The sequence below is a fragment of the Jatropha curcas genome, chromosome 1, assembly GCF_041381405.1.
Source record: "Jatropha curcas cultivar XTBG-Jc1 chromosome 1, XTBG_Jcur_1.0, whole genome shotgun sequence".
Taxonomy (NCBI): Eukaryota; Viridiplantae; Streptophyta; class Magnoliopsida; order Malpighiales; family Euphorbiaceae; genus Jatropha; species Jatropha curcas.
Window position 1 is genome coordinate 14,639,438 of NC_143151.1, and position 72,089 is coordinate 14,711,526.

General features: G+C 36.6%; 2 protein-coding genes and 1 long non-coding RNA gene across 3 annotated transcripts in view; 2 read left to right on the forward strand and 1 right to left on the reverse strand.

Moving 5' to 3' along the window:
- Window positions 1–17,550: 17,550 nt before the first annotated feature.
- Window positions 17,551–20,714, reverse strand: LOC149499042 (uncharacterized). The gene is made up of 2 exons (XR_016322994.1): window positions 20,476–20,714; window positions 17,551–18,158 (listed from the first exon to the last, which is right to left on the reverse strand). It is a non-coding gene; the product is annotated as an uncharacterized LOC149499042 (long non-coding RNA).
- A 4,630-nt stretch (window positions 20,715–25,344) lies between these two features.
- XYL4 (beta-D-xylosidase 4) lies at window positions 25,345–29,382 on the forward strand. Its single transcript, XM_089724731.1, has 7 exons — window positions 25,345–26,083; window positions 26,764–27,051; window positions 27,142–27,311; window positions 27,403–27,500; window positions 27,588–27,938; window positions 28,127–28,537; window positions 28,625–29,382. The coding sequence occupies exons 1-7, from the start codon at window positions 25,661–25,663 to the stop codon at window positions 29,194–29,196; spliced, it is 2,313 nt and encodes a 770-aa protein (XP_089580857.1). The 5' UTR covers window positions 25,345–25,660; the 3' UTR covers window positions 29,197–29,382.
- A 37,679-nt stretch (window positions 29,383–67,061) lies between these two features.
- The window catches only part of LOC149499044 (uncharacterized), a 10,222-nt gene continuing 5,194 nt past the window's right edge, over window positions 67,062–72,089 (forward strand). Inside the window, exons 1-6 of the mRNA XM_089721765.1 lie at window positions 67,062–68,204; window positions 68,346–68,657; window positions 68,692–68,694; window positions 68,739–70,306; window positions 70,667–71,016; window positions 71,080–71,175. Of these exons, the coding sequence (XP_089577891.1) occupies window positions 67,062–68,204; window positions 68,346–68,657; window positions 68,692–68,694; window positions 68,739–70,306; window positions 70,667–71,016; window positions 71,080–71,175 (3,472 nt within the window). The remainder of the gene's footprint in view (window positions 68,205–68,345; window positions 68,658–68,691; window positions 68,695–68,738; window positions 70,307–70,666; window positions 71,017–71,079; window positions 71,176–72,089) is intronic.

Sequence of the window (72,089 nt, forward strand, 5' to 3'; positions counted from 1 at the left end):
AAGCAAACCAAATATGGACCTAATGAATTCTACCCAAAACAAGCAAGCAATCAAAGAAAAATCCACGAATAAAAGATTTTTTTTTTTATATAAGGTCAGAGCCTAGCACGGATGTGCTAATTGTGAAGCACGGGTGTTCTGGCTTGTATCCTCTTTTATCCTATCAATATAACCCAATTTAGTTAGGATTAGATTTTGACAAGGATTATAGTGGATAAGCTTAATCTAAAAAGATATGGATAACTAATTCTTGTTACCTTATCCACAAAGTAGTTAAGATTGGATTTTATCAAAGATTATAGTGGATAAACTTAATCTCCACAAAATAAGGTCAAATCCACATAATAACTCAAGCTTCAATGGTGGACGAATTTGATTGGATTTTATCAAAGATTACAGTGGATAAACTTAATCTCCACAAAATAAGGTCAAATCCCTAAGATTTAGGAACAAAATCCCTACGAATTAGGAACAAAATACACACAATAATTCAAGCTTCAATGGTGGATTAATTTGATTGGATTTTATCAAAGATTATAGTGGATAAACTTAATCCCACAAAATATGGTCAAATCCCTAAGGATTAGGAACAATCCCACAATTTAAGGTAAAATCCCTAAGAATTAGGAACAAATCCCACCAAATATGATCAAATCCCTAAGAATTAGGAATAAAATCCACACAACTCAAGCAATATTAATGGTGGACGAATTTTTACTCTTTTTTTTTTTTTTTTTTTTTGCAAATCTAATCAACAAGATCTAAGATAACAACTTCCCGAATTAAAAACAAGAACGAAATTGATCAATATAATTGAAGCAAAAAAACGAATTGAACTAACCAAACAAGAAAACAAACACAAAAGAAACAAGATGAACAAGAAAACAAACACAAAAACAAGAAGAACAATAAAACAAATAATCACAAACCCTAGAACTAAGATAAATAAGAATTTACCTTAATCTTTGGCTCTGATACCAAACTGACGTGGAACCCAATGGAAATAAATTCCATGAACTCTATGACAAGTTTTGGAAGAGATCCAAGATCTAAATAAACTCCCCCTCTATGGCACCCAAAGCTTAAAGAAGCGAGAACATCAATAATAGAGTAATAGAATAAGATAAACGCACAAAGAATTGATAAGTTTACCTTGATTCTTGATGCAATTAGAAGAATGCAATCTCAGACCCTCTAAAAACATGAACACGCCAAAGCATGAAGAAGAAAATCTCTCTTTTTAATTGATTGAATAATTGTTCAATAGTTACAAAATAACAAGCTATTTATACTAATCTAAGAGGTCTAGATCCTTAAAGGATTTAGAGTTAGCTAAGGAGTAGGATTTAGCAAATCTAAACCATCTAAGGATAAGACTAACAAAATCATAACAACTTAAGGATTTGGATATCTAGTCCAAATCCACTAAAGATTGACTAAATCTAAACAAAATAAGGCTAACTAATCAAGGGTGGCCGAAATATTAGAGGCCCAACCCATTAACAAAGCAAAAACTCAAAATAAGCTAACTAACTTAATGAGAGGCAGAGACAAGCACGGTCTTGGGTGTGCTATTTGGCACTGGCGTGCTTCAATGTAGGAGTTTCCTCGTGAGAGGCAGAGGGAAGCACGGTCTTGGGTGTGCTATTTGGCACGGGCGTGCTTCAAGGTAGTTGTTTTCCTCAGCAAGTCAGACGAGGGCATGGCCTGGGGTGTGCCATCTAGCACGGGTGTGCTACATTAGCATGGTCTAGGCATGCTATATGTTGGAAGTTCAGGTTCCAACTCAACATGTGCTTCCATTAATGTGAGAAACTTAGGTGTTCCTTCAAGTTCTTCATAGCACTTGTTGAAGGCAAGGTCATGGAGCTCTTGTGTGACTTGTTCTTGAATGTATAAGGACATGGTTGCTCCATACTTCTTTGCACGGCTCCTTGTAATTGGTCCACTAGGAAGTGCTAATGGATTGCCATTGTTGTGGTCCTTGTTCCCTTGAGCTCCATAGGTGGTTGGTGGTAGTGGATCCGTATCACATATGCTGGAATTTCAGATTCCATCTCAACATGTGGTTCCATTAATGTGAGAAACTTAGGTGTTCTCCATGCTTCCTTGAGATCTATGGTTGAGTGGTAGCGATTTCGTATCATAAGTCAAATGAATGCAGCATATCATCCTAGTATAGTGCCACGGTATATGTTGATCCATCCCAAACTGTCGGAGGCAACGATCATGTTAATGCCATTCTACAATGTGAAAGCAAATCAATGGTACTAATGAGTTCCAAGTGTGTCTCCTAGATAAACAAAATCGAGGAAGTAGTCCTTCAACCTATTTATATGGTTACCAAGACATTTATAAATAATAAATAACTTTATATTAAATTAGTTAATATAATTTGAGTATTCACCCTCTATTAAATAACATGTAATAGACAAATTACAGTACCTCTTTAAGTTGTTGTTTATCGAATTGGAATCGTAGCCACTTTAGTGTATGCATCATTAAATCGAAGCATTTAATGATGTTTTTCATTGACAAAATTCATTTGACAAAATAATTTAGAATATTAATAAACTCATTTTTTGATGCTATATCAAATTGGCTAAGATGCAAATATTTCTACATAAAGTGTTAGAAAATTACCTAAAACCATAAAGTGTACCAGATTCCTATGGTCTGGGCTGTCGAAATAGCAGTGCAATTGTTGCGAGGTGTTCCCATGCCCAAAGTTGAATGTCATGGCTTGTCCAAATAAAGGAACTGACACCAATATATTGATTAGCAGTGTCAATGCAAATGTATTGCACCAAAACTACTAGATTATATGTGTATTTTGATGAAAAAATATATTGAGTTGTTGACGCGTGTCTTTATGCCCTTGCCTGATCCAATGATGATACGAGGATGTGGAATGAATGGATTAAATTAAACTGATTTTAATCCAAGGATTTAAATTAAACTGATTTTAAGTGTCTGACTGGGTCATAGCTGCGTGACTGCGTCACGCAGTTATGTTAGACTACATGACGTTTTTGTATTAAACGACATGTAGCTCTGATACAGCAAGTAAGCTGTGTCACGCAGCTATGCTCTGTGACCTACTTATATAAATAGATCTTTTTCTCACGTTTGAAAGGAGACTTTTGGAACGATTCTGAAACCCTAAAAAACATGCCCTGTGGCCACATTCTCCTCTAGAAGCTCTTTTGAGTTCGTTTGAAGGAGAATTGCCATTAGATATTAATTCTAGGTGAATCAAACCATAAAAAAGAGAGAAAATTAAGAGAGAAAAGAGTGAACATTTAAATCCTTGGTGACGAAGCTTCTGGATCGCCTTAACCATCGTTCGTTAAGCCGTTTACAATCCTCAATCTGAGGATTAGGTAATTCCTTTACACTTTTTGTGTTTTTATTCATTGATTATTTATTTTATTATTGTTTTAGTAGTTTAATCTTAATTGAATTGTATTCTGTTCGTTTTTGGTCATTCGAAGTTGTCCTAAAATATATTTTTAAAAAAAACGCTTTAAACAAATAATTTAAAATAAAGTTCAAACCAGAGCAGTTGCGTCACGCAGCCAGTGGATCCGTAATAGAGCTGGTAGTTGCGTGATGGAATTGTTCATGTCCAAAATTTCGTTTCTTTACCCAGAACATCTATGTCACGCAGCTGACGAGTCCGTCACGCGACTGTTCTTCTGAAGAACAGCTGCGTGACGCGACTGTTCTAGGGTTCTAGAAACATTTTTTATTCTTTTGAAAAAATAATAATTTTTGTACAAAAATAAAATTTAATTTTACCAATAAATCCGAAGATGACCAACTATGAACAGATTGTAATTTAATTAAGTTTTAGAATATTAAAATGTAATTATGCATGATTCTGGGTTTTTTGGTTTTTGGGTTGAATTTAAATCGGGTAGAATGTATTTTTAGGTTCGGTTTGTGGCCCGCCTTTAACCATAAGGCAAGAGCGGGTCTTTTATTTATTCGATTTAACTGCTTTGATTTGGCTGATTATGGATGCAATGATTCAATTTGATTGGGACGACTAATTAATTTTCCACATAAGAACTCGGTTCGATTCATTCGGGTTGGGTTTAAGTAAATAAATAATTTGGCTTTTCTAACTAAAATAAATTAGAAATCGTAGGTTAAAAGAGGCCGATTTTTCTGGGCGTCGGCTTCCAACGGGCTGACGTACCCAATTCCCTTACCCAGAACCGCAATAGTGTGCCAGACCAGTCTTTTAAATAATTTGGCCTTAAATAGAGTTGGGTTTAAATGGAGTCATCTTTTATAAAATTGGAAACAGTCCCATTGCCGAAATAATGGGTGGCGACTCAAATGTTTTATAAGACCGATTTATCGGCATCGTATCCAATAAAAGGTTTTGTCACCACTGTTCAAAGTAAGATCAATTTCCATCAAAAGTAAAACAGGGAACGTTTTTCGGGTCGCTCAGGGGCGGTACGAAAACAGATTGGCGACTTCACTGGGGAAGCAACCACTAATCCCCTGTTATTTTTAACTAGTCGGTAGCAATTAGGAATTAACTCTAAACCTACGTTTTCTAAAATTGTAAATAAAATTGGTTAGAAAGCCGTTGAAAAATTATTTAATCGTCCTTGTTTGTTTATTTGCTTTCCTTTACTTTTCTAAGTTCTTGCATCCATACTGCATTTCTTTCTTCTCACCACTTTCTACGCAAATTATCCCTCAGTATCATTGTAAACTTCGGAGGGGGATCCAGTCTAAACCTTGCGTTTTAGGCACATCCACCCGAGAATTAGCAATTTTACCAACCGCAAACCTAGTACCTTTAAAGGTGCATCAAAAGGAGTAGGCCCACGTGAAAGCCCGAATCCTGTTTGCGGAACCCGGACTTTGTAAGCCCAATGGACCAATGCCCATGCATGTAGTTGAAAGCCTTAGTCACTTCCCCATAAGGAAAACCTGAATCTGTTTGCTGTTGTTGTGCCGCATTCATTCCGAGAGTTTATTTCGCCAATCTCAAAACCCCCTGCTGGTTGTCGAGATTAGACCAAATCCTAGGAAACAGATGTCGGAATTTCTACCAACAGAACTCGTGTGTGGGAGAGATAAGGTTGGAAGGCATGCATTTCCCAACTCCCGTTCCCCTGCGTGTTATAAACTGTTCATATGTTGTGACATTCATGCATCACGTGATACTTTTCGTTTCAGCCATGCATTAATAAGGGCTAATTTTCGGTATGGACGTTTGATCTTGCTTTTGAGAGTGGACCTCTAATTCGTCTTGAATAACATAATGCAATCGTTTATAGTGAATTAATACCCAAAAGAAAAGGGAGCTATAAGGGGGCTGCGATTCCTTTGTATTTTCACATTTCTCGCATTATCTGAAAATAAGCGTGAGATTGCAAAACAATTGTAATTAATCAAAATAAGATCCTGCTTGGGACCATCTGTTCCAAAGCAAAATGTAAGGACATCAAAAAACAAAAAATAATAAAGAATATCCCGCTTGGAAATTCTTTCATTCCAAGGCAAAGATTAGGGACTCGAGAGAAAATAGCCGACTGTAAAATCCAAAAGAAACAGTCGACGACAGATAATGCCGGAAATGTTTGAATATGAAGTAAACTATTGCTATGTTATTCATGCCGAATTTTAGGTCCACTCGTCGAAAACGAAATCTTATTTCCATACCGGTTATTAGCACATTAGACTTGCATTCCTCATCTTATGTGCTTCTATTCTTCATGCATACATGCAGAGTCTCCTTTAACATAGGTCCTTTTATCTGTCAGCCAAGATTGATCCGTCCCGGGAAATCACTTCGAGAGTTTGGCACTGACAGCCAGGTCAACGCCTGGTCAGAGCATCCCCAATCCCCGAGCGTGCTCCGGTTAGTTATGTGGTCAATCCAAGTTCGTCTGATTCGGTTCCTAATTTAGATCCGGTTATAGTTGAGATGGCTGACAATACCGTGAATGAGACTGGTTTTTCTCCGGCTCAGTTAAGAGCTATAACTGATATAATAGCCGCGGCTTTGGCTCAAGAGAGGGCACAAAATCAGGTTCCTCCTTCTTCAGGTAATCAACTTGTGGTTGAGGAAAGGGAGACTCCAGAACCAACTTCGGGTAACCAAGTATTAGCTGGTAATGTTGCTTCGGTTGAGAACGATCTGATTAAATAGCTAGCAGAATTAAAGGATAAGGCGAAAAAGATGTCTGTCTTGAAAGAAAAAGATCCAGTCACCAATTTTCACGTGACTGAATATGTCCTGAAGCCCACGAATTCCACTTCTTCCAAGACCTTCAAGCATACCTTATTCGAAGGCGATAACGACCCAAAATCTCATTTATCGGAGTTCATTCGAGTTGCTCAAATGAACCGGTATGATGAGGAGGATGTGTTAAGGGCATTTCCTCAGACGCTGCACAAGAGCTATAGGAGATGGTATGACGGTTTGGAGATGGAGATACAGAGAGATTGGGTCAAGCTTCAGACTGCTTTTCTCAAGCACTTCAAGACAGATGAAAGTGATGAGTTTAGTCTTCGTGATTTGGAGAGCTTAAGGCAAGGGAAGGATGAGAGCTTCTCTGATTATTATAAAAGATGGAGGACAAAGCTGTTCATGGTCCAGACAAGGCCAAAGGGTTAAGAGCTGATCAGGATTTTTAGTCGAAGTCTGTTACCTTACTTTAAGGAGAGGATGTTGGCTCAACCTCTCGCCGACTTTTCTCTGGTGTAGAGGGCTAGATTGAACATTGAAGAATTGTACAAAGAAGAGAAAAAGCAAAGTCGGGGGTTTGGTAATTACCGGTCTTCCTACAATGATTAGAATAGAAATGCTGGTAATGCTGCTACGAACCAGTGGGGGAATATCAATACAGTTGGAGCTGTTAATGAGAAGAGGAGAAGGGAATTCACTGATTTGGGTAGACCTTTAAGCACAGTTATGAGATCCTACATCAAGAATAGTGTATTGTCGAAGTTACCAGTTAATCCATTTAGACCTATCCAGGGTGGGTTTGTTGATCAAAACTGTGAATGTCATCAGTGTAAAAGTCATTCTACTGATAATTGTTTCAGACTCAAACATGATATCCAAGATTTGATAGACAATGGGAAGAAGATCACCAAGCCTCCTGAGCATAGTGAGCCGACGGCCGAAAATCATTAAAGTTAGTTGTGATAAGTGTATTGAACAATCTCTTAATTCTGCTTTTTGTTTTTCTGAATGTTATTTTGAGAACAATATAGATGGATTTCCTTTACTATTTCAATCAATGGAAGTGAATTTTGATTACTTGTTTTCTTGTTTTCCTGATTGTTATGTTCATGGCATTGATTATTGATAAGGATCTGGACCCCTAACTTCGCCCCAAAAGCTAGCTCGTAGGGAAAGGACTGAACCCAGCCTTATACACTAGCTCAGGATGTACTCCACGGGCGATGTGGGACGCATCATCCCCACCCTCATAAGACCCGACTGCCTCAGTCGGCGTTCTGACAAACCCCATGAGACACCGACCCTACGAAGCCAGAGCTCTGATACCAAATGATAAGGATCTGGACCCCTAATTTCTCCCCAAAAGCTAGCTCGTAGGGGAAGGACTGAACCCAGCCTTATACACTAGCCCAAGATGTACTCCACGGGCGATGTGGGACGCATCATCCCCACCCCCATAAGACCCGACTGCCTCAGTCGGCGTTCTGACAAACCCCATGAGACACCGACCCTACGAAGCCAAAGCTCTAATACCAAATGATAAGGATCTAGACCCCTAACTTCGCCCCAAAAGCTAGCTCGTAGAGGAAGGACTGAACCCAGCCTTATACACTAGCCCAGGATGTACTCCGCGGGCGATGTGGGACGCATTAGAAGCAATCCAATGGAGACAAAGGAGTTGCAAAGGCAAGTTGATGAGCTTATGGAGAAAGGATTGGTGCGAGAGAGCATGAGCCCCTGTGCCGTTCCAGTACTTTTAGTACCCAAAAAGGATGATACATGGCGGATGTGCGTTGACTGCAGGGCGGTCAACAAAATCACTGTAAAGTATAGACACCCTATCCCTAGAGTTGATGACATGTTAGATGAGTTGTGTGGGGCGACTTACTTTACTAAAATTGACTTAATGCGTGGTTATCATCAGATTAGAATGCAACCAGGTGATGAATGGAAAACTGCTTTTAAAACTAAGTATGGTTTGTATGAGTGGTTAGTAATGCCTTTTGGATTATCTAATGCTCCTAGTACATTTATGAGGCTTATGAACCATGTTTTGCGAGCTTTCTTAGGAAAATTTGTGGTTGTGTACTTTGATGATATACTTATTTATAGCAAGTCTCTTAATGATCATGTTGAGCATGTTAGGCTAGTATTACAAACTTTAAGGTCTGAACAGTTGTATGCTAAGCTTAAAAAGTGCACATTTTGTATAGATAGACTTGTGTTTCTTGGATTTGTTGTGAGTGCGCAAGGTATTAAGGTAGATGAGGAGAAAGTGAAAGCTATCAAAGAATGGCCAACTCCCAAATCAGTTTCAGAAGTTAGGAGTTTTCATAGGTTGGCAAGCTTTTATAGAAGATTTGTACAAGATTTCTCTTCAATTGCAGCACCACTCATAGGGATAATCAAAAAGGAAGTTGGGTTCAAGTGGGGAGAGGAACAGCAACAAGCGTTTGACACGCTGAAAGGGAAGTTGACATCTGCTGATGCGTCCCATATCGCCTGCTGAGTACATCCTGGGCTAGTGTATAAGGCTGGGTTCAGTCCTTACCTTACAAGCTAGCTTTGGGGCGAAGTTAGGGGTCCAGATCCTTATCATTTGGTATCAGAGCTTTGGCTTCGTAGGGTCGGTGTCTCATGGGGTTTGTCAGAACGCCGACTGAGGCAGTCGGGTCTTATGGGGGTGGGGATGATGCGTCCCACATCGCCCGCGGAGTACATCCTGGGCTAGTGTATAAGGCTGGGTTCAGCCCTTCCCCTACGAGCTAGCTTTTGGGGTGAAGTTAGGGGTCCAGATTGACGTGGAACCCAATGGAAATTTATTCCATGAACTCTATGGGAAGTTTTGGAAGAGATCCAAGATCAAACTAAACCCTCCCCTATGGCACCCCTCGTTTATAAAGAAACAGAAACACCAATAATAGAGTAGAAGAATAAGATAAACGCCACAAAGAATTGATAAGTTTACCTTGATTCTTGATGCAATTAGAAGAATGCAATCTCACACCCTCTAAAAGCAAGAACACGCCTACGCATGGAAGAAGAAGTCTCTCTTTGTTAATTGAATAATTGATGTCAAAAATTACAAAATAATAAGCTATTTATACTAATCTAAGAGGTCCAGATCCTTAGAGGATTTAGAGTTAGCTAAGGAGTAGGATTTAGCAAATCTAAACCAACTAAGGATATGACTAACAAATCATAACAACTTAAGGATTTGGATATCTAGTCCAAATCCACTAAAGATTGACTAAATCTAAACAAAATAAGGCTAACTAATCAAGGGTGGCCGAAATATTGGAGGCCCAACCCATTAACAAAGCAAAAACTCAAAATAAGCTAACTAACTTAATGAGAGGCAAAGACAAGCACGGTCTTGGGTGTGCTATTTGGCACGGGCGTGCTTCAATGTAGGAGTTCCCTCGTGAGAGGCAGAGGGAAGCACGGTCTTGGGTGTGCTATTTGGCAAGGGCGTGCTTCAAGGTAGTTGTTTTCCTCAGCAAGTCAGACGAGGGCACGGCCTGGTGTGTGCCACCTTGCACGGGCGTGGTAACATAGCATGGTTTAGGCATGCTATATGTTGGAAGTTCAAGTTCCAACTCAACATGTGCTTTCATTAATGTGAGAAACTTAGGTGTTCCTTCAAGTTCTTCATAGCACTTGTTGAAAGCAAGGTCATGGAGCTCTTGTGTGACTTGTTCTTGAATGTATAAGGACATGGTTGCTCCATATTTCTTTGCACGGCTCCTTGTAATTGGTCCACTAGGAAGTGCAAATGGTTTGCCATTGTTGTGGCCCTTGTTCCCTTGAGCTCCATAGGTGGTTGGTGGTAGTGGATCCGTATCATCCCCCCCTTCTTTAAAAAGATTTGTCCTCAAATCTGCATCCATGTCAAAGGGAGACAAATCACTAATATTAAAAGTTGCAGACACACCATACTCACCTGACAAGTCTATTTTGTAGGCATTGTCATTGATGCGCTCTAAGACTTGGAATGGACCATCTCCACGTGTATCTAGCTTACTCTTCCTTTGGTTGGGAAACCTTTCCTTGAGAAAGTGTACCCAAAGCCAATCACCTGGCATAAACACCAACTTCTTCCTGCCCTTGTTTGCTCTTTCAGCATATTGCTTGTTCCTCTTTTCTATGTTGGCTCTAGCCTTCTCATGTAAAGGCTTCACCAATTCTGCCTTTTTAGCACCATCTAAATTAGAAAGTTCATTCAAAGGTAAAGGAACAAGATCTAATACAGTTAGAGGGTTAAAGCCATAAACAAGTTCAAATGGACTAAAACCTGAAGTAGAATGTATGCTACGATTATATGCAAACTCTATGAATGGCAAACAATCTTCCCAAGTTTTCAAGTTCTTACCCACAATGGCACGAAACAATGTTCCTAAAGTTCTATTCACAACTTCAGTTTGTCCATCTGTTTGTGGATGACAAGTTGTAGAATAAAGCAATTTAGTTCCAAGCTTACCTGACGCGGAACCCAATGAAAATAAATTTCATGAACTCAATGACAAGTTTTGGAATAGATCAAAGATCTAGAATAAATTCCCCTCTATGGCACCCAAAGCTTAAAGAAGCAAGAACACCAATAATAGAGTAAAAGAATAAGATAAACGCCACAAAGAATTGATAAGTTTACCTTGATTCTTGATGCAATTAGAAGAATGCAATCTCACACTCTCTAAAAACATGAACACGCCTAAGCATGAAGAAGTAGTCTTTAATTCATTGAATAATTACAAAATAACAAGCTATTTATACTAATCTAAGAGGTCCAGATCCTTAGAGGATTTAGAGTTAGCTAAGGAGTAGGATTAGCAAATCTAAACCAACTAAGGAGTTGACTAACAAAATCATAACAACTTAAGGATTTGGAGATCTAATCCAAATCCACTAAAGATTGACTAAATCTAATCAAAATAAGGCTAATTATTCAAGGGTGGCCGAAATATTGGAGGCCCAACCCATTAGCAAAGTAAAAACTCAAAAAATAACTAACTAATATTTGAGAGGCAGGGACAAGCACGGCCTGGGTGTGCTATTTGGCACGGGCGTGCTTCAATGTAGGAGTTCCCTCGTGAGAGTCAGAGGGAAGCACTGCCTGGATGTGCTATTTGGCACGGGGGTGCTTCAAAGTCAGAGGGAAGCATGGGGAACACCTAAGTTTCTCACATTATTGAAAGCACATGTTGAGTTGGACACGTCTGCTACAGTAAATTTGACTTTGTCTACAGTAACTTTGACTTGGTTGAGGGAAGCACGGCCTGTTTTCTACAGTAACTTTGACTTGGTTGAGGGAAGCACGGCCTGGGTGTGCTATTTGGCACGGGGTGTGCTTCAAGGTAGTTGTTTTCCTCAGCAAGTCAGACGAGGGCACGGCCTGGGGTGTGCCATCTAGCACGGGCGTGCTAACCAATTCATGTTCCCATTCAACATGTGCTTCTATTAATGTGAGAAACTTAGATGTTCTCCATGCTTCCTTGAGCTTTATGTTTGAGTGGTAGCCATTTCGTATCATTCCCCCTTTCCTCAAAAAGATTCGTCCTCGAATCTTAGTTAGAAGTTGAGGTATCCATGCTCCCTTGTTCTCCATGGTTACTCCATATTTCTTTGCATGACTTCTTGTAGTTGATCCACTAGGAAGCATTAATGGATTTTTCATGTTGTTCTCCTTGCCCCCTTGAGTTCCACGGATGAGTGATGGCGGATTCGTATCATTCCCCTTTTCCTCGAAAAGGTTCATCCTTGAATCTGCATTAATGTCAAAAGGAGACAAATTACTAACATTGAAAGCGATGGAAACATCATACTCACCTGATAAGTCTATCTTGTAGGTGTTGTCATCAATGTGCTCCAAGACTTGTAATGCTCTATCTACATGTTTATCAAACTTAATCTTCCTTTGGTTGGGAAACTTTTCCTTGCGAAAATGTACCCAAACCCAATCTCCAGGTTTAAACACATCATGCCTTTTTCTCTTGTTGGCACGATTGGCATAGCTTTTGTTCTTCATGTTCATATGAATCCTAGCCTTAGCGTGCATCTCCTTCACCAATGTAGGCTTTTCTTCACTTTGAGGAAATCTCTGCAACAAAGAAACAGAACTAGAAGGTAGAGAAAAAGTGTTGATGTTAGTCAAACTATGCAAAAACTCCTTAAACCGAATCATCAAGACTGGTCTACCCTCTCTCACACTGTTTTGGATCTCTTTCTTTTTCACATACACAATTGGGCCATTAATTTGTTTTGTATCTTTTATGGCCTCTTTCTCTTCCTCCTTACTTTTTTTACTCTTTTGTTCTGTGGCCTCTTCCTCCTCTTTTTCTTCACTCTTTTCACACTCTGGTTCTTTTGAACTCAAAGCCTCATTCTTATTTTCTTTCAAGGTCGAAACCTCTCTTTCTCTCTCAATTATCTTCCTTTGATCTTCATATACTTCTTGAGGTGATAATGGATCAAGAACCATCTGTTTATCCTCAAATGAAGATTGGCAATCTTCTTCTGGAAATACATCTTCAATTTCTTGCAAAGGATCAACAAACATACTTGGCAAAGATGGGTTAAGATCATTGATGGTTACACAAACTTCTTTGCACAAAGATACAATTATAGGTTGAATTTGTTTTTCCTTTCCTTTCCCCTCTTTCTTTTTATGTTCACTTATCATGTTTTCACTCATTTTACTTTTACTTTCTTTTTCTTTATTGACAGTCTCAAAACTCATCTTTTTCTTTTCACATTGGTCTTCATACACTTCTTTTGAGAAAGATGAATTTGAACCAGTCATCCACCCATCCTTTGTGAATGGATACCTATTGAGGTAATCCACACTTTTCCTTTCTTGCATCCTTCCTGAATTATTGTTCAAATTCCTAAAGTAACAATTAGGATTATCGACCTCCTCATCTTTAGGTATTTGAAATCTGGTTAGTGTAGTACTAGGACGAGCTCTTGTTGTATTAGAGCGTTGGGCAGCTTTGATCTCCTTCAAACCCTTTCTCATATCTTGGAAGAAACTGTTGAAGCTTTCAAACTGTTCTTGGATTGATTCCATTACAAGTTTTAATTGGGAATCATCTATTTGACTTTCATCCTCACTATTATCTGTACTCATGGTTAGTATTCAAAGAGGAAAAACACAAAAAGATTTGAGTTATTGGTAAATCACTCCCTCACGTGTTTACACTCTTTAATCACTCCTTGCAATTCTTCCAATTGAACTTCAGAATCTTAGTTCAACCAACCAACTCAAAAGCACGTTTAGAATCAAGGAATAAAACTTAACAATGAAAAGCAAGCACAAATTCTAGAAAGAAGACTCAAAACGATATGGACAGTAGCACAAGAACATAAACAATGCACTACTTTAATGATCAATTAGAGTGTAGTGAACACCAAACACACCCTAACAATGTAATAGAAGCAATAGAAAGTTCACACAAAAACAAGAAACTAGAATTTAAAAGACAATTTTAGGATATAATGTATGAATTTAGCTTACTACAAAGCAAACCAAATATGGACCTAATTAATTCTACCCAAAACAAAGCAAGCAAACAAAGAAAAAATCAAAAGAACACAATTTTAAGATAGGGCTAGAACAGAGCACGGGCGTGTGTAATTAGGCCTAGTCCAACAAGTGGTAGGCAAGATCTAGCACGGGTGTGCTTGAGGTGTAGCACGGGCGTGCTGCCTTGTTCCCTTTTTAATGCAACCCAATTTAAGTAGGATTCTTAGATTTGACAAGGATTGTAGTAGATTTTCTCAATCTCAAAGATATGGTCAACTAATCTTTGTTATCTTATCCACAAGTAGTTAAGATTGGATTTTTATCACAAGATTATAGTGGATAAACTAAATCCCACAAAATATGGTCAAATCCCTTAGGATTAGGCACAATCCCACTAGATATAGTCAAATCTCTTAAGGATTAGGAATAATCCCACAAATTATGGCAAAATCCCACAAAATAAGGTAAAATCCCTTTGAATTAGGATCAAATCTCTTGGTTGCAGGAACAAAATCAAGATCCACACAAGCAATTTCAATGGTGGACGAAATTTTCTTTCTATACTCTTTTTTTTTTTTTTTTAGCAACAAGATCTAAGATCTAAACTTCCAGAATTGAAACAAGCACGAAATTACTAAATTAAATTGAAGCAAAAACGAATTGAAACAATCAAACAAGAAAACAAACACAAAAGAAATAAGATGAAGAAGAAAACAAACACAAGAACAATAAGAATAAGAAAAACAAATAAACACAGATCCTAGAGCTAAGATAAATAAGAATTTACCTTAATCTTTGGCTCTGATACCAAACTGACGCGGAACCCAATGAAAATAAATTTCATGAACTCAATGACAAGTTTTGGAATAGATCAAAGATCTAGAATAAATTCCCCTCTATGGCACCCAAAGCTTAAAGAAGCAAGAACACCAATAATAGAGTAAAAGAATAAGATAAACGCCACAAAGAATTGATAAGTTTACCTTGATTCTTGATGCAATTAGAAGAATGCAATCTCACACTCTCTAAAAACATGAACACGCCTAAGCATGAAGAAGTAGTCTTTAATTCATTGAATAATTACAAAATAACAAGCTATTTATACTAATCTAAGAGGTCCAGATCCTTAGAGGATTTAGAGTTAGCTAAGGAGTAGGATTAGCAAATCTAAACCAACTAAGGAGTTGACTAACAAAATCATAACAACTTAAGGATTTGGAGATCTAATCCAAATCCACTAAAGATTGACTAAATCTAATCAAAATAAGGCTAATTATTCAAGGGTGGCCGAAATATTGGAGGCCCAACCCATTAGCAAAGTAAAAACTCAAAAAATAACTAACTAATATTTGAGAGGCAGGGACAAGCACGGCCTGGGTGTGCTATTTGGCACGGGCGTGCTTCAATGTAGGAGTTCCCTCGTGAGAGTCAGAGGGAAGCACTGCCTGGATGTGCTATTTGGCACGGGGGTGCTTCAAAGTCAGAGGGAAGCACGGCCTGGGTGTGCTATTTGGCACGGGGTGTGCTTCAAGGTAGTTGTTTTCCTCAGCAAGTCAGACGAGGGCACGGCCTGGGGTGTGCCATCTAGCACGGGCGTGCTAACCAATTCATGTTCCCATTCAACATGTGCTTCTATTAATGTGAGAAACTTAGATGTTCTCCATGCTTCCTTGAGCTTTATGTTTGAGTGGTAGCCATTTCGTATCATTACCCCACAAAACTCTCCAAAAGTGTGAAAGGAACTTTGCATCCCTATCAGAAACTATAGTTCTTGGTACCCCATGCAATCTTACCACTTCTTTGAAGAATAATTCAGCAATATTATTGGCATCATCAGTTTTATGACAAGGAATGAAATGAGCCATCTTGCTAAATCTATCAACAACAACAAATATGCTATCCTTACCATGCCTAGTCCTAGGTAACCCAAGTACAAAGTCCATAGATATATCAATCCAAGGAGAACTAGGAACAGGTAAAGGCATGTATAATCCATGAGGCATAGACTTAGATTTGGCCTGTTTGCAAGCAATACAAGAATTACAAACTCTTTTCACATCTTTATGCATATGAGGCCAATAAAAGTGTTCATTCAACATATCATAAGTCTTATGTACCCCAAAGTGTCCCATCAATCCCCCACTATGAGAGTCAAGCACAAGCAATTCACGCATAGAACATTTAGGCACACAAAGTTTGCTGCCCTTAAACAAATATCCATCATGTCTATAGAACTTATCAAATGCTCCATGTTCACATGCTACATATATGTTGCCAAAGTCAGAATCATTCACATATAAGTCTTTAACATACTCAAATCCAAGCAATTTAGAACTAAGAGCAGTAATTAGAGTATATCTTCTTGACAATGCATCAGCAACAATATTATCTTTTCCATGCTTGTATTTAATCACATATGAAAATTGTTCAATAAATTCAACCCACTTACCATGCCTTTTATTAAGCTTACCTTGACCCTTCAAGTGTTTTAGGGCCTCATGGTCTGTGTGATCTTCAACCTTGAGAGGGCTGTCATTCTTACCCCTAGATGAATCAGACATCCTGAAATAAAATAGCAAACACAAAACTAAAGGAAATAGTTAGTTTATCACTCCCTCACGTGTTTCTCTCTTTATTTGGCTTTTCTATATATATGGGTTTCACTCTAGCCTTTTACCACTCTTTCCACTTGAATAATTGCACTTCAAAATCCCAAAGTTGCTACAAAAGTCAAGAGAAAGTTAGAAAAGCAAAGAATATAACTAAATAATGCACAAGCTTTATCAAGACATCACAACATTTCGAATTGCAATAAAAGAACAAGAAGGCGTATTGCTTGAAGCTAATAAACTAAAGTGAAGGAACAAGCAAATAACACTTTAGCAATGACAAGAGGCAAAGCACGGGTGTGCTGGAACGGCACGGGCAAGTTTTGGACTTCCAGAGGCTAGCACGGGCGTGCTATGTTTGGCACGGGTGTGCTTAGACTTCCAGAGGCTAGCACGGGTGGACTATGGAGGTAGCACGGGCGTGCTTCTCCCAGCCTGCAGAATCACCTAGACTTCCAGAGGCGAGCACGGGCGTGCTAGAATATGGCACGGGCGTGCTTCTCCCTGAGTGTGCGAAATCCAAAATTTCCTAACTACTACAGCTCTAATTGTTCCAAACAAACAAATAGCAGAATACAATAATCAACAAATAGACAATTCTGGACAAGATGAATGAAGTTAATTCACTACAAAGCAAAATTAACTATGGACCTAATTAATCTAATTATCAAAGCTAGTACTCAAGAAAATTTCCCAAGAACAATATGTAACTACAGCAATGCTAGAATGTGAAAGCACTTCAGTGCGCAATTTTGGGTTGTCACAAATCAATTCTCAAGTAAGAAACGAATGATAATTTTTTTTTTCAATGCGAATTTGCAACTAAATTCTCACAATTTTTTTTTCTTTTTCGTCTTTTTTTTTTTAAGTCCCTAACCCTAGGATAGATTGAAATCCACAACCACGGTGCTTTGATACCAAATAATACGATCCTAGGTAATTAACAAGTACTCTTGCAAATCAACAAGGAAAATCTAGCGGAAAGCATGCAATCACGGAAGTACCCTGTCAATCCCTTAAACCCCCAAGTACTCTTGAAGAGAGAAAGCAAGGAATTTAAAACAAGAATCAGAAACTTACCTTCATGTACTCTTGAAAACAACTCTGAAATTCTTGGCGCAATTAATCTTGTAGAACTCACAATCTTAATTACTAAGGATATTTGGTTCTGTTCATACAATGATGAAGAACACGGCCTATTCTTGAAAGAACAAAGAAAAACGTTTGTTTTGGATTAATTCAATGTTGGCTGCCATGTAGCTCTTACAACATAATATAAATAACCTAAGCTAAACCTAATTTAGCTATTAACTTAAGCTAGTCTAGGCCTAAACCTAATGTGGCCCAAATGGGCTTAATTAAATACAAGCCCAAGCTAACTAACTAAAACAAGCCTGACTTTAAAAATTAACTAATCTGGGGCTGGCCCAACTCTGGAAAATAAGCCCAACCAGCCTTAGACTAATTAATTAAGTCCACTAAAAGAATTTAAACAAAACAGGACAAATGAGCCAGAGGCCCTACACAGCCCATACTTAAAGCTCATAATGAAATAACATCCTCCTAAATTTGCCTAAGTATAGAACATGTAAAATGCATCAATGGGCAGCCTCTTTGAATGCCTCAAGCACCATAACAAACTTTGGTGCTTCTTCAAGTTCAATCTCACATCTTGAATAACTATGATCTTGAAGCTCCAATGTGATTTTTTCTTGAGCAAATGCATTCAAGGTTGCTCGTAGCTTGGTTGCACGAGCTCTTTTGATTGGCCCCGCAGGTAGAGTTAGAGGATCCTTCATCTTGCTCCCTTGATCCGTATCACTTGGTTTAGAATTCAAATATAAACCATGAAATTCATACTTCAACATAGTAACCTTAATATAGGAAATTTTTGTCATTAAAGTCATTTTTTTCATCAATCCTATAATCACCAACTAATTCAATTTAAGCAATTCTCAAACATATATGAGCACATTCATGTAACAAAACATGTAATACCCATGGTATAAATCCAAGTTTCCTGTCATTTTCAATCATATGCACATTTAAGTCATAGAAACTATTCTTAGGATCATACCTTTTCTTTAATTTCATAAATTCTTTTGAAACACATAATTTATCATAATAAACTTAAACACACTCAAAACATGCATTTACTTAGCATTTTTCCAAAATTACGTATGACTTAAGTCATAGGGGTTTTACAAGTTCTCATGATATAATAAGGATATTCATACCACATTCATACTACGTATTGAGCATCACAAAAAAAAAAAATCAAGATTTCTTATTCATTAATAGCATAAAGACAATTAGGGTACATAACATTCCTTCACATTGTCATACGTAGGAAAATTTCTCATAAGAGATTTCCATCATGCAATTTAAAACTCAATTAATCTTAGCATCACAAGTCCCAATATCACTTAATTATCATAAATTCTTAATTTAGAATTCAAATAAATCATGAAACTCATGCCTTTTGCATAATGACCTAACATAGGAAATTCTTATCATAAAATTCATTTTTTCATATTTGATACATATATTTATAAAAGAATTTCATCATAACATTTCTTAAATATAAATAATCATACTATTATGCTAAACAAGTAAGTTCCATGGCCTATGTGATAAGGACAAAAATATATATAGTTACTTTCATTATATTCAGTATTTCTTGAGTAATTTTATGTGTAATTTATTTCATTAAGGTGTGTTTATAAATCAGACAAGATTTTGAGAGTTTTGTGAACAAATGTTCTAAAATAAGAAATTTCCAACATTTTCGTAACATTGACCTTTGTTGTGTTTTTAGGGCATAACTTGAGTTGTAGGTCTCCAAATTAAGTACAACTTAATTCATTAGAAAGATAAGAAAAAATACTTCAAATGGTATCAAGGAACTACAATCTAGATCAATCTCTAAGATGGTAAGAAAAAAAGCCAAGAACATAGACCAACAGCTCAGACCTAATTTAACGCTTCCAAATTTCATGTTTATTTTATTTCTACTAATCCAAGCATTCAAATTAAACAAATCCTTCCAAATCCAATGAAGTCTTAATATATCTGTCAACAACTTTCATGAATGACACAAGATATAATCTTGCCATTTTAGTGTCCAAAATGGGTAATCAATTCGGATATACAAAAATGGGCTGGCATAACAGAACCAATTTGGTATTTTAATCATAAAAATTGAGCTATAAGCATCTAAATTGGACATAAGAGAATGAGTTAGGAAGCTAAGAAGTAGACCTACAACTTTTATGAAGAAGTCAGATACAAATGAAAAATGCAAAAGATCAAATTAAACAATTATAAGCCTTAGTAACAAAAATCCCAATTTTTTCATACTTAAAGAAATAGAAAAAGTAGGTAAAATTTCAAGATAATCTCTCATCATTTAAATTACTTTACTAGCATAAATTTCAGGAGTATTTCCACCATTTAAATGAAAGAAAAATAACACTTCCCCACCTAGAGGTGGTTCGGCCAAAGTAAGGGAGAGGGAGAAAATCTTTTCTCATGTAATTGATCATATACCAAGCTTTAAAAAACCACCCAAGAATACAATTAAAACAATAGCATACATTACTCAAGCCAAAAATCACATAATTCCCAAATTTCTAACATAGAACCTTAGAATTCAAAATTCAAGAAAATAGATAAAGAGATGGAATTTATGAGAACTACCTCAAATCGAGCTTTAAAAATCTTCAATAAAAATCCCTACACCTTTTTTCCCCTTATCAATTTGAAATGGCTCACATTTCTTTGTTATATCTTAAATCTCCAAGTTCTTGAATACTCTTAAGACAAAATCATCAAAACTAGCCCCAAACTTCCATATAGCTTATTGGCTTTGGGTTTAATTAGGATGATTTAGGGTAATTGGTGTGTTAAAAACAAAAGAAAATGAAAAGGGAGGGAGAGGGGACAATCGGCTAAAAGAGGAAGAAAAAGGAAAGAAAATGATAGCAAAGAAATGAAGAAAATGTGTTTACGCTGTAATACCCCCAATTGAAACCTATGTTTAAATCCTTTTAAAATCTCCAATTAACAGACAACTATGCAACAAAATCATTGATAGAAATATTAGAGAGCAGTGATCAGCCTACCTACTCGAAAGAAGTCGGCAAAAAGTCAAAGAAGAGGGAGCTGTTGAAGGAGGCAGCTTCAATACACACCACTGCAGGTCCGTTTTGCACGAAGGAAGGCAAGAAACTCGACCGGTGGCGTGAAGGGAGCTGAACTCCACCTTGCTCTTGTCGAGCAGTGGTTGGAATATGATCGAGGAAGGAGGAGAGGTATCGCACGATAATGAATTAGGGGGTAAGGATTTTTCTTTTTGTTAAAAGTTCTCCTCTTTATCTTTTTTTTTTGGCACTTTCTCTCTCCTTTATCATTAGCTAGAAACTTCTTGGTCTGATTTGGGTTTGACCCGGTTCAACCTCTGGTTTCTCTGATTTTCTCTCTAGTTCTCATAATAAACCTTCGGTTTGGTAAAAGACTCTAGATTTTAATTGGTTGGATTTGATTCCAGAGTCTTCCTTCATATAATTTAAAGCTTCACTAATTAATTTTATTACTTAACAATAATAATAATAATAATAATAATAATATTTGAGTGTACGACAATTAATAATAATAATTAACTTAATATTTAATTTTTAGTATTTAATTTATTTATTTTGAAACATTCAGAAGGTTCTCGACTAAAAATTTTGATAATAAGTCTTTGGGCTTGGGTCCAACTTTGCAAATTTGGGCTTGGAATCAAATTATTCGACACTCGTAGCCAATGAGATTGAAATTCAGATTTTTGACTTAACTAAATTTCAAAATTTTTTTTAAAAAAATAAATAACATGATATTTCAATTAAAGTTGATTGAGTATTGATGACAATTGAGCATATTGGAGTTTGGATAAGTTGTATGCATTATTGGAAGTGTTTTTAGCATGTTTTGTAATTTGAGAATATTGAATATATAGGGAAAACTCTTGCAGTTTTTTTACAAGATTTATCGAAAAATTATTTCCGCCATTTTGGAGTTAAGTCATGTAATATGTAATATTATGGTTTAAAGCTTGTATGACTAGGTTTAGTTAAGTTATTAGTATGATTAGTTTTGTGCCTCATATTATCTAGTTATAAGGGACCAAACAATGGGTGTTACAATCTTTTGTTTTTTTTTTTTTTTTTTTTTTTGCCTGGGCTATTAAATAAATTTTATTTTCTTTGCTCATGAAGGGTTTATTGATTTCGCTATTAGCAATTTTTTGTTTCGTTATCAAAAATAAATTACAAGCTCCTCCACTTATCATTGTTAATTAATTTTTTTATTCTTGAATTATTAATTTTAATTCAAACTAATTCATAGCTTTCAAAAAGTTGGGTTTTGAAGATGAAATAAGGAGATTTTGGTAAATGGTTACCGTGGATTTGAATTCTTGTAAGTAGTTTATTTGTTTTTCTCTTTTTTCCCAAAAGGTTGAAGGTTTGACATTTTTATCTAATCTCTCTCCCTCTGCCTATTTGTTTTCAATAACATTATTACTATAATTAAATAAAAGTTTTTAATTTATGGGTATTGATTGAATATTTTTATTTTTATTTCAAACCATTTAATTGTTTATATTAACTTTTTGATTTTTGTTATTCTTTTAATATTTTCAATATAATTCAATAATTTATGTGAGAATCTTATGACCATGGTGTTTAATATACATATTTTGTAGAAGTTAAACAAAATTTAGAGCTAAAATAATTCCATACAAATTTGTTTTCCCTCATACACTTTAACAAAAACTTAAATATAAGATTTGAATGAAGAGAATGGTTGCTTTTTAAAATGGTAAAGCAACAAGTAATAAAATGAGTATGAGAAAATATTAGTTTACCAAAATAGAAGAATAGTAATTTATTCAGGTTGTTAATTTCGTGGATTTTACATTGACATGGACAGAGTAGATGTTGACAAAGAAAAAATTGGTATTGACATTGATATTCATATGGTATTGATGTTGACTAAAAAATCCACAGAGCTTCTCTAACTATTAAACTAAATAAAAAATAATTAAATTAAATAACCGATGGATAAATAAAAAGTGATCTCATTTAGCCAATCAAGAGGTGGTCCAGTTAGTCTTTTTATTTATGTGAGGAGCGGGAGGTCTTGAGTTTGAATTTTCTCAATCACAGTTGTTATCACCAACTTAATAAGTTAAGTGGAGGGCTAACCATATTATATAGTACACGGTATCATTTTGATCTGTAAAAACCTCTAATGAATTTAAAAAAAATTAAAAAAAAAAAAAAAAAGGTGATCTTATTTTAGACGGGCAGCTGTTAAAGCAGTAGATAGGGTAAATGTTAAAGCAGCAGTAGTGGATCCTAGCTGGACCAGTTATGGCTGGCACAGGCATATGATATTTGAGATGGGTCCCACGTCAAAGTAGGCATTTGTTATTGGAAGGCGCTGGGGCCATCCTTTTTTGATCGTATGCGATGAAGTGTTTTGGAAGCTGAAATGAATCACCACCGACCAATCACGGGCAGATATATGTGTTACACTGAATCTCAAGTTATTATGAAACAACCACAGCAACTGGACTTTGCACTTTCTCGTGCGTTTTATCGGCTCCTCTCGCCCTTGTTTTTCGCTCGGCTCGGCTCGGCTCGGCTCGGCTTATCCTCTGCATTAAACTACTTCTAGAAATCCTATAAGAAATATGAGATTTTATCAAATCCCACGACAGATTTAACTTTTTTCATTTATAAATATTACGTTTATATATTTATGAATTATAATCTCTACAACAAACATGAGAAATTGTGAAAAATTTATTATTGAAAGTATGAATTCAATTTTTTTTATTTTTATATAATATATACTACTTTCATTTAGATATATAATATAATGTTTTACATTATTGAATTTTTTACATTATTTTTCATTTTTAATTATATTACATGTGCATGCTTAATTACAATATTAATTAGTAAAATAAATATACTCTCAACAATCATATTTATGTTTCAATTGCAATTTCAAACCAATGATATTTTTTGTACAATTATTTAAAATCTCAAAGTTGTTATTAAAAAAGTATTCTTTAAATGGAGAGGAAATCCCGCTTTATGTTTTTTTCAAATCTCAGATTTTCAGTAATATAATTAATTAATAATATTTTTTAAAAATATATATTCAATCAAATTATACAGATATAAAGAAAAAAGAATATACAATTTTTTTTTATCTCTCTCCTAAATAAAATATTTTAAATTATAATAAAATAAAATTAAAATATAAAAATTTTCAAATGTCTCATTATAAAAATTTTATTTTAAATTATAATAAAATTAAATTAAAATATAAAAATTTTCAAATGTCTCATTATCATATATATTTATTAAAAAATAAATTGGAAAAAGATAAAACTTAATTATCTATATGTGTTTATTTAAAGAATAATTCTTATAAATTATACTCAATCAACTAATAAAATATAATTTTTTAATTGGCTATTACTAAAGCTATTTTAGATATTTCAAATTTCATTAAGAGTAATATCGAAACTTTCATTATTTTTTCTATTTTCACGTTTATATGTAATATCGATATTTATTTATTTATTGGTATTGATTATTAAGTTGAATTGTTAGTTTTCAATAAGAAAAAGATTTTCATTCTTTTCGGCTTATAGATAATTTTTGTTTTGAATATAATTCTATAGAAGTCACAGTAATCCCTTTGATTGTCATGAAGTTACTTGCACGGAAATTCTAATATTTAAAACTTATTTAACATCTAATAAGTAAATTTTTTTCATATACTCTTCCTTTGTCTACGGGAAGAAAAATTAGAAGAAGGTTTTGAAGTTTTTTTTATTTTATTTGAAGTTTTATTCAAGGGGTTGGACTTAATATGAATTATTTTTAAAGTAATCCGTAGCAAATAACTGCATTATATATAATTTTTCAAGCAACTGCCGCAATAATTTTCCCCATATTATAGAATAAAAATAATTATTTTCTATTATTAATTTGACTTATTTAATTTGAGAATTTAAGTATTTAAAGTTTCAAGTTTAATTTAGTTTTTAAATTTGCTACTATCTTTCTATTAAAGATTCATCGATTAAAATGCAAGTCATTGACATATATGTTGTGGTTCAACTTTTATCCGTTTGATTTTAGTTTAGATATAACCTTAAGTTAATTTTGAAACTTCTTTTAATTCTGGTTGAATTTAATTATCTAATTAATCAAATGGATGAAAGGTTAATTTTATACTTAATCAATTTATTTTGGGTTTTAATTTGGTTGCATTTAATTTACTTATTAACTGTAAGAATTTTAAGCCAATTAAAAGTTGAATTAATTATATATTTTGAAGTTTAGTTTATTTTTAATTCACTAAGTCAAAATATTTTGAACATTTTTACTACAATAACCTAGATTTTAATTTTGATTATTAAATTGAAATATATAGGTGCTTTAATATATCTATAAAAATCACAATATTTATTTTAATAAGTGATATTTATTTTTTTTATTTTTATGCTTAATTATCTGTATATTTTTTATTTAATAAATAATATTTATAAATTATATCCAATCAATTAATAAACTATAATTTTTTAATTGATCATTACTAAAGATATTTAAAGATATTTTAAATTTTATTAACAGCGATACCAAAAATTTTATTATCCCTTTTATGTTTCCATTTATATATAGTATAGATAGATATATGTATAGATATATTTATAATGTAGCTTTTTATTACAGTATATCCAAGCGACGGCTACATGAGCTTGTACGTATGATAAAAGCCGATGGATATCGGTACTCATGCGAGAAACCTGCAATTTATCGAGATAAAAAGAAACTATCTCCACTTGCTCACTGATGACGATTATTATAGTACAGTGCATTATATGCTAGTCTGTCTCTTATATATACTCAAAAATTCCAGCATTCTCACACGCAAAAAGTGCAGAACTAGAAAACAAAAGCCGCCCTCTCATAGAAGACGAGAAACCCATCACGGACTCGTTTACAAGCTTGCATAACTTCTTGAAATAATAGATTCCCCTCTAATTGGCCTCTGCACAAACAAACTTTGCAGAAAAATTTATATTGTCTTTATCCAATTGCCTCCCTTCCTTACAATCATCCCTCACGGGCTACAACAAAACAACTTGCTCCTTTGAAATATATTGTAAGACTTATACGCTCAAGAAAGATACCCGATTCTTTTGACATTTTCATTTTTTTCTACCTTGCACATTCCTTAATGGCCTCTGGAAACAGAGAACCGAAGGTCTTTGTTTTCCTCTGCTTATTTGTCTTCTTTTCGAGTTCAAGAAACCAAGTTGTAGCACAACCATCGCCTGTTTTCGCCTGTGATGTTTCGAAGAATCCATCGGTGGCGAGTTTTGGTTTTTGCAATGTGTCGTTGGGAATAAATGAGAGAGTGGTAGACTTGGTGGAGAGACTGACATTGCAAGAGAAAATTAGCTTCTTGGTTAACAGTGCTGGGAGTGTGAGTAGACTCGGCATACCAAAGTACGAGTGGTGGTCTGAGGCTTTACATGGAGTCTCTTATGTGGGTCCAGGTACCCATTTCTCCAGTTTGGTACCTGGAGCTACAAGCTTTCCTCAGGTCATCTTAACTGCTGCTTCCTTTAACACTTCCCTTTTTGAAGCCATTGGAAAGGTAAATTTTACTTCACCATTTTACTTGTTCTTGATTGTTTACATTCTTGGATAAATTAGTAACTTGAGAATTCGTCGACATTGTTCTTTTCCCAACTGAATAAATAGAGCTGCAAAAAATTGTGAGGATTAGTTTTGAACCGGATTTTACTCACACTGAAAATTAGTAATTTGAGGATTCCTCATGGGCAAAAGAAAATTATTTAATTGAAATTCATAAATTAATTCTAAAATACTGTGAAATAATCTTCCAGATTTGGCGTAAGTTGTACACTTAAATTATTTATGGTCAAAACATCTAGCTGTACAGGAGGCCCAAAATCTTTGGATACAGGAGGTGGATGGAGACATATAGTTAGTCTTTCAACTCAATTAGGTATAAAATAAAGTCTTATGGTTGTTACATTGGATGCTGATATTTATGGTGAGGATACAATTGAATTATATATATATATATATATATATATATATATATATATATAAGGTGGGTGCATTTATAATTGCGATTCTACAGCAGTGATGCTTCTTGTATAATGAACGAGTGTAATTGACGTTATCAGAAATGATGATCTGACCAATAATAATTACAATAATATTAAATTTATAAAATGATTGCAGTTTTTTCAGTGTCTTGTGATCATAGCAGCATAACAAAAACGATGATGGTTTTGTTTTTGCTAGGTGGTTTCCACTGAAGCTAGGGCCATGTATAATGTGGGATTGGCAGGTTTGACATTTTGGTCACCAAATGTTAACATATTCCGGGATCCCAGATGGGGAAGAGGCCAAGAAACTCCAGGGGAAGACCCATTGCTTTCGAGTAAATATGGATCAGGTTATGTTAGAGGTCTACAACAAAGGGATGACGGTGATTCAGATAAGCTTAAGGTTGCAGCGTGTTGTAAACATTACACAGCCTATGATTTAGACAATTGGAAAGGGACAGATCGTTACCATTTTAACGCCGTGGTAATTAGCCTTCATTAGACAATTAATTAATATTATTATTCTTGAGGGATAGGAGTGTCATTCTTTTATCATTTTTTGCATGCGAATTAGGTAACAAAACAAGATTTAGATGATACATTCCAACCACCATTCAAGAGTTGTGTCATTGATGGAAACGTTGCAAGTGTCATGTGCTCCTACAATAAGGTCAATGGTAAGCCTACCTGTGCTGACCCAGACCTTCTTTCTGGGGTCATACGAGGCCAATGGAAACTAAATGGGTAATAATTATTTCTCTCCAAGAATAGTTACTGCTATTCAGGTTTATAATTGATGATTAAGTTTAAATGGATGGGTATTTGGTTTCTGCAGGTACATAGTTTCGGACTGTGATTCAGTAGATGTGCTTTACAATTCCCAACATTATACCAAAACACCAGAAGAAGCTGCAGCTGTATCTATCTTAGCAGGTAGCTAGCTCCTGACTTCACTTAAATAATTTTCAATCCTCCAACTTCTTATTTTGACATAAAATGTTTAATTATTAAATTTTGCAGGGTTAGATCTCAATTGTGGATCTTTCCTAGGCCAACATACAGAAGCAGCAGTAAAAGGTGGATTAGTGAATGAGACTGCGATTGATAAGGCAGTCTCAAATAACTTTGCCACTTTGATGAGACTCGGTTTCTTTGATGGTGACCCTAGCAAGCAACTCTACGGAAAGCTTGGTCCAAAAGATGTTTGCACGCCAGAGCACCAAGAGCTTGCACGTGAAGCTGCTAGGCAAGGAATAGTGTTGCTAAAGAATACTCCAGGATCATTGCCTCTATCTCCTACTGCCATAAAAAATTTGGCAGTAATTGGACCAAATGCAAATGTCACAAAAACAATGATCGGAAACTACGAGGGTATGAATTCAGAATTTTACTCTAAATCCAAAACAAAGCATTTTTTTTCTGTTAATTTGGCACCAATGAATTCGAACTTGCAATCTCATGGCACTGGAGATGATACGAATGCCACTGAGTCAAACCTTTTTGTTAACAATTTCTTCTTCCTATCCTGTTCGTTTCCTGCTGACTGGTACCTTTGGCAGGTACCCCATGCAAATATACAACCCCTTTGCAAGGTCTAACAGCATCAGTTGCAACCACATATCAGCCAGGCTGCAATAATGTTGCTTGCGGCACAGCTCAAGTGGAGGATGCCAAGAAAATAGCAGCCTCAGCAGATGCTACTGTACTTGTAATGGGTGCTGATCAATCTATCGAGGCAGAGAGCCGCGACAGAGTTGACATTCTTCTACCTGGACAGCAGCAACTTTTAATAACACAAGTTGCAAATGCATCCAAAGGACCTGTAATTCTTGTTATAATGTCTGGAGGTGGTATGGATGTATCTTTTGCCAAATCTAATGACAAGATCACAAGCATCCTATGGGTTGGTTACCCCGGTGAAGCTGGTGGAGCTGCCATTGCTGATATTATTTTTGGATATTATAATCCAAGTAAGTTGCTATAGTTTCTTCATTATTCAATTCTATGAATATGCAGAGCAGAGAGGCAAAAACTGAAGCAAATAACATATTTCTCAGGTGGAAGACTGCCAATGACATGGTATCCGCAATCATATGTGGACAAAGTGCCAATGACGAATATGAATATGAGACCAGACCCTTCCAGTGGTTATCCCGGTCGATCCTATAGGTTCTACACTGGAGAAACTGTTTATTCATTTGGAGATGGGCTGAGCTATTCAAAATTCGAGCAACAACTAGTTCAAGCCCCTAAATTAGTAACTGTTCCCTTAGAGGAAGGACATGCTTGTCAATCTACAAAATGCATATCAGTTGATGCTGTAGACCGTACTTGTCAAAATTTAGCTTTTGATATACATCTGAAAGTTAAAAACATGGGAAGAATTAGAGGAAGCCATACAGTGTTCTTGTTCTCTACACCTCCATCAGTGCACAACTCGCCACAGAAGCACTTGGTGGATTTTGAGAAGGTTTCTTTGGATGCACAAACACATTCAACTGTCCAATTTAAGGTAGATATTTGCAAGCATTTGAGCGTGGTAGATGAATTTGGAAACCGGAAAATTGCCTTGGGAGAACATATTCTTCATGTTGGAAACCTCAAACACTCCATGACTCTGAGGATCTGAATCCATTCTTCAGCTCCTTTGCAGTGATTTAATTTTTCTTTATTCTTAAGAAAAGGAATTTCAAAATGGAAATATGTTATTTGAATAGATTGAGAGGGTCGTAACAATTTCCTCAATTGATTCATTTAGCCAAAATGTTCGAAAATTGAATTTTGAGATCCAAATTGATGAAGTTTATGATTTAAATGCTCTTTCATGTTCCATTTTTTTATTTTATTTTATGCATTTCACGCATATTGGTTCATCTTAGTTTGGCTCAATTTTTATTTTATTTTATTTTATTTTGATTAATTTGTTGGATTAGGTCAATTTAATTTTTTAAGGTACACAAACAATGATTTGAACTGAAGAAAAAGAAAAATTAGTTTTTTTTTTTTAAATCGAAATCCAACCTAATCAAACAGTAGATTTAGTTTGATTTGATTGGTTTTACCGTTTAATGCATAAATATCTCTATTTTTCTTTTTGTTAAAAAAAATGGAATAATTTGTTTAAAAACATAGGAGTACATACATTCCTAGATAAAGGCACAACTTAGATTGGGGCGTTCGTCAGTGCAGCCCGAACTCAGATTGGGCAACAAATACAGCATTAAATTCAACCAACAAAAAAAAAAAATGGAATAAGTTGTTATATATCACGTGCATATCCGCTGGAAGCTTTTTCCAAGTTTGGTGATGAACTTTATTATTATTATTATTATTATTATTATTATTATTAATACTAAATTTGCTCCTGAATGAGGGCATAATATGCAATTTGTTCAAAAATTTACTTTTTATATAATTTTTCCCTTGAACTTGCATCAAATGACAAAATGTCCAGTTTTTTAAGAATTTTTTTTTATAATTTTAACTAAAAAGAAATTACTTCAAATTTAAAATTTGAAAATAAAAATTATTTTAAAATATATAATAATAATTATAAAAATTTACGGTATTTGATTTCAAAATAATTTAAAAATATTTAATTTAAAAAAATTATAGAATTAGACAAAATTGTAGATACCCTAAATACCTAGGGTATTTTAGGGTTTTTCTTATAGTTTGACATAATAAAGTAAATATCTTGAAGTCAACTCCAACGGTTCCTATAAATAGGAGTGTTACTATTGTAACAACTACGTGTATCCACATTTTCTTAACATATAATTAACATTCATTTCAACATTCACGTGTATCCTCATTTTCTTAACATATAATTAACATTCATTTCAACATTCTTAGAGTCTAATTATGCTTAATTAGGATTTTGATAATTTATTGTGATTCTGGTAATTTACAGTGTCATAGGGGCATTTTGATAAATTACAGCATCATGAGATTGTGTTTTGGTACATTTTGTTTAAATATATGTCATGCATGTTTGTAGGGTATATTCTAGCCTCTAAATTAAAAAAAAATAAAATTTACAATCATTTTATAATAAAGACAAAATAAGAATAAGACAAACAATTTTACTACCTAATAAATGACAAAGCTACGTCACGATCTTATCTAAAAACTCCATATTATCACATTATTATCTTATTTACATGCAATCTTACCACATTACTTTCTTATCTAAATGCAATCCTATCAACCAATAGAATGAAAGTGTTATTGTGCACTACAAAGCATGAGATTGTACCATATGTTCACATGTTCTAAGCATGTGAAAATTAAATGGTCACATGTGCAATCACACAAATATTTTCGTTGAACACTTCTGTTGACACTGATTTCAGCACCGAGGCATAGGAAAATGCCTGATTTTGGATTCCAAGGCATAACATGCTGGACCTAAGGCACTATGGGCCCCATCCATGGTACCAAGATGTAGGAAATCTGATCACCGTTTCGACGCATCAAGAATCAACTCAATCAGACATCGTTCAAACCTTAAACCAGCTTCTAGAATCTAAAGGTTCAGAAATCAAAGACAGCTTGATCTTAGGTTCCAAGGCATAATAGGCTTGATCCAAGGCACCATCAGCCCACCCATTGACACAGAACCCAATGGAAATAAATTCCATGAACTCTATGACAAGTTTTGGAAGAGATCCAAGATCAAACTAAACTCCCCCTCTATGGCACCCAAAGCTTAAAGAAGCAAGAACACCAATAATAGAGTAAAAGAATAAGATAAACGCCACAAATAATTGATAAGTTTACCTTGATTCTTGATGCAATTAGAAAATGCAATCTCACACCCTCTAAAAACATGAACACGCCAAAGGCATGAAAGAAGAAGATCTCTCTTTGATTAATTGATTCATAATGTGTCTTTAATTACAAAATAACAAGCTATTTATACTAATCTAAGAGGTCCAGATCCTTAAAGGATTTAGAGTTAGCTAAGGATTAGGATTTAGCAAATCTAAACCAACTAAGGTGACTAACAAAAATCATAACAACTTAAGGATTTGGATATCTAATCCAAATCTACTAAAGATTGACCAAATCTAAACAAATCTAGGATAAGGAATAATTAATCCAAACCAACTAAGGATAAGGAATAATTAATCCAAACCAACTAAGGATAAGGACTAACTAATCCAAACCAACTAAGGATAAAAATAAAAGGGTGGCCCAATTTATTGTGGCCCAACCCATTAACAACATTACAACTCAAAACTAACAAAAATGGGCTAACTTATTACGCCAAAGTTAGGCTCTAGTATGGCCAGGGCATGCCATATACTGGAATTTCAGATTCCATCTTAACATGTGGTTCCATTAATGTGAGAAACTTAGGTGTTCTCCATGCTTCCTTGAGATCTATGGTTGAGTGGTAGCGATTCCGTATCATTCCCCCTTTCCTCGAAAAGATTCTTCCTCGAATCTTAATTAGAAGTTGAGCTATCCATGCTCTCTTGATCTCCATGGTTGCTCCATATTTCTTTGCATGACTTCTTGTAATTGATTCACTTGGTAGCACTAATGGATTTTTCATGTTGTTCTCCTTGCTCCCTTGAATTCCATGGATGAGTGATGGCGGATTCGTATCACCCATGGTATTGAGATGTCAGAAATTCTTTCATAATTCCAATGCATCAAGAATCAGCTCAATCGAACATCGTTTGAGCCTCGAATTTGCATTCGAAAGTGAAACAGGCATACTAGACGGCCTAGGTACCAAGGACCCCCTAAAACGGTACTAGGGACCCTAAAACGGTACCGGCGACCCCTAAAACGGTACCGGCTAGCTCCATATAGTACCGTTACTGACATCCCTGGTACCGTTTTGGACCCCAACAGCCTATAAAAAGGCATTTTCCCCTTCATTTTCACCACCTCTTGTTGCTTGATTGAATGGTTCTCAAGCATCGATGACTTTATCTCTCCCTCAAACACGATTTTAAGGTAACATAATCCGACTTTGCTCTTTTTTCTTAATTGAGCTAAAGCCCGATTTGGTTCTCAAAAGTTGATCCTTTCGATTTTATTCACAATTTGGTCTTCTTTAGACCAAAGCTGTCACACTTTACCTTACTATAAGACGTGAGATGTTGCCCATAATATGCTTATTAAGCACTTATTTTGCATAAGAACTCAATAAACATATGACAAGGTACTTAAATAAAATAATTTCAAACACATCTTTATTAGCTAAATTATTTTCAACAAAATTACTTAAAAGAAAGATAAAAAACTCTTTCCATTTTTAAAATACACACACACACACACACACACATATATATAAAGAGAGAGAGAGAGAGAGAGAAGTACTCATAGTATTATTAAATTTTTATTTTACAATTATGGAAGTTCATTCATCGCAAATGGTTCCATAATCCATAAGCCCAATTGAAATGTAATCACATACTAGATCGATCTCACTTTCATATATAAATAATAAGAGTAAGTTATTTTAAGTAATAATAAAATTGTGCGCTCACACACACACACATAAATATAACTTGTACTATATACTAGCATTGAGAGTTTACATAAACTTTAATTACATATGTTTGCTCATACACATATGAATGTTTTTTTTTCTATACATCATACAAGATCCTAAAAAGAAACTATATATAATAGTTACAGTAGTAGCTCTTATATTTGCAATGATAAAAAAAGGAATCCTGTAACTAGCAGGACTCACTCTCTTGCTTTCTCATTTCCTTTCCCTGCTATAGTATAGAAAACACTATCACTAAGCAAACTGCTTCGCAGTTGTTGATCATGATTTTAGCACCAAATCCTGGAAAATTCTGTTACGATTCCAATGGTGCAAGAATCAGCTCAATCGGACGTCGTTTAGACTATGAATGGATTCCCGGAAGCCCGAAAGCCCTAAAATCAAGGCGTATGGGCATGGCAGTAATTTCCCTTAATCGACACCGACCTACTCGACACCGACCTACCTCTAGTCGGTGCTGACCATCTTCCAATCGGTACCAATTGGACCCTACTGAGTACCCTCTATCGGTACCATTTTCGACATGGTTGGTACCGACGCTGAGGAGGTCAGCACCGACTGTGGTGCGCCGGGCAATCCCTTGGCCTATAAAAAGCACTCTCCCCCTCAGTTGCAATCACCTCTTGTTGCTTGATAGAGCACTTCTCTCTTGTGAACAATTCTAAGGCCATATAGTTCGGCTTTGCTCCTCTTCATTAGTTGAGCTAAAGCCCGACTTAGATCTCAAAAGTTGATCATTTCGAATTTCACTCATACTTTGTTCTTCCTTAGACCAAAGCTACTAGTTAATTAATTTATTAATAATTAATTTAAGAATTAATTAATAATTCATTAATTAGCGATATTATAAAGATTATAATAGGGTTCTCGTGACCATCCTTTGCGTTATTAGAGAAAGACTCGACCTCTTTGATCGTTTATAATCGTGGAGCTAGGCAATCGCACGCTTGCACCCCCTAACCTTCTAACCCCTCAACCTAGGTTATAAACACTAAACTCGATCTTTGTCAATTAAGCTCAGTCCATCCAGCACCTTATAAAATTATCAAGCTTGGTCCATCCGGGGTATAGCATGCTTTAAACCCGATATGCCCGGCACACAAAGCTCGGTCCGCCCGACACACAAAGTCTAGTCCGTCTGGCAAAATCATAAAACTAGTTTTCAAAGCAAACCCTAGTCTGTTCGGCACCTTGTAAGCCCACTTCATGAGTGGCACCCTCAAAACCCTACCATCCTATCTGATGGTAAACCTTTGTGCGCCCTGATCCTCATACAAATGAGGTACGAAGGCATACCTATGGAATTCAGCCTAGGTAGCAGGCCCCCGACCAAACTCATCGGTTGAGATTTAGGAGAATGTGTCGCACGACTTAGAATCCTTGACAAACGAGACTAAAGTCAGGCTCCCCTTTGAATTGCATTATCTTATTGATTCATTACTTTTAATGCACCATATTTCTGATATTGCCATGCATTATTAGTATGCTCATGCATCTTATAAATTGTCATCCACACAAACAAGTATTTTGATTTCTTTATTAAACCCGAACTGTTGATTCATACGAAAAGAAGTTGAAAACCTAGTTGTTGAACCTAATGATTCGAGGCTAGTGCTTTTATCCTAAAAAGCAAATAAAAATGGAGTCAAACAAGGGGTCTTTACCTTATATTTTCTCCGAAAATAAAAGCAAATTAAGGTGGTGAATCTAAAACATACCACATATAGTCAAAGAGCTCCAAAGAGTCAACTCGACACACGTAAGCACAAAATCGAGCCATAACAAACAAAAAGGAACCATAAGGAGTTCCTACTAATTCCGTGACGAACCGACCAATGGGCCCATCTAGATTGACTATGTCCTTTGATCTTTCCATGGCGCTCGGGAGGGGCTCACAACTGGTGACTTAGCTTGGGACTTAACATTTTTTTCAAATTAAAAAAATATAGTAACAGGACTACCGAGTAGGCTTCGAATCTCCAGCTTTGGTTTCATTAAGAAATGGCCTTTTGCATACATTCAGATGCATCATTTGGGATATTTTCCCATCATTAGAACTAAGCAAACCGAGTTGCTATTATCACCTAAGGGCAATCTTCCTTAAAGCTGCCTCGGGTCAAGAAAGCTGCTCACCTAATCCTACGTACCTCTGATCCTTTCTGATATGGATCCACTATCACCAACCACCTATAGAGCTCAAGGGAACAAGGACCACAACAATAGCAATCCATTAGTACTTCCTAGTGGACCAATTACAAAGAGCCATGCAAAGAAGTATGGAGCAACCATGTCCTTGTACATTCAAGAACAAATCACACAAGAGCTCAATGACCTTGCTTTCAACAAGTGCTATGAAGAACTTGAAGGGACCCCTAAGTTTATCACATTAATGGAAGCACATGTTGAGATGGAATCTGAAATTCTAGCCATGGCACGCCCCAGACCATGCTATGATAGCACGCCCGCTCAAGGTGGCACGCCCCAGGCCGTGCAAGCTTCTGCCTCTCAAGGAACAACACTTAATTCGATGCACTCCCGTGCCAACTAGCACGCCCCAGACCGTGCACTCTTCTGCCTCTCGCGAGGAAAGCTCATACGTATGTGCACGCTCGTGTCAACTAGCACGCCCCAGACCGTGCACTCTTCTGCCTCTCGTGAAGGAAGATTTACATTGAAGCACGCCCATGCGCATTGGCATGCCCTAGACCGTGCAACTCTCTGCCTCTTGAAAATTTAGTTAGATTATTTTGAGTTTTTGCTTTGTTAATGGGTTGGGCCTCCTATATTTCGGCCACCCTTGATTATTTAGCCTTATTTTGTTTAGATTTAGTCAATCTTTAGTAGATTTGGATTAGATATCCAAATCCTTAAGTTGTTATGATTTTGTTAGTCATATCCTTAGTTGTTTAGATTTGCTAAATCCTAATCCTTAGCTAACTCTAAATCCTTTAAGTTTCTGGACCCCTTAGATTAGTATAAATAGCCTGTTGTTTTGTAATTATTAATACACAATTCAATCAATTAATCAAAGAGAATTTCTTCTTCATGCTTAGGCGTGTTTTGCTTTAGAGAGAGTGTGAGATTGCATTCTTCTAATTGCATCAAAAATCAAGGTAAACTTATCAATTCATTGTGGCGTTTATCTTATTCTTTTACTGTATTATTGGTGTTCTTTTTTCTTTAAGCTTTGGGTGCCATAGAGGAGAGTTTAGTTTGATCTTGGATCTCTTCCAAAACTTGTCATAAGTTCATGGAATTTATTTCCATAGGGTTCTGCGTCAGTTTGGTATCAGAGCCAAAGATTAAAGTAAATTCTTATTTATCTTAGTTCTAGGGTTTGTGATTATATGTTTTCTTGTTTCTTCTTCTTTCTTTTGTGTTTGTTTTCTTGTTTGTTAATTTCAATTCGTTTTTGCTTCATATAAATTTATTAATTTCGTTTTTGTTCAAGTCTGGAAGTTTTGATCTTAGGTCTTGTTGATTAAAAAAAAAAAGAGTAAAAAAAAAAAATTTTGTCCACCATTAAAGAAGCTTGATTGTGGTGTGGATTTTGTTCCTAATTCAAAGGGATTTGACCATATTTTGTGGGATTTGTTCCTAATTATTAGGGATTTGGCCTTATTTTGTGGGATTTGTTCCTAATTCTTGGGGATTTGACCTTATTTTGTGGGATTGAGTTTATCTACTATAATCTTATGATAAAATCCAATTTTAACTACTTTGTAACAAGAATTAGTTGTCCATATCTTTTGAGATTTAGTTTATCCACTATAATCCTTATCAAAATCTAAATCCTACCTAAATTGGGTTACATTGAAAAGGGATTTAATTCAGCACGCCCGTGCTTCACCTCAAGCACACCCGTGCTAGGGCCTGACTTTCACTTGTTGGACTAGGCAATATACGCATGCTCGTGCTCCATCTAGCACGCCCGTGCTCGGTTCTGACCATATAAAAAAAATTTTTATTTTCTTTTGGAATTTCTGATACGGATCCACTATCACCAACCACCTATGGAGCTCAAGGAAACAAGGACCACAACAATGGCAATCCATTAGCACTTCCTAGTGGACCAATTACAAGGAGCCATGCAAAGAAGTATGGAGCAACCATGTCCTTATACATTCAAGGGCAAATCACACAAGAGCTCCATGACCTTGCTTTCAACAAGTGCTATGAAGAACTTGAAGAAACACCTAATGATACGGATCGAATCAAAGGATGAGATGTAAGTTCGCCTCTATGGCACCCCTCGTTTATAATGAAACGGAAACACCAATAATCGAGATTAAATGCTCTATGGCACCCCACGTTTATAAGGAAACGGTAACACCAATAATCAAGCAAAGAACAAGATAAACGCCACAAACGAATTGATAAGTTTACCTTAAATTCTTGATGCAATTAGAGGAAGCAATCTCTCACTATCACTCTAAGCAAATGGAACAAGCAAAGCTTGAACAAATGAAGTTTTTTTCAATTTATCAAAATTCTGTCCTTACATGGAAGACAAGTTATTTATACTAAATAAGGAATCTAGGTTTAACAAAGCATAAAACACACAAAACACGCCTAAGTCACTCCAAGCCTTCAAGTCGATGTCACTGTAGCGAGTCAAAGTTACTGTAGAAAAGTCAAATTTCTAGTGCATCAAGCTAATTGGTGCGGGCACTGTAGCAGGCGTGCTTCCCTCCACTGTAGCAGTCAAGCTAATTTATTGGAGTGCTTCAACTTCACAGGCCACCAACAACATTAGAAGCCTATGAATGCCTTCAAGTTCCTCACAACACTTGTTGAATGCGACATCATGAAGTTCTTGTGTTATTTGGGCTTGAACAAATAATGATATGGCTGCCCCATATCGCTTGGCACGGCTCCTTGTAATCGGTCCAATAGGAAGCACCAATGGATCTCCTTCGTCGTTCACCATGCCTCCTTGCGATCCAGTGACGAGTGATGATGGATCCGTATCATCCCCCCTTTCCTCAAAAAGATTTGTCCTCAAATCTGCACCCATGTCAAAAGGAGACAAATCACTAACGTTAAAGGTAGCGGAAACACCATACTCACCTGGTAAGTCTATCTTGTAGGCGTTGTCATTGACGCGTTCCAAGACTTGGAATGGACCATCTCCACGTGCATCTAGCTTAGACTTTCGTTGGTTGGGAAACCTTTCCTTCCGAAGGTGCACCCAAACCCAATCTCCAGGCGCAAACACTAGCTTCTTCCTTCCTTTATTAGCCTTGTCAGCATACTGTTTGTTCCTCTTTTCAATATTTGCTCGAGCCTTCTCATGTAAAGACTTCACCAGTTTAGCTTTCTTTTCACCATCTAAACTAGAGAGCTCATGTAAAGGTAAAGGAATAAGATCCAAAACAGTTAGTGGGTTAAATCCATAAACAAGTTCAAATGGAGTAAAACCTGAAGTAGAATGTATGCTTCGATTATATGCAAATTCAATAAATGGCAAACAATCCTCCCAAGTTTTCAAATTTTTACCCACTATAGTACGAAGTAAAGTTCCCAAAGTCCTATTCACAACTTCAGTTTGTCCATCAGTTTGTGGATGACAAGTAGTCGAATAAAGTAATTTTGTACCCAGTTTACCCCACAAAACCCGCCAAAAATGTGAAAGGAACTTAGCATCCCTATCAGAAACGATAGTCCGTGGAACTCCATGTAATCGTACCACCTCTCTAAAGAATAATTTAGCAACATGAATAGCATCATCAGTTTTGTGACAAGGAATGAAATGAGCCATTTTGCTGAACCTATCAACTACTACAAATATACTGTCTCTACCATGCCTAGTCTTAGGTAATCCAAGTACAAAATCCATAGATATATCAACCCAAGGTGAGCTAGGAACTGGTAAAGGCATATACAACCCATGAGGCATAGACTTAGATTTGGCCTGTTTACAAGTAAGACAAGAATCACAAACTTTCTCGACATCTTTACGCATATGAGGCCAATAAAAATGTTCATTCAATATGTCATAAGTCTTATGTACCCCAAAATGTCCCATCAATCCCCCACAATGAGACTCAAGTACAAGCAAATCACGCATAGAGCATTTAGGCATGCAAAGTTTACTGCCCCTAAACAAATATCCTTCGTGTCGATAAAATTTATCAAATGCCCCATGTTCACATGCCAAATATACATTGCCAAAATCAGAGTCAGATGCATACAAATCCTTAACATACTCAAATCCTATCAATTTAGAGCTAAGAGTAGTAAGTAAGGTATATCTCCGTGACAATGCATCAGCAACAACGTTATCCTTTCCATGCTTGTATTTAATAACGTAAGGGAATTGTTCAATGAACTCAACCCACTTACCATGTCGCTTGTTGAGCTTACCTTGACCCTTCAAATGTTTTAGGGCCTCGTGATCAGTATGAATGACAAACTCCTTAGGTAGTAAGTAGTGTTGCCATACGCTCAAAGTCCTCACCAAGGCATATAGCTCCTTATCATAGGTTGAGTAATTGAGTTGTGCTCCGTTCAACTTCTCACTGAAATAGGCAATTGGTTTCTTCTCTTGCATTAGTACTCCTCCAATTCCTACACCAGAAGCATCACACTCAATTTCAAAGGTGCTCTCAAAATTAGGTAAAGAAAGTATAGGAGTGGATGTCAACTTCCCTTTAAGCATGTCAAACGCTTTCTGCTGTTCCTCGCCCCACTTGAACCCAACTTCCTTTTTAATTACCTCCGTGAGTGGTACGGCAATCGAAGAGAAATCTTGTACGAACCGTCAGTAGAAACTTGCCAACCCATGGAAACTTCACACATCCGAAGCTGATTTCGGTGTCGGCCATTCCTTGATAGCTTTCACTTTCTCTTCATCTACCTCGATACCCTGCGCACTCACAACAAAACCAAGGAACACAAGTCTATCTATACAGAATGTGCATTTCTTAAGCTTAGCATACAATTGTTCATTTCTCAAAGCTTGTAATACTAGCCTAACATGCCCAACATGATCATTAAGAGACTTGCTATAAACAAGTATATCATCAAAGTACACAACTACAAATTTTCCTAAGAAAGCTCGTAAAACATGGTTCATAAGCCTCATAAATGTGCTAGGTGCGTTAGATAATCCAAAAGGCATTACTAACCATTAATACAAACCATACTTAGTTTTGAAAGCAGTTTTCCATTCATCACCTGGTTGCATCCGAATTTGATGATAACCGCTCATTAAATCGATCTTTGTAAAGTAAGTAGCCCCACACAACTCATCTAACATGTCATCAAGTCTAGGGATAGGGTGTCTGTACTTTACAATGATCTTGTTGACCGCCTTACAATCAACGCACATACGCCATGTACCATCCTTTTTTGGTACTAAAAGTACTGGAACGGCACAAGGACTCATGCTTTCTCGCACCAATCCTTTCTCCATAAGCTCATCAACTTGCCTTTGCAACTCCTTTGTATCCGTCGGATTGCTTCTATAGGCTGGTCGATTTGGAATGGTGGAGCCGGGAATGAAATCAATCTGATGTTCTATCCCTCTCAAAGGTGGTAATCCACTAGGTAGCTCCTCTGGAAAAACATCAGTGAATTCCTGTAACATAGAAACAAACACAGAAGGTAAACCATCAAGGTTAGTGTCAGTGTTAGAAAATAAAATTTCCTTGAACCTAAGAAGCAATACGGGCTGCCTCAAGGCTATAGCACACTTAACCTCTCTAGCTCTCGCATAAAAAGTGTGTTTCTTTCTCTCTCCTCTCGGTGTTTCACTCACCGTTGGGCCAATAATCTGTTTGGTATCTTTTGTGGCCTCTTTCTTTTCAACCTCTCTCTTAACACTCTTTTGTTCTCTCGAACTGGAACCCTCACTCTCATTTTCCCTCAAAGCTGAAGTCTCTCTTTCTCTCTCAAGTATTTTCTTCTGATCGGTGTATACTTCTTGAGGTGATAATGGAACAAGAGTCACCTTCTTCCCCTTATGAACCAAAGAGTATCGGTTAAAGAACCCATCATGTAGTGCCTTTCGATCATATTGCCATGGCCTTCCCAACAATAGATGGCCTGCCTGCATCGGTACTACATCACACAAAATTTCATCCTTGTACCATCCAATAGAAAACGGCACAAGTACCTGGCGTGTCACCTTCACCTCTCCACCATCATTTAACCATTGCAATCTATAAGGTTTAGGATGTTTAAGACATGCCAAATTCAACTTATTCACCATACTCACACTAGCAACATTAGTGCAACTACCCCCACCAATAATAAGCAAGCACACTTTTCCATGTATCAAGCATCTAGTGTGAAATATGTTCTCACGTTGTTCAAGGCTCTCCTCCTTAACATGCATATTCAAAACTCGCCTAACAACTAGAGATTCTCCACGTTCAGCAAACAACAAGTTATGCTCATCCTCATCTGAATTATCATTATCAACATCATGCGAATGAGGCAAATCATCACAATCACTACATTCAGATTCAGAACTAACATTACCATCTTCCCTAACAATCATAACCCTTTTATTAGGACATTGAGATGCAATATGCCCTTTTCCTAAACACTTAAAGCATTTAATCTCTCTAGAAGGGGTTATAGAGTTAGAAGTACCTTTGTTTCCCTTGAATGTAGTTTGGGCAACCTCTTTACCTTTTGAAACTGATTCCGTTCTTTGGAAACTAGGACCTCTGAAGTCTTTCTTCTCACCTCCCTTGGACCATTTGGTCCCCAAAGTATTGTTGGAATACTTGTTGGTGAACTTTCCCTTTTTCTGCCTTTCTAACTTCATGGCCATATCTACCATCTCTTCTAGTGTATCATAGTGATACATCTCCAAAGCATCGGCAATCTCATCATTCAAACCTCCAGGGAATCTAGACATAGTAATTTCTTCAGCCTCCTCAATCTTGGCTCTAGCTATGTACATCTCCATCTCCTTGTAGTAGACCTCTACACTTCTTCCCCCTTGCAGCAATCTAGCTAACTTGTTGTGTAAGTCCCTGAAGTAATGGGTTGGGACAAATTTCTGGTGCATAAACTCCTTCATGGTCTCCCATTGTGGTACGAGTCGCATTCCCTTCTTCCTTCTCTTTAACAACAACTGTTCCCACCAGAACATAGCATATCCCTTGAACTCAACGGCTGTAAGGTGAGACTTCTTCGTTTCAGAATAATTATGACATTCAAAAATTTGCTCAACCTTTCTTTCCCATTCAAGGTACTCTTCTGCGTTGTTGTTTCCATGGAACTCCGGAACCTTCATTTTAATGGAACCCAAGTCACCATCAACTGTACTAACTCCGGGATTATCGACTTCATCATCTTCAGGAATTTGAAATCTCATCGGTGGAGTATTACTTGGACGAGCTCTTGTAGTATTGGAGCTTTGGGCAGCTTTAATTTCCTGCAATTCCTCTCTCATATCTTGGAGGAAGTTGTTATAGGATCGAAATTGCCCTTGAATCGACTCCATAAAGAGCTTCAATTGGGGGTCTTGAATTTGTCCTCCATCTTTACTAATATCTCCTGACTTTCCTGTACTCATGATTAGTACTCAAAGAAATCACAAAGGAAATTGGTTAAAGTGAAGAAAACACTACCTCACGTGTTTACACTCCTTACCACTCTTTGCAAATCCTCCAATTGTACTTCAGAATTTTAAGCCAACCAATCAATCTCAAAGCACGTTTAGAACACAAGGAAAACAAACCTTAACAACAAGTAAGCACAAACTCTAGAAAGAAGACTCAAAATGATAATGGATGGTAGTACAAGGACAAGATGATGTACTACTTGATTATATTAATTTAGAGTGTAGTGAACAAACAAATACACCCTAATAATGTAATAGAGGCAAAAGAAAGCTCAAAACAAGAATAAACAAACTAGAATTTAAAAGACGAATTCTGGATATAATGTATGAATTTTTAGTTCACTACAAGCAAACCAAATATGGACCTAATTTACTTCTACCCAAACAATGCAAGCAAACAAAGAAAAACCCAAAAAAAATAAAATTTTTTTAAGGTACTGTAGCACGGATGCTACTGAGTACCTGTAGCACTTTACTGTAGCAAGTTCCTGTAGCAAGTTCCTGTAGCAAGTGACCCAATTTGTGTCTTCGAATTCAATTTAGGTAGGTAATAATTATGTTGTCCAACAATGTTTTTGTGCCCCCCAATTCAAATTTGGTAGGTAATAATTAGTTGTCCAACAATGACTTTTTTTTTTTTTTTTTTTATATCAACAAGATTCAAGAAGACAAACAAATCTCCAGATTTGGTATTTAATAACTTATAAATTCTTAATAACGTAATCAATTGATTTGTTCTCTTTTTTTTTTTTTTTTTTTTTGAATGAAGAACAAGCAACAACAAGAAGATTCAGAAGAAGGTAATTCTAGATCTAAGTAGATCCAACGAGAAAAATATCTAGATGCAACAAGATCCAAAGAGAAAATTCCAGATCTAAGAAGATCTAACGAGAAACACCTAGATCCAGCAAGATCTAAAGAGAAAATTCCAGATCTACAATGAAAACAAGAAATAAGACAAACAACAATGGAATCCAGCAACAAGAAAACTTAAATTCCTAACTAAGATAACAGAACTTACCCTAAAACTTTGATTTGGCTCTGATACCAAATGATACGGATCGAATCAAAGGATGAGATGTAAGTTCGCCTCTATGGCACCCCTCGTTTATAATGAAACGGAAACACCAATAATCGAGATTAAATGCTCTATGGCACCCCACGTTTATAAGGAAACGGTAACACCAATAATCAAGCAAAGAACAAGATAAACACCACAAACGAATTGATAAGTTTACCTTAAATTCTTGATGCAATTAGAGGAAGCAATCTCTCACTGTCACTCTAAGCAAATGGAACAAGCAAATCTTGAACAAATGAAGTTTTTTTCAATTTATCAAAATTCTGTCCTTACATGGAAGACAAGTTATTTATACTAAATAAGGAATCTAGGTTTAACAAAGCATAAAACACACAAAACACGCCTAAGTCACTCCAAGCCTTCAAGTCGATGTCACTGTAGCGAGTCAAAGTTACTGTAGAAAAGTCAAATTTCTGGTGCATCAAGCTAATTGGCGCGGGCACTGTAGCAGGCGTGCTTCCCTCCACTGTAGCAGTCAAGCTAATTTATTGGAGTGCTTCAACTTCACGGGCCACCAACAACATTAGAAGCCTAGGAATGCCTTCAAGTTCCTCACAACACTTGTTGAATGCGACATCATGAAGTTCTTGTGTTATTTGGGCTTGAACAAATAATGATATGGCCGCCCCATATCGCTTGGCACGGCTCCTTGTAATCGGTCCAATAGGAAGCACCAATGGATCTCCTTCGTCGTTCACCATGCCTCCTTGCGATCCAGTGACGAGTGATGATGGATCCGTATCACCTAAGTTTCTCACATTAATAGAAGCACATGTTGAGTTGGTAAGCACGCCCGTGCCAATTAGCACGCCCCAAACCGTGCACTTCTCTGCCTCTTGCGAGGAATGCACATACATGCGCGCACGCCTGTGCCAATCAGCACGCCCCAGGCCGTGCACTTCCCTGCCTCTCAAATATTAGTTAGCTTATTTTGTGTTTTTTGCAATGCTAATGGGTTGGGCCTCCAATATTTCGGCCACCCTTGAATAATTAGCCTTATTTTGATTAGATTTAGTCAATCTTTAGTGGATTTGGATTAGATCTCCAAATCCTTAAGTAGTTATGATTTTGTTAGTCAACTCCTTAGTTGGTTTAGATTTGCTAAATCCTACTCCTTAGCTAACTCTAAATCCTCTAAGCATCTGGACCTCTTAGATTAGTATAAATAGCTTGTTATTTTGTAAATTTTAACAGACAATTAATGAATTAAAGAGAGTTTCTTCTTCAACTTCTTGCTTAGGCGTGTTCATGTTTTTAGAGAGTGTGAGATTGCATTCTTCTAATTGCATCAAGAATCAAGGTAAACTTATCAATCTAATTGTGGCGTTTATCTTATTCTTTTCTCTATTATTGATGTTCTTGCTTCTTTAAGTTTTGGGTGCCATAGAGAGGGGTTTAGTTTGATCTTGGATCTCTTCCAAAACTTGTCATTGAGTTCATGAAATTTATTTTCATTGGGTTCCGCGTCAGTTTGGTATCAGAGCCAAAGATTAAGGTAAATTCTTATTTATCTTAGCTCTAGGGTTTGTGTTTAGTTGTTTTCTTATTCTTATTGTTCTTGTGTTTGTTTTCTTCTTCATCTTGTTTCTTTTGTGTTTGTTTTCTTGTTTGATTAGTTCAATTCATTTTTGCTTCAATTAAATTTAGTAATTTCATGCTTGTTTCAATTCTGGAAGTTTAGATCTTAGATCTTGTTGACCAAAAAAAAAAAAAAAAAAAGAGTATAGAAAGAAAATTTCGTCCACCATTGAAATTGCTTGTGTGGATCTTGATTTTGTTCCTGAATCCAAGGGATTTGATCCTAATTCAAAGGGATTCTACCTTATTTTGTGGGGTTTTGCCATATTTTGTGGGATTATTCCTAATCCTTAGGAGATTTGACCATATTTAGTGGGATTGTTCCTAATCCTAAAGGGATTTGACCATGTTTTATGGGATTTAGTTATCCACTATAATCTTGTGATAAAATCCAATCTTAACTACTTGTGGATAAGATAACAAAAAAATTAGTTGACCATATCTTTTGAGATTGAGCAAAATCTACTACAATCCTTGTCAAATCTAAGAATCCTACTTAAATTGGGTTGCATTAAAAGGGACACAAGGCAGCATGCTCGTGCTTCACCTCAAGCACAACCGTGCACTTTTCTGAGTTCCACTTGTTGGACTAGGACTTATACGCACGCCCGTGCTCCATCCAGCACGCCCGTGCACGGTTCTGACCTTAATTAAAATATTGTTTTCTTTTGTTATTCTTTGATTGCTTGCCTTGTTTTTGGGTAGAATTAATTAGGTCCATATTTGGTTTGCTTTGTAGTAAGCTAAATTCATACATCATATCCTAATATTGTCTTTTAAATTCTAGTCTCTTTGTTTTTGTGTGAGCTTTCTATTGCTTCTATTACATTGTTAGGGTGTGTTTGCTTGTTCACTACACTCTAATTGATCATTAAAGTAGTGCATTGTTTATGTTCTTGTGCTACCGTCCATATCGTTTTGAGTCTTCTTTCTAGAATTTGTGCTTGCTTTTTCATTGTTAAGTTTTATTCCTTGATTCTAAACGTGCTTTTGAGTTGATTGGTTGAACTAAGATTCTGAAGTTCAATTGGAAGAATTGCAAGGAGTGATTAAAGAGTGTAAACACGTGAGGGAGTGACTCACCATTAATTCAAATCTTCTTGTGTTTTCTTTTGAAAAACTGACCATGAGTACAGGCAAATCTGGTGATGGTAATGATGGAATTCCAATTAAAGATCCTCAATTAAAACTCTTCATGGAAGCAATTTAAGGACAGTTTAGAACCTTCAATAATCTTGTCCAAGACATGAGGGAGGAGTTGCAAGAGATAAAAGCTTCACAAAGCTCTAATACAACTAGAACTCGTCCACAAACCAGATTTCAAGACCATGATGTTGAAGAGAGTGAAGAAACCAATCCTAATAAACTTAATGGGGACTTGGGATCAATTAAAATGAGGATTCCAGAATTCAAAGGCAATAACAATGCTGAAGAATATCTTGAATGGGAGAGAAAAGTAGAACAAATTTTTGAATGCCATAACTATTCTCAAGAAAAGAAATCCCATCTTGCTGCTGTTGAATTCAAAGGTTATGCTATGTTTTGGTGGGAACAATTGATATTGAAAAGAAGAAGGAAGGGATTACGACTCGTACCACCATGGGAGATCATGAAAGAGCTAATGCACTAAAAATTTGTCCCTACTCATTACTTTAGGGATTTACACAATAAATTAGCTAGGATGGTGCAAGGAGGAAGGAGTGTGGAAGAGTACTACAAGGAGATGGAGATTTGCATGGCTAGAGCCAAGATTGAGGAAGAAGAGCAAATCACCATGTCACGATTCCTTGGGGGTCTCAATAAAGACATTGCTGATGCTTTAGTGATGTATAGGTATGAAAGCTTAGAGGAGATGGTATGATAAGGGTCCATCATCACTCGTCGCTGGATCGCAAGGAGGCATGGTGAACGACGAAGGAGATCCATTGGTGCTTCCTATTGGACCGATTACAAGGAGCCGTGCCAAGCGATATGGGGCAGCCATATCATTATTTGTTCAAGCCCAAATAACACAAGAACTTCATGATATCGCATTCAACAAGTGTTGTGAGGAACTTGAAGGCATTCCTAGGCTTCTAATGTTGTTGGTGGCTCTTTAAGTGGAGGAAAGCACGCTGCTACAGTAAACTGCTATAGGTACTCAGACGCGCTACAGTGCCCGCGCCAATTAGCTTGACTTGCTACAGTAAATTTGACTTTTCTACAGTAACTTTGACTCGCTACAGTGGCATCGACTTGAAGGCTTGGAGTGACTTAGGCGTGTTTTGTGTGTTTTATGCTTTGTTAAACCTAGATTCCTTATTTAGTATAAATAACTTGCCTTCCATGTAAGGACACAACTTTGATAAATTGAAAAACTTCATTTGTTCAAGCTTTGCTTGTTCCATTTGCTTAGAGTGACAGTGAGAGATTGCTTCCTCTAATTGCATCAAGAATTTTAGGTAAACTTATCAATTCGTTTGTGGCGTTTATCTTGTTCTTTGCTTGATTATTGGTGTTATCGTTTCCTTATAAACGTGGGGTGCCATAGAGCGTTTAATCTCGATTATTGGTGTTTCCGTTTCATTATAAACGAGGGGTGCCATAGAGGCGAACTTACACCTCATCCTTTGATTCGATCCGTATCATTTGGTATCAGAGCCAAATCAAAGTTTTGGGGTAAGTTCTGTTATCTTAGTTAGGGATTTGAGTTTTCTTGTTGCTGGATTCCTTTGTTGTTTGTCTTATTTCTTGTTTTCATTGTAGATCTGGAATTTTCTCTTTAGATCTTGCTGGATCTAGGTGTTTCTCATTAGATCTTCTTAGATCTGGAATTTTCTCTTTGGATCTTGTTGCATCTAGATATTTTTCTCGTTGGATCTACTTAGATCTAGAATTACCTTCTTCTGAATCTTCTTGTTGTTGCTTGTTCTTCATTCAAAAAAAAAAAAAAAAAAAAAAAAAGAAAAAAAAAGAACAAATCAATTGATTACGTTATTAAGAATTTATAAGTTATTAAGTACCAAATCTGGAGATTTGTTTGTCTTCTTGAATCTTGTTGATAAAAAAAAAAAAAAAAAAAAAATCATTGTTGGACAACTAATTATTACCTACCAAATTTGAATTGGGGGACACAAAAACATTATTGGACAATTAATTATTACCTACCAAATTAGAAGTGGGAGACACAAAAGCATTGTTGGACAACATAATCATTACCTACCTAAATTGAATTCGGAGACACAAATTGGGTCACTTGCTACAGGAACTCCCCTACCTAAATTGGGTCACTTGCTACACAAACTAGAATTTAGTTTTATTTGCTGAAACTAATGCTAACCTTGATAGTTTGCCTTCTATGTTTGTTTCTATGTTGCAGGAATTTGATGATGTCTTTCCTAGTGAATTACCAAGTGGTTTACCACCTTTATGAGGAATAGAACATCAAATTGACTTCCTTCCTGGATCCACCATTCCTAATAGGCCTGCCTATAGAAGCAATCCAATGGAGACAAAGGAGTTGCAAAGGCAAGTTGATGAACTTATGGAAAAAGGTTTGGTGAGAGAAAGCATGAGCCTGTGTGCCGTTCCCGTGCTTCTAGTACCTAAAAAGGATGGAACATGGCGCATGTGTGTTGATTGTAGAGCGGTCAACAAAATCACTGTAAAGTATAGACACCCTATTCCTAGACTTGATGATATGTTAGATGAATTGCATGGGGAAACTTACTTTACTAAAATTGATTTAATGAGTGGTTACCATCAAATTAGAATGCAACCAGGTGATGAATGGAAAACTGCTTTTAAAACTAAGTATGGTTTGTATGAATGGTTAGTTATGCCTTTTGGACTATCTAATGCACCTAGCACATTTATGAGGCTTATGAACCATGTATTGCGTGCCTTCTTAGGAAAGTTTGTAGTTGTATACTTTGATGATATACTCATCTATAGCAAGTCTCTTAATGATCATATTGAGCATGTTAGGATGGTGTTACAAACTTTGAGGACAGAAAAGTTGTATGCTAAACTTAACAAATGCACATTTTGTATAGATAGACTTGTATTTCTTGGTTTTATTGTGAGTGCACAGGGTATTGAAGTAGATGAGGAGAAAGTTAAAGCTATCAAAGAATGGCCAACTCCCAAATCAGTTTCTGAAGTTAGGAGTTTTCATGGATTAGCAAGTTTTTATAGAAGGTTTGTAAAAGACTTCTCTTCAATTGCAGCACCACTAACAGAAATAATTAAAAAGGAAGTTGGGTTCAAGTGGGAAGAAGAGCAACAAAAGGCGTTTGACACGCTTAAAGGGAAGTTAACTTCTACACCTATACTTTCTTTACCTAATTTTGAAGGTACTTTTGAGATTGAGTGTGATGCTTCTGGAGTGGGAATTGGGGCTGTCCTAGTGCAAGAAAAGAAGCCAATTGCCTACTTTAGTGAGAAGTTGAATGGAGCACAACTTAACTATTCAACCTATGACAAAGAGCTTTATGCCTTGGTAAGAACTTTACATGTTTGGCAACACTACTTATTACCTAAAGAGTTTGTCATCCATACTGACCATGAGGCCCTAAAACACTTGAAGGGTCAAGGTAAGCTCAATAAAAGACATGGTAAGTGGGTTGAATTTATTGAACAATTTCCATATGTGATTAAATACAAGCATGGAAAAGACAATGTTGTTGCTGATGCATTATCAAGAAGATATACTCTAATTACTGCTCTTAGTTCTAAATTGCTTGGATTTGAGTATGTTAAAGAATTGTATGTGAATGATTCTGATTTTGGCAACATATATGTAGCATGTGAGCATGGAGCATTTGATAAGTTCTATAGACATGATGGGTATTTGTTTAAGAACAACAAACTTTGTGTGCCTAAATGTTCTATGCGTGAATTGCTTGTGCTTGAATCTCATAGTGGGGGATTGATGGGACACTTTGGGGTACATAACACTTATGATATGTTAAATGAACACTTTTATTGGCCTCACATGATTAAAGATGTAGAGAGGGTTTGTAACTCTTGTATTACTTGTAAACAGGCCAAATCTAAGTCTATGCCTCATGGATTATACATGCCTTTACCTGTTCCTAGTTCTCCTTGGGTTGATATATATGGACTTTGTACTTGGATTACCTAGGACTAAACGTGGTAAAGATAGCATATTTGTTGTTGTTGATAGATTTAGCAAGATGGCTCATTTCATTCCTTGTCATAAAACTGATGATGCCAACAATATTGCTAAATTATTCTTTAAAGAAGTGGTAAGATTGCATGGGGTACCAAGAACTATAGTTTCTGATAGGGATGCAAAGTTCCTTTCACACTTTTGGAGAGTTTTATGGGGTAAGCTTGGAACTAAATTGCTTTATTCTACAACTTGTCATCCACAAACAGATGGACAAACTGAAGTTGTAAATATAACTTTAGGAACATTGCTTCGTACCATTGTGGGTAAGAACTTGAAAACTTGGGAAGATTGTTTGTCATTTATTGAATTTGCATATAATCGTAGCATACATTCTACCTCAGGTTTTAGTCCATTTGAACTTGTTTATGGCTTTAATCCACTAACTGTATTAGATCTTGTTCCTTTACCTTTGAATGAACTTTCTAATCTAGATGGTGAGAAAAAGGCAGAATTGGTAAAGTCTTTACATGAGAAGGCTAGAGCCAACATAGAAAAGAGGAACAAGCAATATGCTAATAAAGCCAACAAGGGTAGGAAGAAATTAGTGCTTATGCCAGGTGATTGGGTTTGGGTATACTTTCGCAAGGAAAGATTTCCCAACCAAAGGAAGAGTAAGCTAGATGCACGTGGAGATGGTCCATTCCAAGTCTTAAAGCGCATCAATGACAATGCCTACAAAATAGACTTGCCAGGTGAGTATGGTGTTTCTGCAACTTTCAATATTAGTGATTTGTCTCCCTTTGACATGGATGCAGATTTGAGGACAAATCTTTTTAAAGAAGGGGGGGATGATACGGATCCACTATCACCAACCATCTATGGAGCTCAAGGAAACAAGGACCACAACAATGGCAATCCATTAGCACTTCCAAGTGGACCAATTACAAGGAGCCGTGCAAAGAAGTATGGAGCAACCATGTCCTTATACATTCAAGGGCAAATCACACAAGAGCTCCATGACCTTGCTTTCAACAAGTGCTATGAAGAACTTGAAGAAACACCTAAGTTTCTCACATTAATAGAAGCACATGTTGAGTTGGTAAGCACGCCCGTGCAAGGTGGTGACGCGGAACCCAATGAAAAATAAATTTCATGAACTCAATGACAAGTTTTGGAATAGATCAAAGATCTAGAATAAATTCCCCTCTATGGCACCCAAAGCTTAAAGAAGCGAGAACACCAATAATAGAGTAAAAGAATAAGATAAACGCCACAAAGAATTGATAAGTTTACCTTGATTCTTGATGCAATTAGAAGAATGCAATCTCACACTCTCTAAAAACATGAACACGCCTAAGCATGAAGAAATAGTCTTTAATTCATTAGTTGTTGATTCTTGAAAATTACAAAATAACAAGCTATTTATACTAATCTAAGAGGTCCAGATCCTTAGAGGATTTAGAGTTAGCTAAGGAGTAGGATTTAGCAAATCTAAACCAACTAAGGAGTTGACTAACAAAATCATAACAACTTAAGGATTTGGATATCTATTCCAAATCTACTAAAGATTGACTAAATCTAAACAAAATAAGGCTAATTAATCAAGGGTGGCCGAAATATTGGAGGCCCAACCCATTAACAAAGCAAAAAAAACACAAAATAAGCTAACTAGCTTCCTTCGCGAGCGCGAGCTTCACATACGCGAGCGCGACCACACCTCGCGAGCGCGATTCTACCGTGCGCGAGCGCGAGAAGCGCAAAGGAGAGGCAGAGAGTTAGGCAGCGCAAGTCGCGAGCGCGATTCCAACATGCGCGAGCGCGAGCGACACTTCGCGAGCGCGAACCTTCACTGCGCGAGCGCGAGAAGCGCAAAGGAGAGGCAGTGAGTTAGGCAGCGCAAATCGCGAGCGCGATTCCAACATGCGCGAGCGCGAACCTTCACTGCGCGAGCGCGAGAAGCGCAAAGGAGAGGCAGTGAGTGTCTAGGCATGCCATAGGCTGGAAATTCAGGTTCCAACTCCACATGTGCTTCCATCAATGTGAGAAACTTAGGTGTTCCCCATGCTTCCTCGAGCTCTATGTTTGAGTGGTAGCCATTCCGTATCATACCCCTTTTCCTCGAAAAGATTCGTCCTCGAATCTTAGTTAGAAGTTGAGGTATCCATGCTCCTTTGTTCCTTTGATCTCCATGGATGAGTGTTGGCGGATTCATATCATTCCCCTTTTCCTCAAAAGTGTTCGTCCTCGAATCTGCAGCCATGTTAAAAGGAAACAAATTACTAATATTGAAAGTAATGGTAACACCATACTCACCTGGTAAGCCTGTCTTGTAGGTGTTGTCATCAATGTGCTCCACAACTTGGAATGGTTCACCTCCACGTTCATCAAACTTAATCTTTCTTTGGTTGGGAAACTTTTCCTTGTGAAAATGTACCCAAACCCAATCACCTGGTTTAAACACAACATGTCTTCTTCTCTTGTTGGCATGGTTGGTATAGCCTTTGTTCTTTATGTTCATATGAACCCTAGCCTTAGCATGCATCTCCTTCACCAATGTAGGCTTTTCTTCACTTTTAGGAAATCCCTGCAACAAAGAAACAGAACTAAAAGGTAGAGGAGAAGTGTTAATGTTGGTCAAACTATGCAAAAACTCCTTAAACCGAATCATCAAGACTGGTCTACCCTCTCTCACACTGTTTTGGATCTCTCTCTTTTTCACATACACAATTTGTTTCTTTTTTTCACTCACAATTGGGCCATTTATTTGTTTTGTATCTTTTGTGGCCTCTTTCCCTTCCTCCTTACTCTTTTCACTCTTTTGTTCTTTCAATCTTGAAGTTTCACTCTCTAATGGGCTATTAATTTGTTTTGTTTGCCCTGTGGCTTCTTCCTCCTTCTTTTCTTCATTCTTTTCTGGTTCTTTTGAACTTGAAGCCTCACTCTCATCTTCTCTCAAAGTTGAGGTCACTATCTCAGGTAGCTTCTCTTGGTCATCACATACTTCGAATTCTTGCAAAGGATCAACAAACACATTTGGCAAAGATGGATTAGGATCATCGATGGTCAAACAAACTTCTTTGCACAAAGGTACAATTAGAGGTTGAATTTGTTTTTCCTTTCCTTTTCCCTCTTTCTTTTTATTTTTACTTATCATGTTTTCACTCATTTTACTTTTACACTCCTTTTCTTTATTGACAGCTACAAAACTCATCTTTTTCTTTTCACATTGGTCTTCATACACTTCCTTTGAGGAACATGATCTTGGACTGGTCATCCATTCATCCTTTGTGAATGAATATCTATCTATGTTCTTCCTTCCTTGCTCCCTTTCTAATTCATTGTTCAAATTCCTAAAGTAATGATTAGGATTATCGACCTCTTCATCTTTAGTTGTTTGAAATCTGGTTAGTGTAGTACTAGGACGAGCTCTTGTTGTATTAGAGCGTTGGGCAGCTTTAATCTCCTTCAAACCCTTTCTCATATCTTGGAAGAAACTGTTGAAGCTTTTAAACTGTTCTTGGATTGATTCCATTACAAGTTTTAATTGGGAATCATCTATTTGACTTTCATCCTCTCTATTATCTGTACTCATGGTTAGTATTCAAAGAGAAAACACAAAAGAATTTGGTAAATCACTCCCTCACGTGTTTACACTCTTGAATCACTCCTTGCAATTCTTCCAATTGAACTTCAGAATCTTAGTTCAACCAACCAACTCAAAGATCACGTTTAGAATCAAGGAATAAAACTTAACAATGAAAAGCAAGCACAAAATCTAGAAAGAAGACTCAAAACGATATGGACAGTAGCACAAGAACATAAACAATGCACTACTTTTAATGATCAACTAGAGTGTAGTAAACAAGCAAACACACCCTAACAATGTAATGGAAGCAATAGAAAGTTCACACAAAAACAAGAAACTAGAATTTAAAAGACAATTTTAGGATATAATGTATGAATTTAGCTTACTACAAAGCAAACCAAATATGGACCTAATTAATTCTACCCAAAACAAAGCAAGCAAACAAAGAAAAACAAAAGAAAACAATGGACAGAATTGAGCACGGGCGTGCTAGATGGAGCACGGGCGTGTGTAATTAGGCCTAGTCCAACAAGTGGTAGGCAAGATCTAGCACGGGTGTGCTTGAGGTGTAGCACGGGCGTGCTGCCTTGTTCCCTTTTTAATGCAACCCAATTTAAGTAGGATTCTTAGATTTGACAAGGATTGTAGTAGATTTTTCTCAATCTCAAAGATATGGTCAACTAATTCTTTGTTATCTTATCCACAAGTAGTTAAGATTGGATTTTATCACAAGATTATGGTGGATAAACTAAATCCCACATAATATGGTCAAATCCCTTAGGATTAGGCACAATCCCACTAGATATGGTCAAATCTCTTAAGGATTAGGAATAATCCCACAAATTATGGCAAAATCCCACAAAATAAGGTAAAATCCCTTTGAATTAGGATCAAATCTCTTGGTTGCAGGAACAAAATCAAGATCCACACAAGCAATTTCAATGGTGGACGAAATTTTCTTTCTATACTCTTTTTTTTTTTTTTTTTTTTAGCAACAAGATCTAAGATCTAAACTTCCAGAATTGAAACAAGCACAAAATTACTAAATTTAATTGAAACAAAAACGAATTGAAACAATCAAACAAGAAAACAAACATAAAAGAATAAGATGAAGAAGAAAACAAACACAAGAACAATAAGAATAAGAAAAACAAATAAACACAGATCCTAGAGCTAAGATAAATAAGAATTTACCTTAATCTTTGGCTCTGATACCAAACTGACGCGGAACCCAATGAAAAATAAATTTCATGAACTCAATGACAAGTTTTGGAATAGATCAAAGATCTAGAATAAATTCCCCTCTATGGCACCCAAAGCTTAAAGAAGCGAGAACACCAATAATAGAGTAAAAGAATAAGATAAACGCCACAAAGAATTGATAAGTTTACCTTGATTCTTGATGCAATTAGAAGAATGCAATCTCACACTCTCTAAAAACATGAACACGCCTAAGCATGAAGAAATAGTCTTTAATTCATTAGTTGTTGATTCTTGAAAATTACAAAATAACAAGCTATTTATACTAATCTAAGAGGTCCAGATCCTTAGAGGATTTAGAGTTAGCTAAGGAGTAGGATTTAGCAAATCTAAACCAACTAAGGAGTTGACTAACAAAATCATAACAACTTAAGGATTTGGATATCTATTCCAAATCTACTAAAGATTGACTAAATCTAAACAAAATAAGGCTAATTAATCAAGGGTGGCCGAAATATTGGAGGCCCAACCCATTAACAAAGCAAAAAAACACAAAATAAGCTAACTAGCTTCCTTCGCGAGCGCGAGCTTCACATACGCGAGCGCGACCACACCTCGCGAGCGCGATTCTACCGTGCGCGAGCGCGAGAAGCGTAAAGGAGAGGCAGAGAGTTAGGCAGCGCAAGTCGCGAGCGCGATTCCAACATGCGCGAGCGCGAGCGACACTTCGCGAGCGCGAACCTTCACTGCGCGAGCGTGAGAAGCGCAAAGGAGAGCCAGTGAGTTAGGCAGCGCAAATCGCGAGCGCGATTCCAACATGCGCGAGCGCGAGCGACACTCGCGAGCGCGAACCTTCACTGCGCGAGCGCGAGAAGCGCAAAGGAGAGGCAGTGAGTGTCTAGGCATGCCATAGGCTGGAAATTCAGGTTCCAACTCCACATGTGCTTCCATCAATGTGAGAAACTTAGGTGTTCCCCATGCTTCCTCGAGCTCTATGTTTGAGTGGTAGCCATTCCGTATCAGGTGGCACGCCCCAGACCGTGCAAGCTACTGCCTCTCAAGGAACAACATATGAATTGGAGCACGCCCGTGCCAATTAGCACGCCCCAAACCGTGCACTTCTCTGCCTCTCGCGAGGAACACACATACATGCGCGCACGCCCGTGCCAATCAGCACGCCCCAGGTCGTGCACTTCCCTGCCTCTCAAATATTAGTTAGCTTATTTTGTGTTTTTTGCAATGCTAATGGGTTGGGCCTCCAATATTTCGGCCACCCTTGAATAATTAGCCTTATTTTGATTAGATTTAGTCAATCTTTAGTGGATTTGGATTAGATCTCCAAATCCTTAAGTAGTTATGATTTTGTTAGTCAACTCCTTAGTTGGTTTAGATTTGCTAAATCCTACTCTTTAGCTAACTCTAAATCCTCTAAGGATCTGGACCTCTTAGATTAGTATAAATAGCTTGTTATTTTGTAAATTCTAACAGACAATTAATGAATTAAAGAGAGTTTCTTCTTCAACTTCATGCTTAGGCGTGTTCATGTTTTTAGAGAGTGTGAGATTGCATTCTTCTAATTGCATCAAGAATCAAGGTAAACTTATCAATCTAATTGTGGCGTTTATCTTATTCTTTTCTCTATTATTGGTGTTCTTGCTTCTTTAAGTTTTGGGTGCCATAGAGAGGGGTTTAGTTTGATCTTGGATCTCTTACAAAACTTGTCATTGAGTTCATGAAATTTATTTTCATTGGGTTCCGCGTCAATTTCTTTGATTGCTTGCTTTGTTTTTGGGTAGAATTGATTAGGTCTATATTTGGTTTGCTTTGTAGTAAGCTAAATTCTTACTGATACGGATCCAGTATCACCAACCACCTATGGAGGTCAAGGGAACAAGGACCACAACAATGGCAATCCATTAGTACTTCCTAGTGGACCAATCACAAGGAGCCGTGCAAAGAAGTATGGGTATTTGTTTCTATTACATTGTTAGGGTGTGTTTGCTTGTTTACTACACTCTAATTGATAATTAAAGTAGTGCATTGTTTATATTCTTGTGCTACTATCCATCTCGTTTTTGTGTCTTCTTTCTAGAATTGTGCTTGCTTTTCATTGTTAGGGTTTTATTTCTTGTTTCTAAACGTGCTTTTGAGTTGGTTGGTTGACTTAAGATTCTGAAGTTCAATAGGAAGAATTGCAAGGAGTGATTAAAGAGTGTAAACACGTGAGGGAGTGACTTATCAATAACTCAAAATCTTTTGTGTTTTTCTCTTTTATACTAACCATGAGTTCAGGCAAATCTGGAGATGATAATGAAGGAGGACAAATATGGAGAATCTCTTTTATACTAACCATATTTTGTGGGATTTGTTACTAATTCTTAGGGATTTGACCTTAAATTGTGGGATTATTCCTAATCCTTAGGGATTTGACCATATTTTGTGGGATTGTTCCTAATTCTAGGGAATTTGACCTTATTTTGTGGGATTGTTCCTAATTCTTGGGGATTTGACCTTATTTTGTGGGATTTGACCATATTTTGTGGGGTTGTTCCTAATTCTTGGGGATTTGACCTTATTTTGTGGGATTGAGTTTATCTACTATAATCTTGTGATCAAATCCAATCTTAACTACTTTGTAACAAGAATTAGTTGTCCATATCTTTTGAGATTAAGCAAATCTAATACAATCCTTGTCAAATCTAAAATCCTACCTAAATTGGGATACATTGAAAAGGGATTAACTCAGCACGCCCGTGCTTTACCTCAAGCACAACCGTGCTAGGCCCTGACCTTCACTTATTGGACTAAGCATTACACGCACGCCCGTGCTTCTTTCTAGCACGCCCGTGCCCGATTCTGACCATTGTTTTCTTTTGGTTTTCTTTGATTACTTGCTTTGTTTTGGTTAGAATTAACTAGGTCCATATTTGGTTTGCTTTGTAGTAAGCTAAATTCATACATTATATCCTAAAATTGTCTTTTAAATTCTAGTTTCTTATTTTTTTTTTGAGCTTTCTATTGTTTCTATTACGTTGTTAGGGTGTGTTTGCTTGTTTACTACACTCTAATTGATAATTAAAGTAGTGCATTGTTTATATTCTTGTGCTACTATCCATCTCGTTTTTGTGTCTTCTTTCTAGAATTGTGCTTGCTTTTCATTGTTAGGGTTTTATTCCTTGTTTCTAAACGTGCTTTTGAGTTGGTTGGTTGACTTAAGATTCTAAAGTTCAATTGGAAGAATTGCAAGGAGTGATTAAAGAGTGTAAACACGTGAGGGAGTGACTTATCAATAACTCAAAATCTTTTGTGTTTTTCTCTTTTATACTAACCATGAGTTCAGGCAAATCTGGAGATGATAATGAAGGAGGACAAATTAAAGATCCTCAATTAAAACTTTTCATGGAAGCAATTCACGGACAGTTAGAGTTTTCAATAATCTTGTCCAAGACATGAAGGAAGAGATGCAAGATTATAGCTTCACAAAGCTCTAATGCAACAAGAGCTCGTCCACAAACTAGATTTCAAGTCCATGATGATGAAGATATTGCAGAGCCCAATTTCAATAAAATTGATGGAGACTTGGGATCAATTAAGATGAAGATTCCATGGAATTTATTTCCATTGGGTTCCGCGTCAGTTTGGTATCAGAGCCAAAGATTAAGGTAAATTCTTATTTATCTTAGTTCTAGGGTTTGTGATTATTTGTTTTTCTTGTTTTTCTTGTTTTCGTGTTTGTCTTGTTTATTAATTTTGAATTTGCATCAATTGTGTTTGCTAATTTCGTTCTTATTCAAAAAAAAAAATAAATCTGGAAGTTGTGAATCTGGAAGTTGTGATCTTGCTAATTAGATTTTTTTTTCAAAAAGAAAAAAAAACAAAAAAAAAGGAAGAAAATTCGTCCACCATTGAAGCTTGAGTTATTGTGTGGATTTTGTTCCTAATTCTTAGGGATTTGACCTTATTTTGTGGGATTTTGTTCGTAATTCTTAGGGATTTGACCTTATTTTGCGGGATTTGTTCCTAATTCTTAGGGATTTGACCTTATTTTGTGGAATTTTGTTCCTAATTCTTAGGGATTTATTCCTAATTCTTAGGGATTTGACCTTATTTTGTGGGATTTAGTTTATCCACTATAATCTTGTGATAAAATCTAAATCTTAACTACTTTGTGGATAAGATAACAAGAATTAGCTATCCATATCTTTTTGAGATTTAGTTTATCCATCATAATCCTTGACAAAATCTAAATCCTACCTAAATTGGGTTACATTGAAAGGATACAGGGCAGCATCCCCGTGCTTCACTGCTAGCACGCCCGTGCTCGGTTCTGACCATATAAAATAAAAAAAAAAATCTTTTGGATTCTTCTTTGATTGCTTGCTTTGTTTTGGGTAGAATTAATTAGGTTCATATTTGGTTTGCTTTGTAGTAAGCTAAATTCATACATTATATCCAGAAATGTTTTTTTAAATTCTAGTTTCTTTATTCTTGTTTGAGCTTTCTTTTGCTTCTAATTACATTATTAGGGTGTGTTTGCTTGTTTACTATACTCTAATTGATAATTAAGTAGTGCATTGTTTTTTTGTTCTTGTACTGCTATCCATCTCGTTTTGATACGGATCAAGGAAGCAAGGTGAAGGATCCTCTAGCTCTACCCGTGGGGCCAATCACAAGAGCTCGTGCAACCAAGCTACGAACAGCCTTGAATGCATTTGCTCAAGAACAAATCACATTGGAGCTTCAAGATCATAATTATGCAAGATGTGAGATTGAACTTGAAGAAGCACCAAAGCTTGTTATGATGCTTGAGGCGTGCAATGAGGCTGCCATTTGATGCATTTTACATGATTCTATACTTAGGCAAATTTAGGAGGTTGTTATCTTATTATGAGCTTAAGTATGGGTTGTGTAGGGCCTTCGGCCCATTTGCCCTATTTTGTTTAAATTCTTTTAGTGGACTTAATTAATTAAGTGTAAGGTTGGTTGGGCTTATTTTCTAGAGTAGGGCCAGCCTAAGTTAGTTAATGTTTAAGTCAGGATTGTTTTAAGTAGTTAGCTTGGACTTGTATTTAATTAAGCCCATTTGGGCCACATTAGGGATAAGCTTGGGCTAACTTAAGTTAATAGCTAAATTAGGGTTAGTTTAGGTTACTTATAATGTTGTAAGAGTTGCATAGCAGCCACCATTGAATTGAAATCAAAATAAAACGTTTTCTTCTTGTTCTTTCAAGAACAGATTGTGTTCTTCATAGAACCAAAATATCCTTAGTAGTTAAGCTTGTGAGTTCTACAAGATTAATTGCACCAAGAATTTCAGAGTTGTTTTCAAGAGCACTTGAAGGTAAGTTTCTGATTCTTGTTCTAAATTCCTTGCTTTCTCTCTTCAAGAGTACTTGGAGGTGGGTACTTCCGAGATTGCATGCTTTCCGCTAGATGTTCCTTGTTGATTTGCAAGAGTACTTGTTAATTGGCTAGGGTCGTATCATCTGGTATCAGAGCCAAATCAAAGTTTTGGGGTAAGTTCTGTTATCTTAGTTAGGAATTTGAGTTTTCTTGTTGTTGGATTCATTGTTGTTTATCTTCGTGTTTTCTTTTCATTCTGAGATCTACACATTATCTCTTTAGGTCTTGTTGGATCTAGACATTATCTCTTTAGATCTTGTTGGATCTAGACAATTTCTCTTTAGATCTTGTTGGATTTAGATAATTTCTCTTTAAATCTTCTTGAATCTAGTTTTCTCTTTGTATCTTCTTATTGTTTGCATCATTTTCTAGTTACCCTTTTGACTAATTCAAGATCTATCTTTGAACATTATTGTTGTTTGCTTATTTCTTGATAAAAAAAAAAATCTGGATCTGAATTGTTTGTTAAAGACATTACCTACCTAAAATTGAATTGGGAGACACAAAGAAAACCCATATTTGGTTTGCTTTGTAGCGAACTAAATTCATACACTATATCCCTAAATCGTCTTTTAAATTCTAGTTTCAATTTCTTTTTTGTGTGCTATCTTTGCTTCATTTAACATTGCTAAAGTGTTATTTGCTTGTTCCTACACTTTAGTTTATTGATTTCTAGCAATACACCTTTCTTATTCTTGTATTGCCATTCAAACATTGTGATTTCTTGATAGAGTTTGTGCATTACTTAATTATATTCTTTGTTTTTTCTAACTTTCTCTTGACTTTTGTAGCAACTTTGGGATTCTGAAGTGCAATTATTCAAGTGGAAAGAGTGGTAAAAGGCTGGAGTGAAACCCACATATTGAAAAAAAAAGCCAAATAAGGAGAGAAACACGTGAGGGAGTGATAAACTAACTATTTCCTTAGTTTTTGCAATCTTATTTCAGGATGTCTAATTCATCTAGAGACAAGGATAATAGCCCTCTCAAAGTTGAAGATCCAAAACTACAAGCCTTTCTAGATGCTTTCTCTGGAGAAATGGGACGAATCACTAGGCTTATGGAGAGCTTTAATGACAGACTGGAGATTCAAGAGCAAAAGACAGAAAGACATGACCCTAATGCCACAAGGAGGGGTGCAAGCACTTCCAAAGAGCACTCTAGACAACCTTGGCATGAAGAGTATGAAGAAGAGGATGATGAATGGCATAGAGAGCCTATGTGGGCAAGAGGAGGTAGAAATAATAGAGGAAGAGGGATTGGTAGAGGCCGTGTTTACAGAAATGAAACTTACTATGGAGAGGATGACGAAGAGGTTGACACACCATTAGATGGTAACTTGGGTAACATCAAACTCAAGGTGCCACCTTTCAAAGGCCGAAACAATGCAGACGAATACTTGGAATGGGAGAGGAAGGTCGAGATGATCTTTGAATGCAACAGGTATACTGAAGAAAAAAAGGTGAAAATTGCAGCCTTAGAGTTCCAAGACTATGCTCTATTTTGGTGGGATCAACTTAATCAGAGTCGAAGAAAAGTGGGAAGACGACCTATCCACAATTGGGAAGACATGAAGGAGGTAATGAGAAAACGTTTTCTTCCTGAGCATTATTTCAGGGAGTTGCATCAGAAGCTTCATAGACTCGTCCAAGGAGCCAAATCAGTAGAAGACTATCATAAGGATATGGAGATGTGCATGGCTAGAGCACACATTGAGGAAAATGAAGAGGTGACCAAGGCTAGATTCCTAGGTGGCCTTAATAAAGACATAGCTGATGCATTAGAGATGTACAAGTATGATTCCATGGAGGAGATGCTGAATATGGCTATGAAGTTAGAGAAGCAGAGAAAAGGGAAGAGCACCACATCATATAGGGCTGCCAACAACAACAACAATTCTTGGGGTGCTAGATGGCCTAAAAGGGAGGAGAAAAAGGAGTTTCAAAGCTCTACACAAAAGGGGACAGATTCAGTGCCTAAGGCATTCACACCTAATGTGCCAACTTATTCAAAGGGTTCAAGTTCCAATACTCCTAGTAGAGACATCAAATGTTTCAAGTGTCTTGGGAAGGGCCATATATCTTCTCAATGCCCTAATAAGAGAGTAATAGTGATTAGGGATGGATACACCTATTCTGAATCTGAGGATGAAGAAAACCCAATGCCACCACTTGAAGACTGCCATGATGATGATGAGGTTGATGATGAAGTTTTACAACCTAAGATGGGACAATTACTAGTTACTAGGCGAGTTCTCAACATGCAAGTTCAAGAGGAGAGCTTAGTACAAAGAGAGAATATTTTCCATACTAGGTGCTTGGTACTTGACAAGGTATGTCTTTTGATTATTGATAGTGGAAGTTGCACTAATGTAGCTAGTTTGAGCATGGTGCAGAAATTGGGTTTGACATGTGTGCAGCACCCAAGGCCATATAAGCTTCAATGGCTAAATGATATGGGTTCTGTAAGAGTAAACAAGCAGGTGAAGGTGCCATTTTCCATTGGAAGGTACAAGGATGAGGTCACTTGTGATGTAGTACCTATGCTAGCTGGGCATATTCTTCTAGGCCGCCCATGGCAATTTGACAGGCGAGTCCAGCATGACGGGTACACCAACCGGTTCTCCCTAGCCTATTTGGGTAAAAATGTGGTTCTAGCTCCTTTAACACCACAAGAGGTCTATTTGGACCAAAAGAGGATATTAGAAAGTGAGGGGCAGAATTGTATTCAGGGGGAGGGAGAAAATAAAGATCAAGAAAAAAGGGATAAAGAGGCCAAGAGTGAAAAGAAACAATTGAATGGCCCATTGGTGAGTGAAACACCAAGAGAGGGAAGAAAGAAACAAAACATGTATGTAAGAGAGAGAGAGATCCGTAGCAGTGTTGGTGAGGGTAGACCAATCTTAATGATTCGGTTTAAGGAAACTTTGCTTAATTTGACTGACATTGACACTTCTTCTTTGCCTCCTAGTTTTGTTTCTTTATTGCAGGAGTTTTCTGATGTGTTTCCTGATGAAATGCCTAGCGGACTACCACCCCTAAGAGGCATTGAGCATCAGATTGACTTCGTGCCCGGAGCCACAATTCCTAATAGGCCAGCGTATAGGAGCAACCCCATGGAGACTAAGGAGTTGCAACGCCAAGTTGATGACCTGTTGTCTAAGGGATTTGTGAGGGAGAGTATGAGCCCATGTGCAGTGCCTGTATTACTTGTGCCTAAGAATGACGGTTCTTGGAGGATGTGTGTTGACTGCCGAGCTGTCAACAAAATCACAGTTAAGTATTGCCATCCAATTCCTAGGCTAGATGATATGTTAGATGAACTGCATGGTAGTAAATACTTTTCGAAAATTGATTTAATGAGTGGATATCATCAAATTAGAATGAAGTTAGGTGATGAATGGAAAACTGCCTTTAAGACTAAATATGGTTTATATGAGTGGATGGTTATGCCATTTGGACTAACAAATGCACCTAGTACTTTCATGAGATTAATGAACCATATCTTACGTGCTTTTCTAGGCAAATTTGTTGTGGTTTATTTTGATGATATACTGATTTATAGCCAATCTATTAATGAGCATATTGAGCATGTTAGGTTAGTATTGATAACTTTGAGAGCTGAAAAGTTATATGCGAAACTACAGAAATGCACTTTTTGCATAGATAGGCTTGTTTTTCTTGGTTTTGTTGTGAGTGCACAGGGGATTGAAGTCGATGAGGAGAAGGTTAAAGCAATTCGAGAATGGCCAACTCCTAAATCTATATTTGAGGTGAGGAGTTTCCATGTGATACGGATCCACTACCACCAACCACCTATGGAGCTCAAGGAAACAAGGACCACAACAATGGCAATCCATTAGCACTTCCTAATGGACCAATTACAAGGAGCCGTGCAAAGAAGTATGGAGCAACCATGTCCTTATATATTCAAGAACAAATCACACAAGAGCTCCATGACCTTGCTTTCAACAAGTGCTATGAAGAACTTGAAGGAACACCTAAGTTTCTCACATTAATAGAAGCACAAGTTGAGTGGGAACCATGTTTGGATAGCAAGAGCTCCTTTGCGCTTCTTGCGCTCGCGCACGGTAGAATCGCGCTCGCGAGGTGTGGTCGCGCTCGCGTATGTGAAGCTTGCGCTCGCGAAGGAAGCTAGTTAGCTTATTTTGTGTTTTTTTTTTTGCTTTGTTAATGGGTTGGGCCTCCAATATTTCGGCCACCCTTGATTAATTAGCCTTATTTTGTTTAGATTTAGTCAATCTTTAGTAGATTTGGAATAGATATCCAAATCCTTAAGTTGTTATGATTTTGTTAGTCAACTCCTTAGTTGGTTTAGATTTGCTAAATCCTACTCCTTAGCTAACTCTAAATCCTCTAAGGATCTGGACCTCTTAGATTAGTATAAATAGCTTGTTATTTTGTAATTTTGAAGAATCAACAATTAATGAATTAAAGACTATTTCTTCATGCTTAGGCGTGTTCATGTTTTTAGAGAGTGTGAGATTGCATTCTTCTAATTGCATCAAGAATCAAGGTAAACTTATCAATTCTTTGTGGCGTTTATCTTATTCTTTTACTCTATTATTGGTGTTCTTGCTTCTTTAAGCTTTGGGTGCCATAGAGGGGAATTTATTCTAGATCTTTGATCTATTCCAAAACTTGTCATTGAGTTCATGAAATTTATTTTCATTGGGTTCCGCGTCAGTTTGGTATCAGAGCCAAAGATTAAGGTAAATTCTTATTTATCTTAGCTCTAGGATCTGTGTTTATTTGTTTTTCTTATTCTTATTGTTCTTGTGTTTGTTTTCTTCTTCATCTTATTCTTTTATGTTTGTTTTCTTGTTTGATTGTTTCAATTCGTTTTTGTTTCAATTAAATTTAGTAATTTCGTGCTTGTTTTCAATTCTGGAAGTTTAGATCTTAGATCTTGTTGCTAAAAAAAAAAAAAAAAAAAAAAAAAAAGAGTATAGAAAGAAAATTTCGTCCACCATTGAAATTGCTTGTGTGGATCTTGATTTTGTTCCTGCAACCAAGAGATTTGATCCTAATTCAAAGGGATTTTACCTTATTTTGTGGGATTTTGCCATAATTTGTGGGATTATTCCTAATCCTTAAGAGATTTGACCATATCTAGTGGGATTGTGCCTAATCCTAAGGGATTTGACCATATTTTGTGGGATTTAGTTTATCCACCATAATCTTGTGATAAAATCCAATCTTAACTACTTGTGGATAAGATAACAAAGATTAGTTGACCATATCTTTGAGATTGAGAAAATCTACTACAATCCTTGTCAAATCTAAGAATCCTACTTAAATTGGGTTGCATTAAAAAGGGAACAAGGCAGCACGCCCGTGCTACACCTCAAGCACACCCGTGCTAGATCTTGCCTACCACTTGTTGGACTAGGCCTAATTACACACGCCCGTGCTCTGTTCTAGCCCTATCTTAAAATTGTGTTCTTTTGATTTTTCTTTGTTTGCTTGCTTTGTTTTGGGTAGAATTAATTAGGTCCATATTTGGTTTGCTTTGTAGTAAGCTAAATTCATACATTATATCCTAAAATTGTCTTTTAAATTCTAGTTTCTTGTTTTTGTGTGAACTTTCTATTGCTTCTATTACATTGTTAGGGTGTGTTTGCTTGTTCACTACACTCTAATTGATCATTAAAGTAGTGCATTGTTTATGTTCTTGTGCTACTGTCCATATCGTTTTTTTTTTTTTGTCTTCTTTCTAGATTTTGTGCTTGCTTTTCATTGTTAAGTTTTATTCCTTGACTCTAAACGTGATCTTTGAGTTGGTTGGTTGAACTAAGATTCTGAAGTTCAATTGGAAGAATTGCAAGGAGTGATTCAAGAGTGTAAACACGTGAGGGAGTGAATTACCATTAACTCAAATCTTCTTGTGTTTTCTTTTGAATACTAACCATGAGCACAGGCAAATCTGGAGATGGTAATGATGGAATTCCAATTAAAGATCCTCAATTAAAACTCTTCATGGAAGCAATTCAAGGACAGTTTAGAACCTTCAATAATCTTGTCCAAGACATGAGGGAGGAATTGCAAGAGATAAAGGCTTCACAAAGCTCTAATACAACTAAAACTCGTCCACAAGCTAGATTTCAGGACCATGATGATGAAGAGAGTGAAGAGACCAATCCTAATAAACTTGATGGGGACTTGGGATCAATTAAGATGAGGATTCCAGAATTCAAAGGCAACAATAATGCTGAAGAATTCCTTGAATGGGAGAGAAAGGTAGAACAAATCTTTGAATGCCATAGCTATTCTCAAGAAAAGAAATCCCATCTTGCTGCTGTTGAATTCAAAGGTTATGCCATGTTTTGGTGGGAACAATTGCTGTTGAACAGAAGAAGGAAAGGATTACGACCCGTACCACCATGGGAGATCATGAAAGAGCTAATGCACCAAAAATTTGTCCCTACTCATTACTTTAGGGATTTACATAACAAATTAGCTAGAATGGTGCAAGGAGGAAGGAGTGTTGAAGAATACTACAAGGAGATGGAGATTTGCATGGCAAGAGCCAAGATTGAAGAGGAGGAGCAAATCACCATGTCACGTTTCCTAGGGGGTCTCAATAAAGACATTGCTGATGCTTTAGAGATGTATAGGTATGAAAGCTTAGAGGAGATGGTAGATATGGCCATGAAACTTGAAAGACAGAAAAAGGGGAGATCCAACACCAACAAGTATTCCAACAACACATGGGGATCTAAATGGTCTAAAGAAGGTGAGAAGAAGGAATTTAGAGGTTCAAATTCTCAAAGGACAGATTCAACTTCAAAGGGTAAAGAAACTGTCCAAACTCCATTTAAAAGCAACAAAGGTACTTCTAACTCTACAACCCCTTCTAGAGAAATTAAATGCTTTAAATGTTTGGGGAAAGGGCATTATGCATCTCAATGTCCTAATAAAAGAGTTATGATTGCTAAAGATGATGGGAATATTAGTTCTGAATCTGAATGTAGTGATTATGATGATATGCCTAATTTAGATGATGATAATGATGATTCAGAAAATTTAATACTTCCTGAACATGGAGAAGCTTTGGTTGCTAGACGTGCTCTGAACATGCATATAAAAGAAGAAAGCCTTGAGCAACGTGAGAATATATTTCACACTAGATGTTTGATTAGTGGAAAAGTGTGTACTCTTATTGTTGATGGGGGTAGTTGCACTAATGTTGCTAGTGTAAACATGGTAAACAAACTGAACTTAACTTGTCTCAAGCATCCTAAGCCTTATAGGTTGCAATGGTTAAATGATTGTGGGGAGGTGAAAGTAACTAAACAGGTACTTGTGCCATTTTCTATTGGATGGTATGAAGATGAGATTTTGTGTGATATAGTACCTATGCAAGCTGGACATCTATTGTTGGGAAGACCATGGCAATATGATAGAAGAGCACTTCATGATGGATTCCACAATCGATATTCTTTGATTCATAAAGGGAAAAAGGTGGTTCTTGTACCTTTATCACCTCAAGAGGTTTATGAAGACCAAAGAAAGATAATTGAGAGAGAGAGAGAGGTTTCGGCCTTGAGAAAAAAAGAGAGTGAGAATCTGAGATTGAGAGAACAAAAGAGAGAAAAAAGTAAGGATGAGGGAAAAGAGGCCACAAAAATAACAAAACAAATTAATGGCCCAATTGTGAGTGAAAAACAAAGAGAGGAGAAAAAGAAACAGACTTTTTATGCAAGAACTAGAGAGGTTAAGTGTGCCATTGCCTTAGAGAAGCCCATATTGCTTCTTAGGTACAAGGAAGTTTTGTTTACTGAATCTAACACTAACCTTGACAATTTGCCTTCTATGTTTGTTTCTATGTTGCAGGAATTTGATGATGTCTTTCCTAGTGAATTACCAAGTGGTTTACCACCTTTAAGAGGAATAGAACATCAAATTGACTTCATTCCTGGATCCACCATTCCAAATAGGCCTGCCTATAGAAGCAATCCAATGGAAACAAAGGAGTTGCAAAGGCAAGTGGATGAACTTATGGAGAAAGGTTTGGTGAAAGAAAGTATGAGCCCGTGTGCCGTTCCCGTGCTTCTAGTACCTAAAAAGGATGGAACATGGCGCATGTGTGTTGATTGTAGAGCAGTCAACAAAATCACAGTAAAGTATAGACACCCTATCCCTAGACTTGATGATATGTTAGATGAATTGCATGGGGCAACTTACTTTACTAAAATTGATTTAATGAGTGGTTACCATCAAATTAGAATGCAACCAGGTGATGAATGGAAAACTGCTTTTAAAACTAAGTATGGTTTGTATGAATGGTTAGTTATGCCTTTTGGACTATCTAATGCACCTAGTACTTTTATGAGGCTTATGAACCATGTATTGCGTGCCTTCTTAGGAAAGTTTGTGGTTGTATACTTTGATGATATACTCATCTATAGCAAGTCTCTTAATGATCATATTGAGCATGTTAGGATAGTGTTACAAACTTTGAGGACAGAAAAATTGTATGCTAAACTTAACAAATGCACATTTTGTATAGATAGACTTGTATTTCTTGGTTTTATTGTGAGTGCACAGGGTATTGAAGTAGATGAGGAGAAAGTGAAAGCTATCAAAGGATGGCCAACTCCCAAATCGGTTCCTGAAGTTAGGAGTTTTCATGGGTTGGCAAGCTTCTATAGAAGGTTTGTTAAAGATTTCTCTTCAATTGCAGCACCACTAACAGAAATTATCAAAAAGGAAGTTGGATTTAAGTGGGGAGAAGAACAACAAAGGGCATTCGAAACACTAAAAGGGAAGTTAACTTCTACACCTATACTTTCTTTGCCTAATTTTGATAATACTTTTGAGATTGAGTGTGATGCTTCTGGAGTGGGAATTGGGGCTGTGCTAATGCAAGAAAAGAAGCCAATTGCCTACTTTAGTGAGAAGTTGAATGGAGCACAACTCAACTATTCAACCTATGACAAAGAGCTTTATGCCTTGGTAAGAACTTTACATGTTTGGCAACACTACTTATTACCTAAAGAGTTTGTCATCCATACTGACCATGAGGCCCTAAAACACTTGAAGGGTCAAGGTAAGCTCAATAAAAGACATGGTAAGTGGGTTGAATTTATTGAACAATTTCCATATGTGATTAAATACAAGCATGGAAAAGACAATGTTGTTGCTGATGCATTATCAAGAAGATATACTCTAATTACTGCTCTTAGCTCTAAATTGCTTGGATTTGAGTATGTTAAAGACTTGTATGTGAATGATTCTGATTTTGGCAACATATATGTAGCATGTGAGCATGGAGCATTTGATAAGTTCTATAGACATGATGGATATTTGTTTAAGAACAACAAACTTTGTGTGCCTAAATGTTCTATGCGTGAATTGCTTGTGATTGAATCTCATAGTGGGGGATTGATGGGACACTTTGGGGTACATAAGACTTATGATATGTTGAATGAACACTTCTATTGGCCTCATATGATTAAAGATGTAGAGAGGGTTTGTAACTCTTGTATTACTTGTAAACAGGCCAAATCTAAGTCTATGCCTCATGGATTATACATGCCTTTACCTGTTCCTAGTTCTCCTTGGATTGATATATCTATGGACTTTGTACTTGGATTACCTAGGACTAAACGTGGTAAAGATAGCATATTTGTTGTTGTTGATAGATTTAGCAAGATGGCTCATTTTATTCCTTGTCATAAAACTGATGATGCCAATAATGTTGCTGAATTATTCTTTAAAGAAGTGGTAAGATTGCATGGGGTACCAAGAACAATAGTTTCTGATAGGGATGCAAAGTTTCTTTCACACTTTTGGAGGGTTTTGTGGGGTAAACTTGGAACTAAATTACTTTATTCTACAACTTGTCATCCACAAACAGATGGACAAACTGAAGTTGTGAATAGAACTTTAGGAACATTGCTTCGTGCTATTGTGGGTAAGAACTTGAAAACTTGGGAAGATTGTTTGCCATTCATTGAGTTTGCATATAATCGTAGCATACATTCTACCTCAGGTTTTAGCCCATTTGAACTTGTTTATGGCTTTAATCCACTAACTGTATTAGATCTTGTTCCTTTACCTTTGAATGAACTTTCTAATCTAGATGGTGAGAAAAAGGCAGAATTGGTGAAGTCTTTACATGAGAAGGCTAGAGCCAACATAGAAAAGAGGAACAAGCAATATGCTAATCAAGCCAACAAGGGCAGGAAGAAGTTAGTACTTATGCCAGGTGATTGGGTTTGGGTACACTTTCGCAAGGAAAGATTTCCCAACCAAAGGAAGAATAAGCTAGATGCACGTGGAGATGGGCCATTCCAAGTCTTAGAACGCATCAATGACAACGCCTACAAAATAGACTTACCAGGTGAGTATAATGTTTCTGCAACTTTTAATATTAGTGATTTGTCTCCCTTTGACATGGATGCAGATTTGAGGACAAATCTTTTTAAAGAAGGGGGGGATGATACGGATCCACTACCACCAACCACCTATGGAGCTCAAGGAAACAAGGACCACAACAATGGCAATCCATTAGCACTTCCTAATGGACCAATTACAAGGAGCCGTGCAAAGAAGTATGGAGCAACCATGTCCTTATATATTCAAGAACAAATCACACAAGAGCTCCATGACCTTGCTTTCAACAAGTGCTATGAAGAACTTGAAGGAACACCTAAGTTTCTCACATTAATAGAAGCACAAGTTGAGTGGGAACCATGTTTGGATAGCAAGAGCTCCTTTGCGCTTCTTGCGCTCGCGCACGGTAGAATCGCGCTCGCGAGGTGTGGTCGCGCTCGCGTATGTGAAGCTTGCGCTCGCGAAGGAAGCTAGTTAGCTTATTTTGTGTTTTTTTTTTTGCTTTGTTAATGGGTTGGGCCTCCAATATTTCGGCCACCCTTGATTAATTAGCCTTATTTTGTTTAGATTTAGTCAATCTTTAGTAGATTTGGAATAGATATCCAAATCCTTAAGTTGTTATGATTTTGTTAGTCAACTCCTTAGTTGGTTTAGATTTGCTAAATCCTACTCCTTAGCTAACTCTAAATCCTCTAAGGATCTGGACCTCTTAGATTAGTATAAATAGCTTGTTATTTTGTAATTTTGAAGAATCAACAATTAATGAATTAAAGACTATTTCTTCATGCTTAGGCGTGTTCATGTTTTTAGAGAGTGTGAGATTGCATTCTTCTAATTGCATCAAGAATCAAGGTAAACTTATCAATTCTTTGTGGCGTTTATCTTATTCTTTTACTCTATTATTGGTGTTCTTGCTTCTTTAAGCTTTGGGTGCCATAGAGGAGAATTTATTCTAGATCTTTGATCTATTCCAAAACTTGTCATTGAGTTCATGAAATTTATTTTCATTGGGTTCCGCGTCACCATGGCTTGGCAAGCTTCTACCGGAGGTTTGTGAAGGACTTCTCTACTATAGCAGCC

What these genes read in the sequence shown, in the direction of transcription:
- XYL4 (XM_089724731.1), top strand. Translation starts at nt 25,661, where the DNA reads ATGGCCTCTGGAAACAGAGAACCGAAGGTCTTTGTTTTCCTCTGCTTA. An exon ending in GTTACCATTTTAACGCCGTG is followed by an intron (nt 27,052 to 27,141) that starts GTAATTAGCCTT and finishes CATGCGAATTAG; the next exon opens with GTAACAAAACAAGATTTAGA. An exon ending in AATGATCGGAAACTACGAGG is followed by an intron (nt 27,939 to 28,126) that starts GTATGAATTCAG and finishes TACCTTTGGCAG; the next exon opens with GTACCCCATGCAAATATACA.